Source organism: Arachis ipaensis, chromosome B8 (genome assembly GCF_059453495.1).
Source record: "Arachis ipaensis isolate K30076 ecotype BB chromosome B8, ASM5945349v1, whole genome shotgun sequence".
Taxonomy (NCBI): domain Eukaryota; kingdom Viridiplantae; phylum Streptophyta; class Magnoliopsida; order Fabales; family Fabaceae; genus Arachis; species Arachis ipaensis.
The window spans coordinates 3,834,163-3,905,463 of NC_142443.1; the positions used below are offsets into that span (position 1 = coordinate 3,834,163).

General features: G+C 32.5%; 7 protein-coding genes across 11 annotated transcripts; 5 read left to right on the forward strand and 2 right to left on the reverse strand.

The window, feature by feature from the left end:
• Positions 1–8,378: 8,378 nt before the first annotated feature.
• On the forward strand, positions 8,379–12,870 carry LOC107613011 (ethylene-responsive transcription factor RAP2-7). Of its 2 annotated transcripts, XM_016314827.3 has the most exons (11): positions 8,693–8,877; positions 9,027–9,789; positions 9,990–10,015; positions 10,123–10,153; positions 10,258–10,345; positions 10,441–10,586; positions 10,820–10,864; positions 10,978–11,081; positions 11,191–11,315; positions 11,649–11,762; positions 12,407–12,870. In XM_016314827.3, the coding sequence occupies exons 2-11, from the start codon at positions 9,269–9,271 to the stop codon at positions 12,683–12,685; spliced, it is 1,479 nt and encodes a 492-aa protein (XP_016170313.2). In that variant the 5' UTR covers positions 8,693–8,877; positions 9,027–9,268; the 3' UTR covers positions 12,686–12,870. The 2 variants fall into 2 exon arrangements, with proteins under 2 accessions (XP_016170314.2, XP_016170313.2); XM_016314828.3 differs by lacking the exon at positions 10,820–10,864 and having other exon boundaries at positions 8,379–8,877.
• A 6,664-nt stretch (positions 12,871–19,534) lies between these two features.
• Positions 19,535–21,545, forward strand: LOC148547023 (L-ascorbate peroxidase, cytosolic-like). Its single transcript, XM_088496619.1, has 7 exons — positions 19,535–19,659; positions 19,730–19,970; positions 20,439–20,573; positions 20,658–20,737; positions 20,819–20,921; positions 21,003–21,061; positions 21,307–21,545. The coding sequence occupies exons 1-7, from the start codon at positions 19,541–19,543 to the stop codon at positions 21,320–21,322; spliced, it is 753 nt and encodes a 250-aa protein (XP_088352745.1). The 5' UTR covers positions 19,535–19,540; the 3' UTR covers positions 21,323–21,545.
• Positions 21,546–24,850: 3,305 nt separating this feature from the next.
• LOC107611902 (protein NRT1/ PTR FAMILY 2.6-like) lies at positions 24,851–32,929 on the forward strand. Of its 2 annotated transcripts, none has more exons than XM_016313773.3 (4): positions 24,851–24,987; positions 28,858–29,069; positions 29,485–30,014; positions 32,036–32,929. In XM_016313773.3, the coding sequence occupies exons 1-4, from the start codon at positions 24,891–24,893 to the stop codon at positions 32,802–32,804; spliced, it is 1,608 nt and encodes a 535-aa protein (XP_016169259.1). In that variant the 5' UTR covers positions 24,851–24,890; the 3' UTR covers positions 32,805–32,929. The 2 variants fall into 2 exon arrangements, with proteins under 2 accessions (XP_016169259.1, XP_088352239.1); XM_088496113.1 differs by having other exon boundaries at positions 24,874–24,987; positions 28,861–29,069.
• Positions 32,930–39,089: 6,160 nt separating this feature from the next.
• On the forward strand, positions 39,090–41,735 carry LOC107614496 (protein NRT1/ PTR FAMILY 2.6). Of its 2 annotated transcripts, none has more exons than XM_016316693.3 (4): positions 39,090–39,221; positions 39,305–39,522; positions 39,632–40,185; positions 40,750–41,725. In XM_016316693.3, exons 1-4 carry the CDS (start codon positions 39,122–39,124, stop codon positions 41,513–41,515), a joined length of 1,638 nt encoding a protein of 545 aa, XP_016172179.1. In that variant the 5' UTR covers positions 39,090–39,121; the 3' UTR covers positions 41,516–41,725. The 2 variants fall into 2 exon arrangements, with proteins under 2 accessions (XP_016172179.1, XP_020964259.1); XM_021108600.2 differs by having other exon boundaries at positions 39,111–39,191; positions 40,750–41,735.
• A 3,717-nt stretch (positions 41,736–45,452) lies between these two features.
• LOC148547024 (uncharacterized) lies at positions 45,453–48,106 on the reverse strand. Of its 2 annotated transcripts, none has more exons than XM_088496096.1 (5): positions 47,833–48,106; positions 47,286–47,537; positions 46,852–46,995; positions 46,083–46,769; positions 45,453–45,970 (listed from the first exon to the last, which is right to left on the reverse strand). In XM_088496096.1, the coding sequence occupies exons 1-5, from the start codon at positions 47,953–47,955 to the stop codon at positions 45,728–45,730; spliced, it is 1,449 nt and encodes a 482-aa protein (XP_088352222.1). In that variant the 5' UTR covers positions 47,956–48,106; the 3' UTR covers positions 45,453–45,727. The 2 variants fall into 2 exon arrangements, with proteins under 2 accessions (XP_088352222.1, XP_088352223.1); XM_088496097.1 differs by having other exon boundaries at positions 47,800–48,096.
• A 2,502-nt stretch (positions 48,107–50,608) lies between these two features.
• LOC148547025 (uncharacterized) lies at positions 50,609–51,547 on the forward strand. The gene has a single exon (XM_088495257.1). It carries the CDS (start codon positions 50,609–50,611, stop codon positions 51,545–51,547), a length of 939 nt encoding a protein of 312 aa, XP_088351383.1.
• An 8,647-nt stretch (positions 51,548–60,194) lies between these two features.
• On the reverse strand, positions 60,195–68,525 carry LOC107613113 (V-type proton ATPase subunit a1). Its single transcript, XM_088496319.1, has 18 exons — positions 67,947–68,525; positions 66,684–66,728; positions 66,115–66,237; positions 65,835–65,942; positions 65,458–65,568; positions 65,181–65,354; positions 64,903–65,040; positions 64,678–64,785; positions 64,454–64,561; positions 64,176–64,324; positions 63,287–63,440; positions 62,647–62,807; positions 62,076–62,282; positions 61,798–61,981; positions 61,623–61,706; positions 61,182–61,375; positions 61,033–61,092; positions 60,195–60,899 (listed from the first exon to the last, which is right to left on the reverse strand). The coding sequence occupies exons 1-18, from the start codon at positions 68,103–68,105 to the stop codon at positions 60,695–60,697; spliced, it is 2,472 nt and encodes an 823-aa protein (XP_088352445.1). The 5' UTR covers positions 68,106–68,525; the 3' UTR covers positions 60,195–60,694.
• Between the last annotated feature and the right edge of the window lie 2,776 nt (positions 68,526–71,301).

The following is a 71,301-nucleotide window of genomic DNA, read 5'->3' on the forward strand; positions in this document are numbered from 1 at the left end:
CCATCCATAGGGGTAAATCGAACATTAGGCTCAAGAGGAGTAGACTCAGTGCGACTATCTGTAATCCCAGCACGAGCAAGAAGATCTGAAGCATACTTAGCCTGAGAGAGATAGATGCCATCATCAGTGGAGATGACCTCGAGACCAAGAAAATAGCTGAGAGAACCAAGATCTTTCATTTCAAAGGTACGGTGAAGTGAGGCCTTGAGAGCAGAGATACCATCAACATCATCCCCAGTGATTATCATGTCATCAACATACAAAAGTAGAAGAACAACTCCACGTTCGCTTTTACGAATGAAGAGCGCATTCTCATGAGGGCTAGAAGTAAAACCAAGACTGCATATGGTAGTGCTGAACTTGTCAAACCATTCACGAGGAGCTTGCTTAAGTCCATAAAGTGCCTTGCGAAGGAGACAAACCTTATCAGAAGGACAAGGATATCCCGGAGGTGGTTTCATATAGACTGTCTTTTTCAAATCCCCATTAAGAAATGCATTCTTCACATCCATCTGACTGAGAGACCATTTTTTAACCGCGGCAATGGCAAGAAGAGCTCGAACAGACGTAAGACGAGCGACAGGGGCAAAAGTCTCTTCATAATCAATACCATACTCTTGCGTACAACCTTGAGCAACCAAGCGGGCCTTATAACGGTCAATAGAGCCATCAGAGCGAGTCTTGATCTTGTATACCCATCTACTGCCCACAACTTCCTGATCAGAAGGAGGATCAACCAGATCCCAAGTGTGTGCTTTTTCAAGTGCCTGTAATTCTTCTTGCATTGCTTGTTGCCGATTTGGGTTGGAGGAGGCTTCTCTGAATGTCTTAGGTTCATGTTGATGAAGAATAGTAGAAAAGCAATGATAATCAAGAAGATGAGGAGGTGGATTCCTTACCCTAGAAGAACGAGCGGGAGGAGGAGGCATGACGGTAGGAGCAGGATCATCGTCCGGTCTGGAATCATCGGGAGATGGAGAAGGCGGAGGAACAGGAGGCTGTGGAGGGTCACTCGAGATAGGACCTGTAGAATCATCACTAGGAAAAAGATCAACATTGGGGTTAGAAAACAAAGGTGACTGAGTAGTAGGAATCGACTCAAAGGATGAGAACCGAGAAAACATGTGGTGCTCCCAAAAGACAACATGACGAGATATACGAATACGTTTAGAAAGAGGATCCCAACAACGATAACCCTTATGTTCAGTGCCATAACCAAGAAAACAACACATACGAGCCCGAGGTTCAAGTTTACTATGTTCATGAGGCTGAAGAAGAACAAAACATACACAACCGAAAACTCGAAGAGAACTGTAATCTGGGGGGGTATGATAAAGACGCTCAAAGGGAGTAACATTACCAAGAACAGAAGAAGGGAGTCTATTGATAACATGAACAGCAGTAAGAACAGCTTCACCCCAAGTACGCTCAGGACACGAAGAGGAAAGGAGCAGTGCACGGACGGAGTCAAGAATGTGACGGTGTTTGCGTTCAGCTCTACCATTTTGTTGAGACGTACCAGGACAAGAAAACTCAGACAGAGTACCCTGTTCTGCAAGAAAGGCTAAGAGTTTGGAATCACGGTATTCCATAGCATTATCACGTCGGAAAACCTTAATGGCTTTGGAAAACTGAGTTTTAATCATAGTAGCAAAGTTGATATAGATCTGAGGTAACTCATGGCGATTAGTCATCAAATAAACCCAAGTAAAACGGGAATAATCATCAATGAAAACAACAAAGTATCGAGCTCCGCCCATAGAGGCAGTGGGAGCGGGGCCCCAAACATCAGAGTGAATGAGATCAAAAGGAGAGCAAGCAAGGGATGAATTATTGTGAAAAGATAAAGCAGGTTGTTTGGCAGTTTGGCAAGAAATGCAGTCAAAAGATTCATTCGGAACCTGACCTAAAACACCCTGAGATACAAGAGGACGCAGTTTTCCTAAGGAGGTGTGGGCAAGACGTTGATGCCATAAGTGAAGGGTAGAGGGAGAAGAAGCAGCACAGAGATTTGGTACAGGAGGAATATGAAGACTTTCGAGTTCAAACAACCTTCCGACCTTACGTCCAGTCCCGATGATCTGTCCCGTTCAAGGATCCTGTACACGACAACTAGAAACAGAAAAGGTGACGTCAAAACCCAGATCAACAAGTTGACCAACAGAAATAAGATTGAAGTTTAATTTGGGAATGTAGTAAGTATCAGGAAGATTAAGAGATGACTGAGATATAGAACCCTTGTGTGTTGCATGCAAGAGGGAGCCATTTGCAGTATTGACAGAAGGTCCATTTGTAGTTGCAGACATAGACGAGAAAATATTACGCAACGGAGACATGTGATTAAAGCAACCCGAGTCAAAGTACCATTTAGAAGTACCTGGAGGGCTCGATAAAGCAGCAGGGGTATTACCAGAAACAGAGAGAAGACGCTGTAGAAGAGATGCAATATCAGATAGAGAGACAGTGGTAGGTTCAGTAGTAGCAGCAACAGCAGAAGCAGGCGCAGGACGTGGTGGACGAGTAGGACAGGTAGTAAGCAAATGTCCCGAGAGCTTGCAATAACGGCAGAACAACTGTGAATAATGGTAGCTAATATGCCCTTTCTGGTGGCATGTGCGACATTCAACAGAGGGACAGCTGGAGAACGGGTGCCCAAAATGGTTACAGTTGCGACAGAAGACCCCCTTTCTGTCTGTGGCAGCAAAAACATCTGACTTTTCCATAAAAGTAGTCATAGAGAACAAGGAGAGGAGAGAAAAACTGCAATTTCGGAGCAGAAAATGAGGAAACGGATGGCAAAATCGGAAAGAGCTCACCAAAAAACCTTAGGGAGGGTCCCACTTGTCTGCCACGTCAGCGCCACGTCAGCAGCCACGTCAGCGCCACGTCAGGGCAAAGGAGACACGTGGCAGCCCGTGAGAGGATGAGGAGGACGAGCTGGCGTCGAGGTGGCGGCCGGGTCAGCGCGCGGGCCGGGTCGGGTCAGGAGCGGGCGCGCGGGTCGCAGGGAAGGCTGGTGGCGTGACACGTGGCGGCTTCAGGATCGTGTGATCAACAGCAAGATCCAACGGCTACTGAAGCATCTCGGGGGAGGATCAATGGAGGTGGACAGCGATCTTCCAGCGGCGCGTGGAGGCGCGTGCGGCGGTCTCTGGAGGAGATCTTGGCGGCGTTGGAAAGCTGACGGAGAGAAGAACACGATGATGCCGGAGGTGACGAACCAAAGCGTCGGAAACAGCTCGAAAATTGCGAGCAAAGTGGCACGGGTGGAAGCTGGAGGGAAGAGCAACCTGGTCGTGGCAGCGTCTTTCGGCGGCGCGTGGAGGTGCGTCCGGAGGCGGATGGCGACGGTTCTGGTTGCGTTGGAATCACGGCGACAAGACGAACAGGACGGGTATGGGGGTGACGAACCAAAGCGTCAAAAAGAGAACGAAAAAGGAGGCCAAAGAACACTGCCGACAAGGAAAAACAAAGGGGCTATGAACTAATATTCATCGGGAAAAAAAAAAGACCTAAGCTCTTGATACCATGTTAGAAACAGAAGACTGAGAGAATAATATGAAAAGTGTATTATTGAGTTGTGCCAAAAGTACAATATACAAGAGGTATTTATAGGTGCTAAATGAATCAGAGTAATAAAAGCATAGAATCCTATAATTAATATACAGATATACTACATAAATATAGACGATACTAATTGATCCTAATTAATGCTAATGATTCTCTAACACATTCACTGATCTTTTAATTTTGATACAACTGAACTTATTCTTAAACTACAAAATTTTCGTTCTAATTTGTAATGCAAAATGGTCTCCCAGTCTTTTTTCAGATTTGGTGACTGTATATACATCAAACCATTCTCGTTGTGAACGACTTCGTCATAAAGGCTAGCAACTGCGATTTTAATAAAACATCTTACTTTTTCCATCTTACAAATTCTGGATTCACTTTCCTAGAAATGTTGAACCCATTTAGAATTCTTGTACTTGTTATGCAAAATTTAGGGTCATTAAGAACTAAATTTTAATACTTTGGGCTAAGCATCTTGAACCGACGTAAGTGTAGTCACAAAGAAAAAATTGTGGCTTTTATACTATAAAAGGTACCAACACGGTAAAAATAAAAAAAGAAAAATAATAAACTAAGTGAGAGAGAAGAGAATGTGAAATTTTTTTTTCTTATAATAAAAATATTTTACATTCTCTTTTCTCTCACCTAGCTATTATTTTTTCTTTCTAACATGAATGATCATCTAAATTAATAGATGTAATTGTATAATTATATAAAATACTTTACATGATTAGTGCATCAAAATTAATCTCTTTAAAAAATACTTCCAAAAAATTTAATAGTGACATTAACTTGATAAAATAAAACAAAAAATTGCTTCTAATAAGAAAAAATTATAAAAATGGTATTTGATAAAGTTTTGTCTAATAAATATTGAAAATTAAAACATTAGCAGGGTTACTTGCTCAAAAATGTTACTGTATTAGAGCCTAGAGGCCTACTTAGTAACTAGACTTTTAGATTAAGCTCAAATCCTTCTTTTAAATTGCTTAAAAACCAATCTTAAGTCAACACACAATTTCTAAACAAAAATTAAAATATGACGAGAAAAATTATAATAAAATACAAAAGTGTTTCGTGTGCCAAACATTTATAAAGTTTAATTATCCATAGCTAATACTACATGTGTGCTAATAACTAAGAAGAGTATTTAGTAATTTTCGGAACAAGTATAGGCGACAGGTGTTGTTAATATAGGGTGCAAGTTTCGTGTGTTATCACGTTTGATATAGTTCTTTCTAATATTGTAGTTTGTTTTTATTTCTCTCTCTCTCTTTTTTTTTTTTTTGAATTATACTCCATTTTTGATGTGTTGATTTAATTTCTTTTAAATAAAAGTATAGAAAATTATTTTTAGTTAATTAATATTAGTAACATTTTATTATATTATTTTTAGTTTTTAAAAGATTTAAAGATTAGACTTTAAAATTTAGAATCAGATTACAAATTTTGAATTTACAATAAAAATATAATTTTTAAAAAATTAACTGACATTAATTACAAAATTATCTTTTAACTAAATTTAAATTCTTATAATTAAAATAATTTTTTATATATTGCTTGTACAAAAGTTTTTTTTTTCCCCCAAAGCATGTGATCTTTTAATCTTGGATTTTGGGGACCACGAGAAAGATAAGGATACAAAATAACAAAATTGGGCGTTGGGTGTGAATGTTCGAATAGGCCCTTTTAGTATACTGTTCTTTGAAAACGGGTAATGCGTGATTTGACCTAGAGACAGAGTATTGTCAGTTCCAATGCAATATTACCAAACTACCCACACTGCTTTACCCTTTATTTCAAATGATTATAAGAAAAAAAAGTCAAACGTATAAAAATATTTTTATATAAAAAATAAAATTAATAAGTAATTTAAAATATTTAATTAAATATTTAATATAATATATATTTACATTTCAATTACCAACTTGACTAAAAAATAGTTAAAGAAAATGAAATTTTATTTCTTTAATTTCGTTTTTGGGGGAAGACAGGGAAAATCCCATATGAAACTCATGAAAATTTCTTCTAGTCACCCACCAGAAAATGATACAAAAGGTAGATTTTAATATTGTTCTTGATTTTTAACGAATGAGAATAATTTAAATTCATAAGTATATTTTCTTCTTTATATTGTGTTTTTTAATAAAAATATATTATAAAAGAAATTAATTTTGTCAAAGAGATGTAAGGGCTAATTAAGTAATTATTTGACAAACTATTTAATTTAGGGTCTGTCACGGTTAAGTTTATAATTATTTTCATACATACTAAATTACTAATTATTATACTATATCTATAATAGTATATCTATTTTGAAATGCTCGTTGTTGATGATTAAAAAAAAATAATAATAATTAAGAGACTATTAATTTATAATGAAATTAGTATGTAGTAACATTATAATTACTTGTAAGAGTTATTCATCCAAAAAAAAGTATGAATATAATAAAAATATACTATTATTAAATAAATTAATAATTTTTTTACACTATATATCACTGTAAATTATATATGATTTGTAGGACAGTTTCTAATATTTGTGTTACAGTAACAATATAAATATGTTATGCAAGAAGCTTTTACTTTATACGAGAGCAAAATCCGGTTAATTCAGGTGAGAAATGAGAATAGAGAGAAGGAAAGTTTAATTTGTTAATTTGTTTTGTGGGTTGACTTGACTGGTTGTTGCAAAAACTGAAAACATAAAAAAGTAGAAAGCAGAAAAGCCGAAAAAGAGAGAAAATGAGTCTGCTTCAGTTACCTCTGCGTTTGGCTAAAAGGGGATGTACTTAGTACTGCTCCAGTTACCTACTACGTCGCCCAGTTCAGTTTATACATGCTTTCCAATATTCATCACAATTTTTTTTTTATCATCCTTTAAATCTTAATTATCCCATACCATACCATACTACAGAAATTATTTTTAATATGGAAATAGAGATAGTGTTTTGGTTGAATATTGATATTTGAAGTGTATTACAGTATTGTGGAACTCATTCAACACGCTCCCACGTGTTGGCCAGGATGTTGCCACGTGTCAAACACGCCCCCACGTGTTGACCTTTTTACCTATAAAATCCACCTATCTGTAATTACACAAAATAATCTCATTTCCCAAAAAAATACCAATATTTCTTCCATATACAAAAAAACCAGCCGAAGTAATGCACATTGGTAAAGTTCAGCTCTATTGTTGCTGAATTAGTCCTAATTTTTTTAAAATCAAAAGTATGTTTAATATAAATAAAAAATTTTAAAAATATTTTTTAAATTTTTAACAATTTCAAAAACAAAAAAAATATATGTTTTTTTTTAAAAAAAAAAGGCTTTGTTCTTCATTTTTAAGGACCATATATATTGTTAGTTTTGAAAAAAATTAGGTAAATATGTATATAGAGTAATATTATAAATTTAAATTTTTTTGTTAATAAAATTTAATTAAGTTGATTTAATATTAACAAAAATTAGTTATGAATAACATTATTCAAATCTTATTATTTAATTTAGTAAAACTTATTTAATAAAAAGATTTAATTGTATATTATTCATCTATAAAATATGTTTCAACATTTAAGTTAGCTCCAAAAATACTTTCTAGTGAATTCTAAAAAAAGGAATTTAATACACATCTCATGTATTTTTTGTTAGTGTCTTTTTTATAGTCAGTAAATTTATCGTTTTCTTATTGTAGAAATGAATGATTATAACGAAGACTATGAACTATTTTATTTGTTTCGACTTATAACATTAAAGTAATCATTTCATTCGAGATGTATCTTACATTTAACTGAATTATAATATCCAAATTAGTAATAATTCAAAAAGAAAAATATTGAGTCAATTTGATATTTAGATAATAAATGAGTTAAAATATTAAAGACGTACATAATGTACTAGACTAATTGCTTTAAAACAAATTTACTTTATAGATTTTGTTGGAGTTTTATATAGAAAGATTTTATTGGAAAATTAGAAGTTTGAACATTTTAATACATCTATTGATTATAGGAAGTCATTTAGATAAAGATGTGTAAAATGTCTTTTTTTTAAAGATGTTTTGTAGTAATTAAAATTTAACATATATAATCGATAAAATCGTATTATTTTTGTTAAAATTACGCTATAAAAATTAATTTGACCGAAAAAATAGTGAATTAAATCTTGAACTAGTCTAAATTAATATTTTTTTATATAGAAAATAATTAAAATACTTCTATTATATATATATATATATATATATATATATATATATATATATATTAAAATTAAACTCTAATCCTATGACGGCAGAGAAGTAAAGAGTTAGAATTTAAAATTCTCAAAATTAATATATATAAATATATAATAAAAGTATTTTAGTCATTTTTTATAAAAAATAATATTAATTTAGACTAATTTAAAATTTAATTTACTATTTTTTCAATCAAATTATTTTGTTTGACCTAATTTTAACAAAAATAATACGATATAATTTATTATATATTTTAATTTTAATTATTAAAACTATCTTTAAAATTATTAAAACTATCTTTAAAAAAAGACATTTTAAAAATCTTTATCTGAATAGCTCCCTTGACTATAATGTGTATTTATGTAAAATGAAACTTATAATTATGACATCCATATTCTGTAACAAAGTCAAAATATTAAAACTCGTTTTCTTCCCAATTTGGCACAAACCTAACTACCTGACTTTTTATCGTCAATTAACTAATTCTGCTTTCGGTTAATTAATACTAACATTTAAACTTAAGTACTAATGGTAATAGGAATAATACATACTCTGATTACTCAATAAAAACGGAGGAAAATCTTATAGGTGAGCTCGTAATGAAGAAACTTCATTAAAAAAAGTCATGAGATGAGATTCATCCTCATTCATAATCTGTATTGAAGAAAACATGCTCTTCTTTCACATAAAGCTCTGCCGTTAGCCAGTGCATAGTGGTGGACGCTTGTTTCCGTCCACGAGACCACAACCCCACTGTCACACAGTAATAACAAATAACAAATTAAAATACATGGAAAAATCTCCGATGACTGGTCACCGAACTCACCGGTTTCAACCATGAGAGAGAAAATGTTTATATATTCCATCTTCTCTTATATTGGGTCCGAACTCTGAAAGTGTTCCTTCACCATTCTCATCTCTCTCTTTCTCTTTCTATTCTCTCTCTCTAACGTTCCATGGAATCCGATAGTCGCCGCTGTTTTCACTCTCTCCGACTCTGAACTAATCGCCGACTATACAAAAAATGCAACAACCGCAGATCGCGAACCTTCTTTCTCACGATTTGTTCTGTGAGTTTCCATCTTCTCTTAGTGTTTCCACTATTCCAGTGGCCGGGAAATTTTCCGGCAAAGTCATAGTGACTGGACGAGCTTCTAATTCTGTTTATATTCTACTTCGTTTTGTTTCTTTTTTAATTTTTATTTTTATCTCGATGCAGAAGAATCGTTGTTCCGCGAAGAAGCTCTTTGAATTTCTCTCTCTAGAACTCCGCTGTTTTTGCTTACATTACCTGTATTTTATGTTTGCTGTGTTCGATCGTGTCGGTTATCGCCGCCGGAATCGTTGCTTGCCGGCGATGTTGAAGTTCAATTAGTTTTTTACTGCTTTAGCTCGAAATTGATAAAGTGTTGTGAAGAAATCGAAAGAGTTCTATATAACTTGAAGATTGAAGAAGGAACGATGTTCGATCTTAACCTGAATGCCGATTCCACTCAGCACGATGACTCGCCCGTGCTGCTCGGGGAGAAGATTCCGGAAGCGTCCTCCGGGACCTCGAATTCCTCCGTGGTGAATGCGGAGGGTTCGAGCAACGGAGGTGGTGCCGGAGACGACGACTCGTGTTCCACACGCGCCACTGGCAGCGGCGATGTGTACACCTTCAATTTCGATATTCTGAAGGTGGAAGGCGGGAGCGACAGCTCCGTCGCGACGAAGGAACTGTTTCCGGTGAGCGCCGGGAACTGGCAGGGGCAGGCTTCGACGTCGTCGATTCCGGCGAGGAAGAGCTGGATGGATCTGTCGCTGGATCAGCATCGAGGTGAAAGCGCGGAGATGAAGAAGATTGTTCAGGTTCAGCAGCAGCAACAGCAACAACAGCCTCCGCAAGCGAAGAAGAGTAGGAGGGGCCCACGCTCAAGGAGCTCGCAGTACAGAGGTGTCACCTTCTACAGGAGGACCGGAAGATGGGAATCGCATATCTGGTTCGCACCCTTCGTTCATATTTACTCACTTTGATAATTTCCCCCAAATTTAGGTGGTCTAGTTCTGTATTATCTATTGTATGGCAATTATTTGATTGGTGAAATGCGAATTTATTTTTTACCGCGTTTGAATGTGTGAAATACATCTGACTTGCGGTTTTTGTTCTTTCCTTTTGTGTTTTCTTTTTTTTTGTGTGTAGGGATTGCGGGAAACAAGTTTATTTGGGTATGGATTTGTACTTTGGGTTACTTTAATCTGTGTTTTTATTCTAGTCTATGTTTGTTTGCTAATTTTTTAGTGTGTTCCAATGAAATTTGTATTGGGCCTTGTAGGTGGATTTGACACCGCTCATGCCGCTGCTAGGTACAACTTTTGATCTTTATATAAATTTCCTTTGGTGGTTATGATTTAGATAATTAATTGTTGTCCTTCTCCTCACTGATTGACTTGGAATTTTTCAAATTCAGAGCTTATGATCGAGCTGCTATCAAGTTTAGGGGACTTGATGCTGACATCAATTTTAATCTCGTTGACTATGAGGACGATCTCAAACAGGTTGGAATAAACGCATAAGCTCTTGATGAGTATTAATCTAGATGGACCCTTTGAGTTGTTGTTTACTATTTTCTTAAATGATTAATGATGAACAGATGAAAAATCTCTCCAAGGAGGAATTTGTTCACATACTCCGTCGCCAAAGCACTGGTTTCTCAAGAGGAAGTTCAAAATACCGAGGAGTGACACTTCACAAATGTGGCCGGTGGGAAGCTCGAATGGGACAATTCCTTGGCAAAAAGTGAGGACCTACTTTTATGTAAACTAAAACTGAAATAGTGGTCTGCTATGATTATAGGATTAGATATTAGTGCGGATTCATGTGCCTATTGGCTTCCAGGCGAATTTCGGCTTAGTTCTCAATGGGTCTGTAGGCTTTTTCCGTGTTTGGAGAATCATGTCTAAGATGCCTGTTTCAAAGAAACAATTGGCAAAGGTTGTTTTTGTCATAGAGATTGCACTGCTTTCGTGCAGGTATATATATCTTGGGCTATTCGACAGCGAAGTAGAAGCTGCAAGGTCTTAATGATACATGAATTGCATTGTACCTGCACTGAATTTATTACCCTGAATTATCAACTCATTAGGGTTGCAACCAACATATGTCTCCCTTTTGATTTTCTGCAAATTAGGGCTTATGACAAAGCAGCTATCAAATGCAATGGAAGAGAGGCAGTCACTAACTTCGAGCCAAGTACGTATGAAAGCGAGGTCAAAACTGAAGCCATTAGTGAAGGTAGTTTTCCACAGCTATATCCTCTCTGATGTATTTGTCCATTTGATTTTCAAGCTATTGCCGCAGCAAAAAATGTGTGAAACATCGTTTATGTTTATCTTTAAACTAGGTGGCAGTCACAACCTTGACCTCAATTTAGGCATGGCTACCCCAGGACATGATCCCAAAGAAAACAGGGGGAATCTTCAGTTCCAGTCTGTCCCTTACGATGTGCATCCCGGAAGAAGTTCGAGGGTATATAGCTGAACTTTACTTCTTGAATTCTTGATTAATTAATATTTGTTGCACATTACGAGGATCAAAGTTTTGTAGTATCAGTTTGACATCCTTTATGCACTCAAGCAGTTCCGTAACCAAACAATCTTTATAGACATTTAATTGTCGAGCAGAATTTTTAATGGAAGAAGAGTGCTTTTTGGCCTTTGTGGGGTTCTCCTGTAACTAATTACCACCTTCTTTCCTTTGACATTCATGATCTTTGTGAAACATTGTTTCTGGTATTGATCTGTAATTTCCTACATTTTTGTCTTTACTACTAGTCATGATTAGGTTCCTCTTAATTTGCAGATGGAAACCCATGTTAATTCAGTTATTGGTGATCCGTCTTTGAAAAGGCTGGTTGTAAATGAAGAGCGTTCTTCTGTCTGGAATGCCTCGTATTCGAGTTTCTTTCCCAGTGAGGTGAGTTCACTGTCAATCCTTATTACTAGGTTTACAGCTGAAGACAGTAATGTAATGTTGTTATTCATTTATTGAGTGCTTAATATAAAAAAGTAGAATGTAAACTACTCGTATGTCCTAGCAATCAAAGTTGAGTTTGATCTTCAGGGAATCCTATTTATATAATACGATTAATTTTTATCCATTTTTGGCATAATCTATGATGTCAAAAATGTCACAGGGAATTTGACTCTATTATGTTTTATATATTGGAAAATACTTACCGATGACATCTTCACATGAAGATAACATTGTAAACTGTTAGATGGTTCAATCAAACATGTTCCTTCAAATATATCAAATTATCTAATGATTCACAATGTCATTTAATGTAAAGATGTCATCATGAGAGTATCCACCACAATGGATTGCTCCGAAATATGTGCTCAAAAATCCTAAGAGGAAAAAGAAAATGGTCATTATCATTGTTGTGTTAATAAAATAAGATGACTTTGGAATAAGGGTAATAAACTGATAATTGAATGATAGGATGGAATAGTATTTCCACTGAACATTCCATAATGCATTACTTTTCAACTTTGTATCCTATACTAATGGAGATCTTTATAAACCAGTTTGTTAACAATAGTTGAAATATTTGTCAGGAAAGAGCAGAGAGAATCGGCATAGATCCCTCACATGGAGTCCCAGGCTGGGCGTGGCAAACTCACGGTCCGGGCAGTGCTACCCCAGTACCACCGTTCTCTACTGCAGCATCATCAGGATTCTCAATTTCTGCTACCTATCCATCGCCTGCCATCTTTCCAACAAAACCGATGAACTCAATTCCTCAGAGTATCTCATTTACTTCATCCGTTGCACCTGGTAGCAATGCAGCTCATCAATACTATTACCAGGTGAAGTCCCCGCACGCACCATCCTAACCCATCCTTGTAATGCAGACATGAAAACAAATGGCAGCATGTCTGCTGAAAATTCTTTGTATAATTCAGTCACTGATTGGCGTATACTGAGATTTCTGATTGGCACCTCTTGGGGTGAAACCATTATGCACATAATGTGTGAAGGAAATGCTCTATATCTTCAATTTAGTTGTTGGTTGTCAAAATCCATGGTATTCCTTGCCAATTTCCAGTTAATATTCAACCCTGAAAATAGAAGGAAGAGAATGCCTGTTGCTGTATTTTCTCGTTGTGAATTTATCAACGTGCGTGGTTGACATTCTCGACAGATTAGGCAAAAATAGATTTGTTTGCTTTTCTCTTTCGTTACATTTTTCAAAATGACAAAAAAAGAAAAAGAAACATCTATATTTTTTTGGGAAAGAAAAACTTAACTTTTTAAGGAACTTTATGACTGCGCTCCAATGTTGCAGCTTTTAATCCGATAGACCAAAACAGTTCCTTGAATAACTAACTGTTCATGCAAGAATGTCTCCGTTTTCCTTCGTGATTTTTTTTTTCTGGAAATTAATGTCCTTACTCGGTCTGACCTATCGGATGAAAGTGGGAAAAAAAAGGGGGAGAGAAAACAGTGAACTGTGATATCTCACGACTCACGAGTCAAACCTGCAACTTCATTGGAATGAGAATTACCATATCCAGATTTAACGCGCAAGGGTGACAGAAGTACATGCTATTGCATTGGTCGCATAATAGCACTGTTCAGATATTGGAGCTGCCAGTAAATCTCTAAATCAATGGAGCAAGCTCCAAAGCCATGAAATCTGATGCGTCTGTTCTTTTGTTTTTTATTTTACCTCGAGAAAGAAAAGAATCGTTCAAACTAGGATCTCTATTATGGCATGTGAGGAAGGGTAAGTCAATAGTCATTAATACTTTTTTCTAGATATTTTTACTAGGGATTTAGATCCTTTAAATTTTGAATTTAACTTTAGAGAGTAAAATATGATCTATTACCATTTATTTTATAGGTGAGACTAAGAGAATACATGAGAGAGAAAACATTCAATGGTGAGAGATCTCACTTTATTCTCTAGAGTGAAAATCTAAAATTTAGAGGATGTAAATTCTTTTACTAGACTTAATATTCAAATTGTTTGAACATCTAATACTTGTTTACCTCAATTAGTGAATTAATTACTATACAATCTAAATTAATTATTTGAGATCATTATTATTGGCCATAAACAATGTGCGCAAAGAAGGCCTAGTCCAAGACCTTATTGGACTTGTTAATATGGGTTTACAAAAAAGTCGTATTTTATATTATGGGGATTCAAGTTGTTAATTTATAATTTAGATTCAATAATTCTAGTTGTTTTGATGGAATATTTCTCTTATTTTCGTTCTCTCTTGATGATTTAAATTATATGGTATCTATTGTTGAAGGTGTCGCAAGAGTAGCTTGAGAGCGTGTGAAATTGGGAGATCAAAGAAGAAAAATTTGAGAGATAGAAGCTAAATCAGTAAATGGCAAAACTCATTATTCATTGTAGGTTCATTTGACTTATATACACATGTGTATATCTAGTTATTATGCAGCTACATGATAACCTTTTCTAATAAATATCTCAATTAGCTCTAACTAACTCTACCACTTGCTGAATTATGCTAAATACTAACAAGCTGCAACTAAACGATTCTGTTAAGTAACACCTTCCCTTAAGTTAGGAGTGCAAATGTTTTGCAATCTTAGCTTGACAAACAAATTGAAAAATATATTGGGAGCAAGTGCTTTAGTCAGCAAGTCAGCAACTTGTTCGTGAGTTGAGATAGGTAGAAGGTGGATTAATTTCTCCAGCATCTTGTCCCTGACAACATGGCAGTCAACCTCTATATGCTTAGTTTTTTCATGAAACACCGAGTTGGATGCAATGTGGATGGCTGCCTGACTATCACAGTACAGGCTTATTGGTTTCTGCAACTCCATTACCAAGTTTCTGAGTATTTTCTTCATCCAAATTGCCTCTCGAGTTGCTGATGCTAGAGCTCAATACTCAGCCTCGGCTGAGGAAGAGGCAACATTAGTATGCTTTTTGTTTTTCCAAGAGACAATGGAGCTTCTAATGTAAAAATAGTAGGCAGAGGTTGACCTTCTCGAGTCTGGACACGCTGCCTAATCTGAGTCACTGAATCCTGTTACCACTAAGTCTGATTGTGCAAGGAAGAAGAGACCTGTTGCTTTAGCCATCTTGATATACTACAATACTTTATGTGCTTCCTTAAGGTGTAGTGTGGTTGGTTTCTCTAAAAATTAAATCAATTTTCCAATTGCGTAGCTAATATCAGGCCGCTAAATACAGCAGCTTGCCAATAAATTTCCTATAATCAGTGTTGTCATTGAGGAATTCCCCCTTATCTTTGGTCAATTTGGCACTATAGTCCATAGGTGTGGTGCAAGGTTTGCAGTCTTCAAGTCCAGAATCTCGCAGCAAGTCTAGTGCATACTTTCTTTGATAGAGCGCAACACCATTTTTGCTTCTCTCCACCTCTATTCCAAGGAAGAATTTCAAATCACCAATGTCCTTGATTCGGAATCGTGCATCGAGCAGGGCTTTAATTGATTCAATTTCACTTAAATCATTGCCAGCAAGTACAACATCATCCACATAGACAAGTAGAGCAGTGAACCCAGTCTTTTGTGATTTGGTGAATAGGCTATGATCAAATTTTGACTGCAAGTAACCATGCTCAAGGAGAATAGACTTGAGCATGTTATTCCATTGTTGGCTGGCTTGTTTGAGTCCATATAGGGACTTGTTTAACTTGTAAACAGACTTTGGGGGTGCATTTAGGCCTTGGGGAACTTGTATATAAACTTCTTCCTCCAAATCACCATGTAAGAAGGCTGTATTAACATCAATTTGCTTCAAAAACCAACCTTTCGCAACAGCTAAAGCAAGGACAACTCGTAGAGTACTGAGCTTCAAGATTGGACTGAAAGTGTTCAGATAATCAATGCCCGGGACTTGTGTGAATCCCTTTGCCATTAACCTGGCTTTGTACCTGTCAATGGTGCCATCTGGATTATGTTTAAGTTTGAAGATCCACTTACAGCCAATAACTTTCTTGTGTGGTGGAAGAGTTGTAAATTGCCAAGTTTGGAGATGCTTCAGCGCGTTTAATTCTTCTTCAATAGCTTTTCTCCAATTCGCATCAGATACAGCTTCCTCATAGTGCTTGGGTTCTTTGTCGGTGGAGATGGCCAAAGAGAATGCCTTATGTGATGGTGAAAGTGCATGATAGGACAAAAACTGTGAGATGAAATATTGTTTGAGTGAAGTTGTAGAGATGTTCATACACTAAAAATCTGATAGGTATGATGGTTGTTTTCTTTCTCTGGTCTTGCTAGGCTACCATCTATAAACTTCAATTTGTTCTTTGCACTTAACGCTAACAACATAGATCTACTCCAAGAATTGTAGTTATTTCCGTCTAGAATTTCTGAAGTGAGAGGAATACCAGTGCTTTCTGATGGATGCAGGTAATAGGGACTTAACAAATCTTGATTCAAACTGAGACTATTCCGTGTGATTTGTGCTTGGATCGAAGCAATTTGATTCAAGACGTTACTTAATGCATGTAAATCAATACCAGAAGATGTGTTATTGAACAATTCCGCCATTGCTGTCTAATCTTGTTGATTTGCAAGATCAAAGCTCTGTGATCCTTGAATTGTGAATACGTGCAAAGATTCAGCCTCTCATCTTCCTCAATCCTCTGTTAGTCACACACGCTACCCTCTTAGGGTCCATGCTCACCGCACCATGTTAAAGGTGCCGCAAGAGTAGCTTGAGAGCGTGTGAAATTGGGAGATCAGAGAAGGAAAATTTGAGAGATAGAAGCTAAATCAGTAAATGGCAAAACTCATCATTCATTGGAGATTCATTTGCCTTATATAAACATGTGTATACCTAGCTATTATGCAGCCACTGTACCTGATAACATTCTCTAATAAATATCTCAATTAGCTCTAACTAACTCTACCACTAGCTGAATTATGCTAAATACTAACAAACTGCAGCTAAACGATTCTGTTAAGTAATATCTATTAATATTTGTTGTTAAGTTGACAACATATTGAAAACATTGACATTAACTCTCGAAGTTAACATTCAATTTTACTTTTAAAATTTGATTCTTAAATTTTAATTGATTTAAATTGGACCTTAAAATTTATAATCGTAATTTACGTTAGTTTTTTAACTCATTTTTATTAATGGCATACTGATTTAGCACGTTAATCTGCCGCATTGAATAAAATAGAACAATAAATTATATATTGGCATTCAATATTCAATAGAATAACATTGTTTCACTTAATAGAAATTAAAATATATCTCGTTTTATAATTAACACTAATAAAAAAAATATATTTTAATCACTATTCATGTGAAATAACGTCATTTCATCAAAGATTAGAGATATCATTATATTAATATAAAACGATATCATCTTATTTTATTAAGTATAACAACTCAATATATCAAATTAGTAAACCGTAGAAATAATACTAAAGATTAATAAAAATTATAATAATTATTTTTTGAATCTAATTTGAATCTATTAAAATTTTAGGATTACTTTTAAGTTGGATGTCAATTTTGAAGGATAAGATGGAATATTATCTCTCTACCCTCTTGGATCTAATTTGGACTTCACGAAATCAAATCAAATGCTATTATTGAAAAGGTTGGATATAGATATAAAGCATTGAAGCCTAGTCTTGATCTAACCCCTCAATATTGGATAAGAGTTTTGCAGTGGAGTGTCCACCACTTCTCTTCATTAAAATAACATTAAAAACATGTGGCTCCAAAGAAAACACCCCATTGGTTAGGATTGTAGGACCACGAGTCGTGTGTGTGAAGAATTATTTGAAACTTTTTTTTTCATGTTTCTCTCTCTCTCTCTCTCTCTCTCAGGGTGGGTCATTGTTTCCCCACATTGGTCTCTTTCTTTGTTGTGCAACTCTGTCATATAGTAGTTGCTATGTATTATGAAATCATGCACGATTACTGTGCACTGTGTTCAACGTTTTCTTTTAAGGAGACCATACCTTCCCCACAGGTAACTCATCAATTATTGCTCACACAAATTATATTTACTCTTCGCAAAAAACAAGTATCATTATAAGTTATTACTTATTATAAACCAAAAGATGTAATATTTGCAAATAAATAAATAAATTGAATAATTGATTTTAATATTTTTTTGGTCGGAGGATAATAATTAACTTACATATTATGGTTTTCTGTTCACTAGCCAGTTGCCATGGGCTTGCTCGCATCCAACTATTTCTAACTTTGTTGCTATGACAACCATACAACACATGAACATGTCAATAGCCAAATAAATCCACCACACAAAAATGAACGCATGCAACATGGTGGGTGAAGAATTGAATGCCCAATAAAACATGCACATCTATTTATATGCATTATTGAATTAAACAAATTAAACATCGACAGATGTGAATTTTATTTTATCTTTTAAGTACTGCTAAAGAAATTGAAGAGTATCATTCTTATACAAACTCATTATTAACTGATACTCTTCCTCTCTTCCATGGCGTCATTCTAAGCAATTTCCATATCTCCACAAAAAAAAATCATTTCATTCGTATATGATAGCAACTTAATGTGCCAACTCGGTTTACTATTGTCAGAGATGAATTTAGGTCTAACATGAGTTACAAATTAAAATTTGAGTAGTTAACTTTTGGCATAATGCAATTTAAAGAGCCATTTTGGTATTTATCTTTAGATTGAAAGAAAGAATAAAAAAATTCTTACATAATAACATTAATAAGGATACTAAGTTGTTTTACTTTTACAACATCAAGGAGTTACGTGTATGCTACAGACTTTGTAGGAACTAGGAAGACGGTAGACAAGTTTCTTCTTCCAAATAATCAGGTAATTCAAAATATGTTTTTTTTTTGGAGCTGGAGGTAATTCAAGAGATTCTGAACTTCTTCTTTCTTTTTTTTTTCAATTTGGGCTGCTCAACTTTTTCTTTGGTATATAGTTTTTGTTGGTGGGCTATGCGGGCTCAATCAGTTGGGTTATAAGTGTTGGACCTAGGGGGCTGGATAAAAGAATAAAATTCAATTACCAAAAAAAAAAGTTGAATCCCAAGTCAACATATATTTGGGTACGTATACTTTTGAGAACAGCATGCACGATGCATGACTATACTGCATGATACACCGAAAGTCCGAAACAATAACGAATTGGTTTCACTCTCCAATCAAACATGACATTTCTTTTACAATCCCGCTACATTACTATCAGTTTCTTTCAACTTCTGCCAATTCTTATTTATAATTGTGTTTAATGGAAGTATCTTTATAGACATGTCTAATAAAAATATCTTTTTTATGGTTATATTTAATAGAAATATTTTTATAAATATATTTTCTGAATGTGTCTTTTTATATATGTGTTTAAAATATAATAATTAATTATTGTTAAAAATAAATTGACAGATAATATATTTGGTACAGTATACTTTTCCTTTTTGTTTTTACTAGGAAATTCCGTTAAATATTTTTTAATAAAAATGGAAAAATAAACAAAATGTTCAATGGGATTATTCTTATTTCTTATATTTCGTGTTGTGTTGAGCGTGAGTCTTGGTGTCCATGAAATGAGGATAAGCGACGAGATCGAACGGCACAAAGCTGGCTCCCCCACTGACTCGTGCTACATTGTTTGAATTCAGATCTACGATTTCAGGTGTGTTAGTTATTTAACTGGCGAGTGGCGCGAGGCCAGCAGCAGTGTTGTTGCGTAACTAACTAACTAACTAAGCATGGGAAAGTCGTACCCAACGGTGAGTGAAGATTACGAGAAGGCCATTGAGAAGGCGAGGAGAAAGTTGAGGGGATTGATCTTCGAGAAGCAATGCGCTCCCCTTATGCTCCGTTTGGCGTAAGTAATAACTTGTATTCTAATCTAAATTAAATGAAATCAAATATTAATTTGAATTGATAATATTTAGATGGCACTCGGCGGGTACGTTCGACGTGAAGACGAAGACGGGTGGTCCATTCGGAACCATGAAGCACGAAGCTGAACAAAAGCATGAAGCTAACAGGGGGCTTGATATTGCTGTCAACCTCTTGGAGCCTCTCAAGCAGCACTTCCCTAACATTACATACGCTGATTTTTACCAGTTGGCCGGCGTTGTTGCCGTTGAGATTACCGGTGGCCCCGAAGTTCCTTTTCACCCTGGCAGAGAGGTAACTAATTCATTTATTTTAATTAATTAAAAACATGACAAATAGTTATCTAACTTTTTAATTCAAAAATGTCCAAAATATAAAAAGATAAATAGAGGGATTTAGATATTTTGCAATTTAGAAAATAAAAAATATTTTTGTATTTTTATTTAATTAATTAATAATTTATTTATCTTTAAAATAAAAAGTCAAAGACTTGTTGAAAAAGTATAGGGAGCCAATGTAATATTTGTATAATGTGTATAATGTAGATTTAGGGATGTCCAATTCAATATTAGAGATATAACTATTAGTATTACCTTTTTCTATCAACTTAAACTTTTGAGACAAGTGATTTCATGACATGATATCAGAGCTCTAGATCCAAAAAGTCAAGAGTTCGTTCCTTAGTGAACTCCAAAATCAGCTTTAAGCTTTAATTTATTGTTAACGAACTTTTTCTGCTCATTATTCCTTTAATTTGATTAGGACAAGGCTGATCCACCTCCAGAGGGTCGCTTGCCCGATGCAACAAAGGGTAATGACCATTTGAGGGAGTTGTTTGTGCAAACAATGGGACTCACTGATCAAGATATTGTTGCCCTTTCTGGTGCTCACACCCTTGTAAGTTTGATTGATAGAAAAAATAGTGTAAAATCATTTCTCTTATGTAATAACTAATTAATAACTAACATCAATTGGATGCAGGGTAGGTGCCACAAGGATCGTTCTGGATTTGAGGGTCCTTGGACTTCCAATCCTCTGGTTTTTGACAACTCATACTTCACGTGAGTTTGATATATTCCTAATTCTCTAACATGTAGTCCAATAGAGTACCATAACACAATTTGATTGGTGATAAATGATAGGGAACTGGTGGGGGGCGAAAGGGACGGACTTTTGCAGCTCCCAACTGACAAGGCATTGCTGGAGGATCCTGTTTTCCGCCCTCTTGTTGAGAAATATGCCAAAGTCTGTACAAACTTCATTTATATGCATTTCTTATACCATCATTATATAACACTACTTGTGTGCTGATCCATCTCAATTCAGGATGAAGACGCATTCTTTGCTGATTACACTCAAGCTCACTTAAAGCTCTCCGAACTTGGGTACCTACTCTACTTAATTTCTAAGGTGAAAACTCAGGTGCAGTCGACTTCATATGAAGTTAATACTTGAGAGCCGTTAGATGATTTGACTGATTTGACTAAATTTTCATTTAACGGCTCTTAGATATTAACTTCAGGTGAAGTCGACTTCACCTGAGTTTTCACCAATTTCTAATCTTATTCTTAAGTTTTATTTACACTTCATATATGTGTGTGTAAGTAAATACTTTTCTCATTATTCGCAGGTTTGCTGATGCCTAATTAAGAAACGGGACACCAGGAGGGATCTTGAAGGATCACAAATTCTCTTTATCTTTCACAAAGCTTACATGATTTTTAAGGCAATGACTTGTGATAGAATCCAGAAACAGATTTTGGGACTAGTTTTTTTTTTTTTCTCCGGCTGGCGCGACGAGCTTTTGATGAGTAATAACAATTTTCATGATATTTTTTTTTTAAAATAAATACTATGACTTGGGGATTATATTTTCTTCTTGCTGTCTGCAATGTATGTATGAATTTCTGATTTTTTTATTTATGGTTGAAAAGAGATGTGGTCCAGAGGCACAACCAATTCAACAAAACTTACAAGCAAGAAATTTAAATATCAATTATACGACAAAATTAATCTTCATTTCAGTAATATTACAAATCGATATTTGAGGCCATTTTCAACCATATACTTGAGGCCTTGATGTTGAGTGTTGACCATAAAAAAGGCATACCTTAGATCAGAATCATTCCTTCGTAAATTAAATAACAATGGCTTCTTATTGAAAAAAAAAAGAATATTTTGCAAAATGGGAATATTTGTACCCAAGTACCAAAAGCTAATTAGGGTGTTCACCAAGAAAAAAAAAAAAAAAATACAAAACAAGTAAATCAACCTTCGCCACAACTATTCATTCAGCTCAAAGTCACAGAAGAGTATTTTAGTCTTTTAATTATTTATTTTAATACAAAATTAATCCTTGTGTAAGATTCCTTCGTTATTTTTTGAGTTCTTTCAAAGACCCTTGCTAATGTGCTGGCTAGTCTTCCTTCATGACGGTAAATTGTTAAATCTTGAATTTGATCAATTGGTTGAAAATTTTCTGGGAAGACGGACATGAATATTACTTGGTGTGCTGGAACCAAGCATTCTTCTTCTTCATTAAAAATAGGTTGACTGTTTGTAAATTTTAGGGATACATCCCTTGGATTTACATTGTCAATCATATTTTTAAATCTCTTTACTGCATCAACGAATCCTGCAGGAAATTCACTAATAATTTTTAGATCATTAAAAATTAAAATTGTATCAATTAATCCATACTGAAAGAACTGATAAGTGTCAGATGGAGAAGCATCTGGAAAGATAACCAGCTTTGTTAGCTGTTCTTTGGCAATAGGATAATATCCCAAAATTGCCCTTTTTTCTCCAGTCCAATTCAGGACTATATTAAGGGTTTCTCTGAGATTTGATCTACAGACCCTTTTCTTTTCTTTGATTTCAGTCCTTGTAGGAATGTTTCTTATTATTCCTGTTCTCTGGGTTTGAATTGGAGCTTTATCTGCTCTTTTTAGGGTTTGCTCTGGATGAAGAGCTTCATATTCCCTGAAGAATTCCTTTGCCTCTTCCAGTGTTAAAAATTCTCCTTTATGAATTATCCTTGATTGATGTGTGAATGGTGTTGTTTTTTCCCAGGCATCATATACTCATTTCATGGGGCCATTATAAATTACATAATATTTTTTATATTGGGTAGATTTTTTAATAATTTCAGCAATTGTTTTATTTTCTGAAATTTTTTCTTCACCTGATTTGTCCACCATGCTTAGCTGGCTGAACTCTGATGGCTTTGCTTGTTGTGTTGATTTCATTGCTTCAATGACCTTCTTGAGGGATTGGATTTGTGTCCTTATTTGCTGACAATGCTTGCATTTTTCGAGTTTTTGCTCATATTTTTGAATTTCTTGATCTAATGCGTTGTAGACGAACTCCATTCTCTTGTTAATGTATCTGCAATAACATTTTTGTCACCCTTAATATATTCAATCTTTATTGGATATTGTAACAAAAATAATTGCCATCTTACCAATCGTCCATGATTATAATCAACTTTTAAATTATATCGTATGAAACCTGTTAAGTAACTTGAATCTGTCCTTAATGTAAATTCTCTGGGTAGTAAATCAATTTTCCATTTCTTAAGAGATTTAATTGCTGCTAGAGTTTCTTTTTCATGAGTAGTATATCTCTGTTCTGTTGGAGTAAAAGTCCCTGAAATATACCTGCAAAGTAATTCCTTTGGGGAATATTTAGAATCTAGTGATTCTTTTTCTTGTTCCAAACCTTTTATAGTTTTCTTAGCTTTTAGACATCCCGACCAGGTTATGTCTGAAGCATCTGTTTCCACTATTAAGTAGTCATTTTCTTCTGGAATATAAAGTTCTGGAAGTTTTTCACATAATTCTTTAACTCTTTGAATTTGTATACTATCTTTTTCTTTTTATTTCCATTCTTTTTTAGTACTTATTTTTGGAAATAAGCTTTTAGTGTATTCTGTTATATTCTTTAAAAATCCTTGATCAGAAATATAATTTATACACCCTAAAAATTTTTGTAATTATTTTCTATCTTCTATTTTATTGGAAAATAAATTTACCTTTTCTAAAATATTTGGTTGAAGTTTTAGCTTTCCTTGAGTAGATAGAATTAATCCAAGAAACTCTATTTCTTGTTTTGCTATTTTTGCTTTCTTTTTGCTAAGAACTAATCATTTTTCTTTACATCTTTCTAAAACTATTAATAATTTTTAAAGATGATTTTTTTTATCCTATTTTGTAAAAATTAGTATATCATCAATGTAAACTAAAACAAATTCATTTAACTCTACTTCACCAGGAGGGATCTTGAAGGATCACAATTTCTCTTTATCTTTCACTTTAGCTTACATGATTTTTAAGGCAATGACTTGTGATAGAATCCAGATACAGATTTTGAGACTAGTTTTTTTTTTTTTTTTCTCCGGCTGGCGCGACGAGCTTTTGATGAGTAATAAACAATTTTCATAATATTTTTTTTTTAAAATAAATACTATGACTTAGGGATTATATTTTCTTCTTGCTGTCTGAAATGTATGTATGAATTTCTGATTTTTTATTTATGGTTGAAAAGAGATGTGGTCCAGAGGCACAACCAATTCAACAAAACTTACAAGCAAGAAATTTAAATATCAATTATACGACAAAATTAATCTTCATTTCAGTAATATTACAAATCGATATTTGAGGCCATTTTCAACCATATACTTGAGGCCTTGATGTTGAGTGTTGACCATAAAAAAGGCATACCTTAGATCAGAATCATTCCTTCGTAAATTAAATAACAATAGCTTCTTATTGAAAAAAAAAAAAGAATATTTTGCAAAATGGGAATATTTGTACCCAAGTACCAAAAGCTAATTAGGGTGTTCACCAAGAAAAAAAAAAAATACAAAACAAGTAAATCAACCTTCGCCACAACTATTCATTCAGCTCAAAGTCACAGAAGAGTATTTTAATCTTTTAATTATTTATTTTAATACAAAATTAATTAAAATAAAAAATATCTTGACTTTTTAGTGAAAGTTTTAATTTAGTTATTGAAATTGAAAAAAATAACACTAAATCTTTTTTTATCCTTTTATAAGATTAATACTTAATTAAGTCCAGGAAATTATTATTGATCAGCTTTAACATCATCTTCATCTATATCAACGGATCAATCAAGGGACCATTATTAGTTTCAAAAACACACGAAGTTAAGCAACATTGGCCTACAAAAGAAATGAGGACAAGTTGAGAAATGCAAGAAATGACCGGCACACACTCGTCCCATAGCAGAGAAGAAGAAGCTCAGAAGAATATGGGTGGGGGTTGGACAACCTTTCCCTTCATCATTGGTACTCTATAATTCTTTGTTTAGTTCTTTCTTAATTTCTATGGAATGTTCACCATCATGATTCTGTCACAATCTCACTAGCTAGCTAGGACCAACATATATATATGTATATATAATATAGGAAAATTATCAGGTATTCCAAGTACTTTCATGGAACATGGCTATTCCAAGGAGCAAAAGGTTTTCATGTTAATTTTGTCGTTTAGTAACTTTTTGAAAGACCCAAAAGTCCTCCAAATTAGACAGTAAATGACATAAATGGGCAGCTATAAATGGTCTGATACACTAGGGTTGTTTGGCTTTCACTGTGAGCTGACTTAGTTCGTTGTTTACCCTCTAAAATATAGTGTGCTTCCATTTTAACATTATACGATCATAACAACTGGGCATATCATCACATGCAAGTATTGTATTTTGTTTGTAATTAAAATTTATTTTCATCATATAAAATTTAATACTAATTTATTATAAGATAATTTATGTCATTACTTTTTTTAATTGTATCATATCATTATATCAACAATTTTCCATAAATAATAATTTTACAATTTTTCAATATAATAAATAAATGAATTTTTACATAGTATATATAATGATTCAAATAATATAAATTTTAATATTAAAAACATTTGTCTCTATTTTGGGTATCATTACTCATCAATAGTTTCAAAATTTAAATTAATTTTGATATGCCACTAATTAATTAAATTTTATACTTATCATTATTCAATTGAATTAAAATATAGTGATTAAATATAATTAACATCTACATATTAAATTGCTATAATACAAATTTTTAGTTATAAATATTTAAGGTATATGATGTTATATATACTGGTTAGAAACAAAAGACTAAACTAGAAAAAAAGATTTGTGTATTATTGAGTGTATTTAAGTTGTCTATTCAAATTGTATGGAATGATACAATATAGAAGGGTATGTATAGGGATTAAGAGAATCGTAATAATAAAGATGTAATATTCTATAATAAATATTCAAATATACTAAATAATTTTAATTAATCCTAATTAATCCTAATTATATTCTAACATTAAACATATTTAATAGCACTCTTGCCACTATTACTCCATCTCATATTCTTCCGATCAAACGAATTTTTTAAAATATATCTAAACACATTTAACTTTGACACAAACAAATACTTATTAGATATATATTCTAATATATCATGGTTAATAAAATTCATTATTATAACATTATACTATATTCTATTTTGTGTTGTTATTCTCAATCATTTTTTTAACTCTCTTTTCTTTAATTATCTCTAAATATAAACTAAAGAAAGCTATAACTAAACTTCAAATTACACCATTAAGCATCATTTTAAAAAAATATTTACGCCAACAAATAAAAATAAATCTATCTACTTAGAATTGAATATATTAAAATATTTTCTATTACATAAAAACACTAAAAAACACACAAAAATCAATATTTAAAAAAGAGGTCAACTTTATAAAACTTTGTTGTTGTTATTATTGTATAATTTTTTGTATATTTTTTCTGTTAAATAATTATATTGAATTATAAACAAATTGTCAATTTAATGTTTTGTACCATATCTTTTTACAAATGAACTTTATAATTTTTACATTAATTCACATATTATCTAATTGATTTCTAAAAAAATAATATTTTTAAATCTATACTATATAGTATAGTTAATTTAACTTCTAATGAATCATACGATTTTAGTATAGTTAAACTAACGACTAATACCCCAATCAATTTTTAAAAAATTTTTAGTGTAGCATTTTAGTCCTTAACAAATTTTAATTATCAAATCATTTTTTAAAATTTTATTTTTTTATTAGACAAATCAGTCCTTACATCAAATTATTCATCTATATGAAGGGATTGATATGAGAATTTTAAAACTGTTTAGAGACTATTATGTTTTCTATTAAATAACGACATCGACTGATTTGTTTAAGTTTTTTTACCAAAATTTGATGTGAGGATTAATATATCTAATAAAATTAAAGTTAGGAACTGATTTAATAATTTAAATTTGTTGAAAATTAAATTTTTCAACTAGAAATTTTTTGAGAACTAATTCAAAATATTACTCTAAATTAGCTTGTGTTAATCTAAACCTGTGGTAATAATTCTTTTCTAATTCCATACAATTATGTCTTGTCTGATATTTGAATTTTAGAATCAACATGGTCTATGTTTTGAGTGTTTATTATTGTCTTATCTATTTTTTCTATAGTTAAATTTTCAAAAAATTTAAGACTAATAAAAAAATGTATAAAAATTATGTTTTATTTACTTGTGTTAAAAATTGTTCTTATAAAATTGTTGTTTAATTGGTCCTAAATTGTTTGAAAAATTAGCGGTCTACGATATAGTTGATGCAAATAGAAAATTTTTGGGACAAAATTAAAACAAAATAAAATTTAGAGATATTTTTAAAATTTTTGCCAAATTTTAAAAACAAAAAATATACTTTACCCTTCTATATTTTATTTAACTTTTGATATTTGATATTGTCTTTACTCAAGCTAAGTGAAGTCAAATTATTAATTAATGTATTTGAAGTGAAGACAAGAAAAAGTATTAGTAACCAATAATTTTTAGCCAATAAAATAGCAGACGTTTCACGATAAAAAAATATCTAAAATTAGAAATAATAAAAAATCTAAAATTCAAATAAAAAAATTAGGATTAGTTTTTAGAATTTAGGATTTATGATTTAGAATTCAAAGTTTAGGATTTAGTGTTTTAGGATTTAGGATTTAGAATTTACGATTTAGAATTTAGAATTTAAGATTTAGAATTTGAAATTTAAAATTTAAGATAATCAGTGGTTGATAATCGGCGACAATGCTGGTCGCCTGAGGCGGTGGCTAGTACCGACAACAATGGTGGTCGTAGATTATGACTTGTAGTGATAAGTAAAATTGAAATTTTGACAGAAAGAAGAAGGAAAAATAGTAAAAAAATAATTTAAAAAATATATAAATGGGTATTAAATTTTTATTATTAATTGATGTTGGTTGATTTTTGGTTAGTCACAGTATATAATTGGAAGATAAATTAATAACGGATTAATTAATCAATTTTGTTTGCATATGATTAAAATATATCCATGATTTAAAATGATGTTTTTATATTTAAATATAAAAATTATTTGTCACAGCATGCATAAATTAACGGTAGTAAATATGTATATATTTTTTATTTGAATTTAAATAAAACACCAATAATACTTATAGTCAAAATTTGTAGATAACACATATGAGATCTTAAGTTCAAATTTTAGGATTGTCATGGTCTTAATTTAATTGTTATATGTTGTCTTTATTTGAGATTATTCAAAAACTAAATAAAACAAAATAAGTATGAATAGCAAATATATGTATAAATTAGTACATTTTAACTTGATGCAATTCTACAGCCTTTTTTATATTAAAATTTTGTTTGAGTCAAATAATTGTATAATCATTCTAAGTACTGTTGCACAGATTGAAAAGAAATACATTTATGTTATTACTAATACTTGCGAAAAAAATTCGAAGAGCCGTTTAAGTTTTGGCTCGCATGAATTTTTTACTATAGCTGGCCTAAGAAGCCTTAGAAAGCCTTTCCACAAGTGTCAATTTCACTAGAGACAAATATTGGATAAAGGAAATACCAGTTGAAGACCATTTATAGACCATTCAAATTGCACACCCACAGTATATTTTCTACCTCAATCTTAACCGTTAACATTTTTTATATTAAATCTGAATGATTAAATATATTAGAACAAAAAAGTTCCAGAATCCTATAATATAATAATTACACTTACACATGCTCATAGATGGATTTTAATTTCTTTCTATTTTTGGGTACCGTTGAACAGTAGCTGGGTTAGCACTTGCAAGTTCAGGAATTGGGGCAAACTTGATCGTATATCTGATACAAGAGTTCAATATAAAGAGCATAACTGCTGCTCAGATTTCTAATGTCTTTAATGGCAGCACAACTCTGTTCCCATTTATTGCTGCTGTGGTTGCTGACTCTTTCTTTGGCTCTTTTCCTGTAGCCTTGGTTTCTTCCTCTGTTGCTTTGCTGGTAATAATGACTCATAACTCTTAGCTTCCCCCAAGCTTTCACTTCAAGAATTGAATGGTTTTACTATATCATTATTGATCAACTCTTACTATAAAGTTTAATTTGCATTTTCTTTCATTATGATAATATTTTACATGCAAATTTTGATTGGATCCTACTTAGCTTGATTGTGACACAATATTTGCAATGATATCTATATAAGACTAGTGTATGCCAAATTTGAAAACATTATTTCTTGAACTTGAAGAAATAGTAACATGATAGATGAAAAGTGATGTTAGGACCATCCTTCTCTCCATGAAATGATGACTCAACAGTATAAAACCACATCCAATATTTTTTAGCTTTCATGCTACAACAAAGACACCAAAATTAAACAAAAATTTGATCTAAACAAAGTGATGTATTTACACAGGGAACAGTGATATTTGCGTTGACGGCAAGCATAAAATCCTTAAGGCCTGAAGGGTGCATGAACAAGGGATCAAGATTGTGCGAAGCACCATCGAGAGTGCAATATGGCGTCCTATACACGGGACTAACACTAGCAGCAATCGGCTTCGGTGGCATGCGCTTCACAACAGCAACTCTTGGAGCAAACCAGTTGGATAACCCAGAACAACCAGCCGTCTTCTTCAACTGGTTCTTCCTCACTTGGTACGTTTTTTCAGTTGCAGGCTTCACCGGAATCGTCTACATCCAAGTCAATGTGAGTTGGAGTGTGGGGTTCTGGATTTGTGCTGCTTCCATCTTGATTGACGTGATGGTTTTCTTGGTGGGGTACCGCTATTATCGCCCTGAAAACCCACAAGGAAGCGCCCTTGTGGATCTTGCTAGAGTTATTGTTGCTTCTGTTCGAAAGTGGAAGTCTCAGCTTTCATCAACAACACATAATTACTATAGTGGCTCGGTTCCAGTGTCGGCAGTACCGGGAAAAAGATTAAGGTACTGAAGTTTAGTGTTGTTGTTGGATTACTATTGCACTTTTGTTGTTTTGTTACTTACGTAGTGTTTGGTGGAGAGACAGAGACAGAAAGACTAAGATTGAGAGACAAAGACTAAGAGACAGAGATTAAAATAAATTTCAGTATTCTGTTTGGTGTAAAATAGGAGACAGGAATTGAAACAAGAATGAAACTCTAATTTAATTTGCACAAAGGGTAAAATTGGAATTAATTAATTGAAATAAAAGTATTTTAGATATAAAATGTTATTAAAGTTTCAGTCTCAATCTCTAAAAATTTCAATCCCCTGTGTTCCTACTTTTTGGAAGTCTATGTGTCCTTATTTTTTGAAGGTACTGAAATACTGAAATTTTAATACCAGTCTCTAAACTAACAAACACAATACTGAGTCTCTTAATCTCTGTCTTAGTACCTCAAAACAAATCATAATAATGCATAGGTACGGTTATTCACTTCCTTGAAGTGATCCATGTTATATCATGTCCATGCGGGTTACTGTTTGGTTGCATTTTTTCATCAGACGTCAAAATAGTTGATAGTCACATGTGTTAATGCGGTAGTAGGTGAATCAGCCACCAAATCATTCGTGCATATAAAATACATGCTGCAAGTCCGCGTTAAAAATAAATTAAATTATACACATATTTATACACAAATATATTAAAAATTAATTTTAGTGATGAATTTTAAAATACGAATAGTATTTTTAATCTAATTATAATACTACCGTCACAATTATTATACATAGTTAAATAAAGTTGTGTGATCAAATTCCAGTGTTAATCAAATTTGTAAATGTAGGAAACATTTGATTTTGTGAAATAAAATATTTAAAATTTAATTTAAATTTAGTTTACAATAAGAAAAAAAATATTAAATCCTGATTAACTTTTTAATGATAGTTAAATAAAATTTGTTGGAAGCAATAGTTTTTAGCTATGAATCACAGATACTTCGCTGTGTTATGTGTCCACGTGTCGAACACATTTTGGACACGACATTCACCGACACTCGTCCGACACGCATGTCTGCTGTGTCTACCGTGTCTTAATAAAAAATAAAAAATTCTTCTTCGGACACGCCTGGACACACCTAAATACCATCACATGTCAGCGTGTCCAGTCTTATTCTTAACATATATTTTTAAAATAAATTTAGATATAGTATATATTATTATTTATTAAAACAAAAAAATATTTTAAATACTTAATATAATTAAAATAAGACATTAAAAATAATTAAAAATTTTAATTTATATTTTAACATCAATAAAATATTAAAATATCATTACAATTTATCTAAAAAATACTTTATATTTTATATGTATGCGTGTCCCATGTTATGTAAAATTTTAAAATCCGCGTGTCGATGTGTCCTGTGTCATGTTGTGTCCCGTGTGTCAGTGTCCGTGCATCATAGGTTTTTAGTAATTTTAACTGCTATTTATTAATCAATATAAATATTAAATTACTTTTTAATAAATAAATTTTATTAATTTATATGTGTAAATTATAATAAATATGAGTGTAAACTATATTAACTCATGTATATAAACTTTGATAAATATATATAAAGATAAATTATATATTTTTGTGTGTAAATTTATTATTGTTGATTAAATATTAGTCTAAAATAATAATATTAATTTACTATCATGTAACATTATTGCTGATAATTAAATGCAATTTGAAAATTAATTGATCCTCATTTAAATAGAATAGATTAAATATGAAACTTATTCGAAAAACAATAAAAAGTTTTCGTTATATATATAAAGAAAATAAAAAAGTATTCAATAAGTTTATGGTGAATTTTATATATGGGTAATGTTATGGCACATTATACTTTTTAATAAAAAAAAAAGGGAATATTGTTATTTTTATAATAGAAAGAAAATGATCATATGTATTTCTCTACAAATTTATTGAAAATTTTTAATTTTTATTGAAGAAACTTTCATTTTATATAAATTTGACTACTAACATATATGTTTGAATGCAGTTTTTTCAATCGTGCAGCTCTAGTAACTGAGGGAGACTCAATTGAGAAATCATGGAGGCTGTGCACTGTTCAACAAGTGGAAGATTTTAAGAAAGTGGTTGGAATCTTGCCACTATGGACTTCAAGTATTTTCCTATCAACTCCAATAGCAATGCAAAACAGCTTATCAGTTCTTCAAGCTTTGGTAATGGATGATCATATAGGACCCCATTTCAAATTCCCAGCAGGTTCCATTACCGTCATAGTCCTATTTTCCGCAGCAATTTTCCTCTTCCTTCTTGATAGAGTTTTATGCCCACTGTATCAGAAGCTAGTTGGGAAAACACCTACACCACTCCAACGAATAGGAGTAGGACACGTGTTCAATATCCTAGGTATGGTTGTTTCGGCAATTGTTGAATCGAAGAGGCTTAAGATGTTCCATGATAGAAACAAATCTATGTCAATACTTTGGTTGTTCCCACAATTGGTGTTGGTTGGTGTTGGAGAAGCTTTTCAATTTCCGGCGCAAGTTGCACTCTATTACCAGCAACTTCCAGAGTCATTGAGGAGCACATCAACGGCTATGATTTCTTTGCTCATAGGGATAGCGTTTTACCTTAGCACTGCCTTGATTGATCAAGTTCGTACAAGTACTCATTGGTTACCTGATGACATTAATTTTGGGAGAGTTGATAATGTGTATTGGATGTTGGTCATCTTGGGTGCTATCAACTTTGTGTATTACCTTGCATGTGCTGCTTTCTACAAGTATCATCATATGCTCTAATTCTAGAAGTAGATGATCATTTCTTTCTCAATCTCGCTACATTATCAACAGTATTTCTGATAATTGTGTTCAATGGTAGTGTCTTTGTGGATGTGTCTAATAAAAATATATTTTTTATGAATTTATCTAATGAAAATATCTTTATTGATGTATTTTTTGAATGTGTCTCTTTATACATGTGTTTAAAATATAATAATTAATTATTGTTGATAATAAATTGGCAGATAATATATTAGTACCCTATATTTTTCCTTTTTATATAAACACGTGTTATGTTAAGTAGTCATCACGTTAGAAGGTGTATACGAAAAATAGTCTAGTAAAATTTATTATTTTTAGTTTGTAGTTAATTAATAATATTTAAAAATGTGAACTAAAAATATATATTTTATTGTTAGATTAAAGAAATTGGACTAATGACTAAAAATATTAGTCAAAAATAATAGATTTTGTTAGTTATTAAATTTTTCTTGGTGTGTATTGTAGCAATAATAAGTAAGGATATATGATTGATTATAAATTTGTCACATGTTGGTATCAATTTTGATTTCAATGTGATATGCTATAATTTATTGCAATATATTTGGACAATCTACTAAAATGGCTGGTTATCTTATTAGTAGTGGTAATTTAGTTTAACTCTTATAATAGGATTTGAATTTAATATTTTATTTATGCTTTTTTTAGCTTAGTATCATTATTGTCCAAAAAATTTTAAAGAATAACACTTGGATATACTTAAAAGAAAAATGAACTAAGAATATGTCAAGAATAGTTTCTGCAAAACAAAATGCTACATTTTACTAGATAAAATAATTTCTTCCAAACATAACGAGACTATTGTGCTTTCCTAACTTTTTTCTTTTGGGGTCATGGTGCTTTCTACACTTTCTTTATATACATGTTTATATATTATGAACGTGCTCTAAGAGCAACTCAAATGGGCAACAAGTTGAAGCCCTATTTTTGACAAACACATAAATTTATTGTTGGAGAGATAAAGGAATGAGTTTTCCCACACCTTTTGAGAAGGAAGAGTCCCTCTCTAAATGAAGACTTATCTTCACCAATAATAACTTGTCACTTGGCAAGTTATTATAAAAATAAATAATTATATAAAATTTTAATTAATTAAATAATTTATATTAATAATTTAAATAATAATTAAATAAATAATTAAATTATAATTAATGTATTAATAATTATAATAATTAATTAAATTAAATAATTAAATTTTTATTTAATTAATATTTTATATTAATTATTTATTTTTTTATTAAATAATTTTATAAATTAGTGTAATCCTGAATTATATATTATGTATTTATTGTTATATATGAATTTTTTTAATAATTAATATCTTTTAATAGTGAATTGTTTTTAAATTTATAAATTTAAATAATATTATTAAAAAAATAATTACATTAATTTTAAGTATTTTAATTAATTAATTAAGTGGGACCACAATAGGAACTAAAGTTAGTTCCTCCTATTAGAGAAGAGAAAGATGCTTTGAGTTCCCATTTACTGTTTATGACGCAAAAACTGATGTGGAGTTACTTTTTATGATAGGTGGACTATAAATAGAAACTGAGATGAGTTCTCTACTAGAGATGGTCTAAGCCGATTATTATCAATTGATTTGGCCCATTAGTTAAGATAAACTCCATTTGTTGTTAGTGAGTATATAAATAAAAAAAAAAATTCATAAATGAGTGTACAACTGTACATATTGGTTAATAAGTTATTAACAGGATTAGCTTAGATATTCTTTCTGAAAGAAGAGTCTGTTGGCTTTCACTCAAAAAGAATTGAACAAATAGCTTATATATATAAAGGAGACTTAGATAGTAATAATAAGCAATGGCGTAAATAAACTTTGCAGTGTGGGGATGACCACTATTCAAGGCACTAAAAGCATGGTCAATAATTTGATGATGCTTCACAAATATAGTGGACAAACATGTGATATATATAGTACGATTCACCAAGATGCATGCCTAGTCGTCCTTCTTGTGGCCAATTTAAAAAACAATGTGTATTTGAATATAATGATTATAGCAAGCACTCCCCGAGTTCCCGGTTTATACTTTATTGTGAACTGTCCTTTTCCGACCTAAGGTTCAATTGAAGAAAGCTTTCACTTAATTATTTTGATGGATAATGGAATGAATACTTAAGGGTAAAGTACTAAATTGGTCCCCTAGGTTTGGGAGTAATTCTGTTTTGGTCCTTATGATTTAAAGTGTTCTATTTGAATCCAAAAAAGTTTCATTTAGCATCAATTTAGTCTCACAGTGAGGTCAAAATTAAATAATTAACAAAATGTCCTACATAACAATAGTACAAGAACAAAATCGATAATCTGAAGAACAAGTACAGAGGCATAAAATCAACAATTGATACATCAATACATTTATTTATTATTTTTTTAATAATATAAATAAAATATTTTCTATAAAACTAAAGAAAATGATAAATAAATGTATTGATGCATCAATGGTTGATTTTGTGCCTCTAGAGCTTGTACTTATTCTCCAGATTATCGATTTTGTTCTTGAACTGTTGTTATGTAGGACATTTTGTTAATTATTTAATTTTGACCTCACTGTGGGACTAAATTGATGCTAAATAAAACTTTTTTGGATTTAAATAGGACACTTTAAACCTTAAGAACCAAAATAGAATTACGCCTAAATTTAGAGGACCAATTTAATACTTTACCCAATACTTAATTATCCACCTAAACTTTCTTAATATAGGACCAAAAAATTATTCTAGAAGTATGCAGTCATGCAGCACCAGGCTAATCAATCACTACCTTTTCACTCAACTAAAAATAGTAAGGACACAATGTGTGGAAATTAAAGCGTTTGATATATTTTTCTGTATTATGAAAGTAAAGCATTTTGCATAATTAATTAATTATATGCTACTATGAAAATAATTAAATATTCTATATATGAGAAAAGTTGTAATTACAATTATAGAAAAATGTTTTATATTGATTATGCATCAGTAGATTAATAAATTAATATTTTAAAAGTGTTAAATTAAAATTCTTATTAATTAATTTTTATTTGCCTCATTATGCACGCATCATGCACCAATATATAATGCAAATCGATGTATTTTATATCATGCATATGGTACAAAATTTCATCACTTCCTTTCATCTAACGCTAAAAGATAAACAAAAAGTTTGGTGAAGAAGATTTAGAATTCAAATTATATTATTCTAAACAAAAAGATAACACATAACTTTCAATCAAACTAAAAAGAATTGTACAAAATAAAACAAAAACATAACGAGGACAAAGAACTTGTAATTTTGAATCAACATAGACCATTATCAAATTGGTTAAGGCCAGGTATTTTGGTGGACACCTTGCGGGTATCTTCCTAAGAAATTTTAAAAAAAAATTGATTAAGGACAGTGACGGCAGAAAATTTTAAAAGTGAGGATAAAAATATATATATCTTAAAATAAATTTTATTGAATATTGTTAATTATATTAAAAATATAATACATATATAAAATTTAAAAAGAGTTAGTGAACATTTTTATTCTTAAAATACTATTTATTATATATAATTTATAAAAAAAATATGTTTTTATTTCTAAAATTTAAACTAAAATATTTTAATTAAATTATAAATAATTTGTCATCATAAATAATTTTATTTTTATGTATTTTTATATATATTTAATAATAAAAGACTGAATCAATTGGTACGTTAGCGCCTATTAATACACTAGCATTTATAATTTGAAACTATAATTGTATATAAATATCATAAAAAAACAAACCTATATATGAAAAATATGTTTATATCAAATAATAAAAACTTAATTTATAATTATTTTTCTCTCTTTCTTTTTGAAATAATTAATTTTTTATATATTTTTAATTTAATTTTGATATACTACTGTTAGATTAAAAAATTTATACATCTATTTAATTATGTATTGTAGTTTAAAAATATCTTTTACATTCATCACGTAAATAATTATCTAAAAAAATAAATATAATCAAATATCTATGTAAAAAAATATACATATTTTAATATATCAAAATTAACTTTCATGCTTTTAAACAATTGTTTTACTACTCATTATAATTTTTAAATATTAATTACCTCACATTAAATTAGCAAGTTTATTTTTTATAATATTTATGACATAAGATACTTTTTAATCTAAAATAATTATTACAAGCAAGATTATTTAAAAGATAAAATTAAAAAATATTATATTATTTTAAAATAAAAGATATTAATTAATAGATAAATACTATTTTTTTCATCTCAACTAATTTTTTAAGACAAAAAAATATTGATAATTTTATTTATATTTAAAAGAAATAGATTTAGTTTGGTAATTAACGATTTGATTGAATTTAAAAAATTATATTATTATTGTTTATTAATTTTTTTATTGAGTTAATTTATTTACTTATTTTTAATTTTGATATTAAATCAAATTTAACAAAATAAATATTGTTATACGTTAAATTTAATAAAAAAATTATTTTTAACATGAATCACAAAATAAAATTTTATAAATTTTTGTGGGACAAAAATAAATTACATTAGAATAAATATATTAATTTATATAGATTTTTTTTTCTTAAACCTAGTGGGACAAGTGCCCCCTTCCTCCAATACCTGAATCCGTCCCTAATTAAGGAGATGTTGTGATACTACTTCTTTCAAAAATTTAAACCGATAAAAAGAGATCATAAAAATTATTAAATTAAAGATATAATTATTTTTTATTTGCCTCGTGTAAGATGCACCAATGCAAATCAATCTATTTTATATCTTATTATGTCACAAAAAATACATCACTTCCTTTCATCTAACGCGAAATGATAAGCGCAAAATGGTTGGTGAAGAAGTTCTAGAGTTGAAATTACATTATTCTAAAGGGGTATAGTAACACATCACTTTCCATCAAACTAAAGAGAATTGAACAAAACAAGACAAAAATCAAAGGAGGACAAAACCTTGTAATTGTGAATCATCATATAGGACCATAATCAAATTGGTCAAGGTATTATTAGTGGACACCTTGCTAAGTAATTAGCTTCCTTAGTAACTTGAGATTTGTTTTAAATACTGAAATTTATATGAAATAGAAAGACTTATTTTTTCAAAGTTTGAAACGAGTTATGCTAAATTAATAAGATTTCTAATAGCTGTTATATAGTATTATTTTTTCTAAAAATTTAAACTGATAACAGAGATATGTATGTAAATAAATAATTATATTTTTAACATGTCTTTTTAGATAAGAGTCTTTTTTATTTATTTAAATTTTTTTGTATAATTTATTTTTCTTATGTGTCTTTTTTTTTAAGAGGATGATAATGATTAAATTCTAGAACTTTTAATAATAAAAATTCTAATTTTTAAGAAAAATAGTATAAAGATATAGTATAAAAAAGTTTAGAATTTGATTCTTAATCTGAAATTTTTTTAGCACAAGACTAATAAAAAAATTTATATGAAAATTTACAAAAATCTAAATAATTTTTTGGATAAGTACTATGTTGTGGCATAATTATTTATATATCTCTTTTTATCGATTTAAGTCGATAGGAATAATGATTTAATTTCACCATAATAACAAACAGTAATAATGGTCCGATTTAGTGAGTCAATTAAAATTGAAAAAATATAGGTAGACAATGAAAATACTAAATAACGCGAATAATAAATATGTCGGATGTTCAGTTTATTAGTGTTGCAAGTGTGATGAGCGTTGAAATTAGTTGCACATCAAAGAAAGCAAGAAAGAGTGAGTAGTTTATAAGATGAGAGACCCATTAACTTACTATCTTAAGGTTTTGAGTTGGATGTAGTTTCTTCTCATCTTATGTTCTCTCGCTTGATTCCTCCCCGAAGTCTCTCCGATGGTCGAGAGCTCTCTACGGTTGGCCCAACACAATTTAATATGTATGTAGATGATTATGTTCATTATTATTTCTAATGAGATGGTTATTTTTTTTAATTCAATTTACTCATGCACAGTTAACAATGGTTGGATGTTCAATTCTGTGCATATGGTTATCCTAATTTTAAGGTTTAAGAGGTAATTTAGGATGAAGTATTTTTTTATTTTATTGGATCAATTCTAAAGGTCATTGTTCATATTTTTACAAAAGTCATTATCTACTTACCAAAACCCGGAATTACACGAAAGTTATTTTTAAACAACATTGGTGGACATGAGGTAGGTAAAGCAAGCTTCCTATAAAATGAAGTTTTAAGAACAGGCTAAAATAAAGTTGAAGTGCAAGAAAGAATTAATAATGGAGAGGACACACTCATCCCTGAGAGAAGAAGAAGCTCGGAAGAACAATACTAGTGGCAGCAAGCCAGGTGGTTGGCCAAGCTTCCCCTTCATCATTGGTATATATTTTGTATGCATCATTATATTCAGTGAGTGACCTCTCTCATAAATGCATTTTCTAATATTTGGTGATTGATGACAGCCACAGTAGCTGGAATAACACTTGCAAGCTCAGGGATTTGGGCAAACTTGATTGTATATCTGATACAAGAGTTCAATATAAAGAGCATCAGTGCTACTCAGATTTCAAATGTGGTTAATGGAACCACTAATCTAGTCCCATTTGTTGCTGCTATCATTGCTGACTGTTTCTTTGGCTCTTTCACTCTTGTCTTGGTTTCCTCTTGTGTCTCTTTGCTGGTACTAATAACTTCACTTTTATAATTAAATTAGTTAAAAATTCGTGAAGTTGATAATTAAGAGTTATTAAATAATTTGACAGGTTTGACTAAATTATTATTGATTGCAGGGCACAATTGTATTTGCGTTGACTGCAAGCATAAAATCATTAAGGCCTAAACAGTGCATTAACAATGGATCAAACTTATGCGAAGCAGCTTCTATGATGCAATATGGTGTGTTATACGTTGGAATAGCGCTAGCAGCAATTGGTTTCGGTGGAACTCGGTTCACAACAGCAGCACTTGGAGCAAACCAGTTCCATGATAACACTCACCATCAAAACATCTTCTTCAACTGGTTCTTCTTCACTTGGTACGTTGTTTCAGTTGCAGGCTTCACCGGAGTGGTTTACATTCAAGATAATGTGAGTTGGGGTGTGGGGTTCTGGATATGTGTGGTGTCAAACATGATTGGTGTCATGGTTTTCTTGATGGGGTACCGCTATTATCTCCCTCAAACTCCACAAGGAAGCGCCTTTGTGGATCTTGCAAGAGTTCCTGTTGCTTCTATTCGAAAGTGGAAATCTCAGCTTTCATCATCAACACATGACTACTACAATGGTGCTCATCATCATGATGCTACGCTTCCACCAGTGTCCGCAATACCAGCAAAAAGATTCAGGTACTGTTTATTTATTTATTTGGATTCTGTTTTCGAGTGAATATCCCATCTAGTCCTGACAATTACCTCGAAAGGACAATGAGGCCCTCAAGAAAAAAAACACCAAATCTGGTCGTTGATCTTTTTCTTTTGGGATTGATTAGCCTCTGTACCAAAAAAAACATTGACTTTTTTTTGGCACAGAGGCCTCATTGTCCTTTCGAAATAATTGTCAGGGGTCGGGTTGAATTTTTTTTTGTCAAGGACCTCGTTGTCTTTTGAGGTAATTATCAGGATTGTTTTAGGTTTTTCTTTATGTTTTTTTAAGTAGGTGAACGCTATGATACCTAAAAGGTGGTGTCTATTTATTAAAAAAAGTTAAAAAATAATATTTAATATAAAAGATATAACAATAAATAATTTTTAAAAAATTAAAACTTACTACAAAAGATAAGTTAGTCAAAATTTAGATACCAACTCATAAGCACCATAGAATTAGCCTTTTAAGTATTACCTTTAATTTTGATGTACTGACATTTTATACGATGGTTTAATTACATCTGTCTTTTCTATTTTTTAATGCAGGTTTTTCAATCGTGCGGCTCTGGTTACTGAGGGAGACTCAATTGAGAAATCATGGAGGCTATGCAGTGTTCAACAAGTGGAAGATTTTAAGAAAGTGATTGGAATTTTGCCACTCTTGACTTCAAGTATATTCCTAGCAATTCCAATAGGAATGGAATCTAACCTATCACTTCTTCAAGCATTGGTAATGGAAGCTCACTTAGGACCCCATTTCAAATTCCCAGCAGGCTCCCTTGGCGTCATACTCCTAATCTCCACATCTATTTTCCTCTCTCTTCTTGATAGGGTCCTATGGCCATTCTATCAAAAACTAACTGGAAAAACACCCACACCACTCCAACGAATAGGAGTAGGACACGTGTTCAATATCCTGGGTATGGTTGTTTCAGCAATTGTTGAATCGAAGAGGCTTAAGATGTTCCATGATGCAAACAAGTCTATGTCTATACTTTGGTTGTTCCCACAATTGGTGTTGGTTGGTGTCGGAGAAGCTTTTCATTTTCCGGGGCAAGTTGCATTCTATTACCAACAACTCCCACAAGCACTGAGTAGCACATCAACGGCCATGATTTCTTTGATCATAGGGATAGCATTTTATCTAATCACTGCATTGACTCATGAAATTCGTAGAAGTACTCATTGGTTGCCTGATAACATTGATTATGGGAGAGTTGATAATGTGTATTGGATGTTAGTCCTCTTTAGTGGCATCAACTTTGTGTATTACCTCATATGTGCTACTTTCTACAAGTATAGCAAAATTTAGGAGTGTGTTGTGTAGTTATGACTTATGAGTACAAGGTGATATGGTGTCTAAAAAGTGGTATCTAAAGTTAAGAATAAATATTTAATTTTAAAAGTATAAAAATAAATAATTTTTAAATATTTAAAAATTATAAATAAAAATTAAATACTAATTCGTAGGCACCATATATAGAATGGCAGAAATTCATCTGCAGTCAGTCGACTGCAGGTGAAGTTGTTCTTGGATGGCTGACACGTGTTACTATATGATTTAAAAAAAATCGATTTATTTTATATAAATGGTTTATTTAAAAAAATCGGTTTAAGTAGATCAAATAACTACTTTTAAAATAAATCAATTTTTTTTAAACCATATAGTAACACGTGTCAACCATCCAGAAACAACTTCACCTACAGTCGACTGCAGATGAGTTTCCACCGTATAGAATTAGTCTAATAATATATATATATATGTATTGATCACTTGGTAATCATATACTTATTACATAATAATATACACCATTTACAATTTCATGAATTCTATTGTCTTTATATTGGTAACAATAGTATTATAGAGTCAATATAATTTATTGTTTTTGGTTAAATGTTAATCAACAATATTTAAAAGTATTATCTAGAAATATGATATTAAATTGGCAAACTAAAAATTTTAAACTATTAACTAAAATACTAACTAAAACTAAAATTATATATCCTTAAACTTTTCTGCATTGGTAATGCATACCATCTACTGCTGGGTTCTTATATAACATTTAATTAAATAGTTTTATTGACTTTGTTTAATATACAATTATTTGTTGATAAATTTTAATTATCAAATTTATTAAAACTGAAATTAATGAGCTCAACTTAATTTTAAAAATTAGTTAAGAGATCTATAAAAACTCATATTTATAAATTATTTAGAGACTATATTTTTAAAAAATATGAAACTTGTAATACACTTTTTTAACGTAAGAAATAATTATTTAAAACACAAAAATTTACAAATGAATAATCTAACAACAATAAATTAAGTCAACTTTAATATCGTATCATAAAATCACTTGTAGTGTTTTATCAAATACTTTCTAGTAATTGTGTTTTACTTTTATCAGTGTCAAAGCTATGTTTAAGAAATCTTTTTCACTTTGCAGTGCAGCCAAAAATACATCTATGATCTATGGACGAGAACTGAACCATGAATGGAACTACTCGCAAGATGTTTTTATTTTCCTAACATATTGTATAAAGTGGTTATTTTAATGAAGATTTTATAATTATCATTGTGTAAAAATATTTCATTTTAACTATTAAATAATAAATTGTAGAGTTTAATTTTTATACATTATAATAGTGTTATTTTTATTTAAAATATGACTAAACAAATAAGCCATATTTTTTAAACAAAAATCATCATAAAAAAAATATTTTTAGTATCTTCATTAAAATAGTTCTTATATATATGCAGCTGAGACCGAGAACCTTATGATAAGGGATACGCTGACATAAGGAAATAAAAAGAGATTATCTCCATGATAATATATAGTCTCAGTAATAGCGTGATGTATAAAAAAAGAGGTCAAGTTCAATTTTACGCAATTAAATTCAGATATTTTGCCATTTTGGCATAATGTTGTCACCATATAAGATATATTCTGGACTGTACCTATACTATATAGTTGTTAGCACTTAGCACATATGTAACACCATACCTTTGAACCAAATTTTTTACGTTAGTTGGAGAAAACAAGTGTTGAGTGTTAATTATTTATATGATAAATTATTATTTATACAGGTATGAGAGAATTTTAAACATTCTCGTTTCACATGAGGGGAAGCATGCGAAATTTATAAATGTATAAAACGATTTTTATATTTAGGGAGCAAGTAATCTAAAGTAGCATTATTAGTTTCTTACTCTATCTATGTGATATGACTTTTAAAAAAACATTATCAACAATATCGGTGTAATACATATATATGCTAGAATAAACAAAGTCAAAAACAAACTGTTTAGTTTACACTTTTCTGCATTAATTTGGCCCTTACTGTTGAGTGTTGATTTTGTCATAATGTTGTAGACCCCAATCTCCTAATTGTCGGACGAATTTCTCTCGAACCTAATCATCATAGGCATATATATTATTAAAATATTATTAGAGTGGTTAGTAATTGGAAGTTAAGTTACTAATGACTAGTATGTAGTTAGTAGATGAATATTTATGAGGTTAGTTAGTAATATCTCTGTAAATAGAGTGACTCTTGTATCATATACCAACAACTTCAATACAATAACATTATATATAATATTATCTTTTTATTCCGTTTTTCTTTCTAAAATTTAACATGGTATCAGAGCTATGTATCTTCTTTAAAAAATCGCCATGTTTCTTCTTGAAATCCAAATAATCAATCCTATTGTCTTCTTTCTTTCTAATAGCTAAATCATCTTACAACGTAACACAAGATTCCACCAACCCTTTCTATATTCATCTTAGTAAAAATTCAACATCTAAATTGATGATATTTCTGTTCCAATATGAGAGCGTTGCAATAATTTGATGTTGTCTTGGCCATTTCATTCCCTCTCTTCTTCTATTACCCAAAATTGTGGTCAGCTGAAATGTGCCTTCAAAATTTATTGTCCCTTTACTTTTCTTCTTTTTCTCTTCTTTTATCTTCTCTTCTTCTTTGTCCATTTTCTTCTTCTTCCTCTATCACCTCCTGTCCGCACCTTTTCTCCCTCTCTTTATATATATGTTCACGCGGCTGCCGGCCACCTTGCGCCATTGCAGCATCCCCGATGTCCACTTTCTTCTTCTCTTCTTTTTTCTTCTTACTCCTTCTTGGTTATCTCACTCTATCTCACTCTCAAACACAGAACCAGAACAGAAGCTCTGTTCCTCTTTTTTGTCATGATCAGAATCGCCACCCACGTCGCACTCCTCTCTTTCTTTGTCTTCGTCTATGCCTTTTTCTCTGTGTTACCGTGTTGCACGCCTCTTCCTCAGCCATCTCATCGTTACTTATCCACGTTTGAGATTATTGACATTTTTCATCCACTAACTTGTGGGGACATATTAAAATATTACTGGAGTTGTTAGTAATTAGGAGTTAAGTTAGTAATAACTAGTAGTTAGTAGATAGATATTTATGGAGTTAGTTGATAATATCCCTATAAATAGGATGACTCTTATATCATGTAATAATAATTTTAATACAATAATTTTATATATAATATTATCTTCTTATTTCACCCTTTTCCCTGAAATTCAATATATATAAAGAACAATAATAATGAAATATAAATGGCATATATAAAGATATCTGTAGCTGCTAGGATTCATCAATCAGTGACTTTGTGGAATCACAGACAGCATAAGATTCAACCTTACTACTATTAGTGGCATGGCCGACAAAAACCCATAACGAGCACTTCTGAAAAATGCGCCAAGTTTTAGTGGATGATATACCTGGTTACTACGATTTTTCTTTTATATTAGCTTTTCCCCTCCTAAAAATATCCCATGTTAAAAGTGCGCCTTAATTATTGTTAAAATACTTCCAAAATAGATTGTTACATATACAAGATGAGATTCAAAACTCCAACACTTGCTTATATTATATCTCTACAATATAATATCCAATATATGGAATTATTTAGTTTTGATTTTGACAATGTTAAGAGTTTTGTGCAATGTGTGACAATCAGAAGGTTCAAGTGCAAAACAATGGAGGTCAATAACAGCATTCAAACCAGATAGACAAAAGATTCGGATTTTGGATTTTCACTTTTCATTCTAAGTGTTTGATAAAGACGGGATTAAAGAGTGAATAACAAAAATATAATTGACAAAATCACTGTTAAGATGTTAACATCATAAGAAAAAACAAGAGTAAGGCTTCTGCCTTATTTACATAGTGTAATACAGTTAATACCAAATTTCCTCGTCTTATTTATGAAAAACTGTCTGTTAATTAATTATTTCATACCTGTACATATAATGATGTCAGTATTTCATTGCACCATCTACCTGAACAACAAACTTCAACTGGAACAATCAATATTTTACTCTTCACTCCCTAATCATTCCCTATGAAGTTTATCACTACATACTTCAAACTTGTATATTCTGATTCTGTTATCAAAATACTTATTGGAAACGGTGAAGCTAACATCATTTCCTAAGGAATTGATCAGCCAACTTCAACAAAATCCGCTTCTTCAAGTTTAGCTAATGTTGCAATCTCTTGAATTTGCAGTAGAATCCTCTTCAGAAGAGACATCATCTGATAATCCTAGAATGTAGTCCTCTGAATCTTCATCATCACTCATAATGTCAGCTCTGTTATATCTTCTTTCAATGTAGGCCAATGTCTGCCGCCTCTGCAGGCGAAGAGCATGCATAATAACAGCAGGAGGAAGGGTTCCCCGTGTCTGGTCTTCTCTGCCCTTCCGGTTTGCCTCAATTATCTGTTTATATATATTCAGTCAGGAAGTTACAAGAATGGCAAATGAATTATGTAAACGAAAATAGCATACTGATCACAAACATATCCTATAGCCAAAACAAATCCTATCCTACCTCTTTCGCGTTCACAGGAATTGGTGGAAGGTCACTTGCTAGGGGAGCCCAGATCTTCACATCGTTTTCTATACCACAAGTTGCCAGAATAGGTAAATGTGGATGAGGTTCGAGTTGATTTAAAACATGCTGGTCACCGACCATTAATCGCACCAGCTTAGCATCCTTCTTTTTCCAGATGAATATATGGCCACAATCTGAGCCACTCAACACATATTCATCACTGGGGCCAAAAAAACTCACTCCCTTAACTGTCTGTTGATTTCTATGGCCCGAGTAAACTTGTGCCTGTTGAATATTCTTCAAGTCCTCAGATGAAGCAGAAGGTGAAGAACCCCAGCCGGCATTCTTTTCAAACAGATAAATCAGCTCATCATTATAAGAAACAAGGAGCTCGCTAGAGCTTGAATAAGCCAATGCTGTGATGTGCACAGTATCTGACTCAATTAAGTGATTTGGGCAAAATGTGTTAACAGGTATATCTGAATTTCTTGCTGCATCCCACTGACATTTTCTTATGTCATAAACGCGTGCATATTGATCAGATCCCGCAACAGCAAAGTAATATGGATTTCTAGAGTCAATCACAATGGAATTCAAACCTATCTTGCTTGTGGAATCTTTATTGCTCCCCATAGATGAGGAACAACAGAGAAATTTTGTAGCAGAACTACTTCGCAAATCAAACTACAAAGGAAACCTTTACAACTGTTAGTATATAGTATAAAGGAAAGCTTCAACATGCAACATGATGTAATACTTGACTAACATGTTGAACTAAACCATCTTCACCACAACTGTAGAATATGTGTGGACTTCCTGGCTCCACAGCAAGCTTGTAGACATTTCCACGGTGCTTCCCCAACAATGTAATGTCAGCTCGACCATCCTCCCGAAGAACACCAAGCCTTATCTGCAAAAGGAAAGATCAATTTCCAGACAAGGGGATTTCAGCAGACACTTTAAAAGAGCATATAGATATGTTTAATATCATTTGAATGATGTACCAGAGGGCAAGGCTCCACAATCCACATGAGGATAAAACTATTCAACTGAAGAAGGAAATTGATATGAATGATCTTGGTTTGTTATGCTTTATTATTATGGTATTCTATTCAACAGTCTCCCATTTTTCCTTTGTAGTTACAAAGATTGACAAAAGCGAAGAACAGAATACTGAATTCAATATTGAGTAAATTTTACCTGGCCATCACCAGCAGAAGTAACTATTCGGCTGTCATCGGTGAATGGCATTATCTTTGTCTGGAATATGTTGTCTGAGTGGCCAGAAGGGTATGCAAACAATTTAGTTTTGGATGCCCAATTCCAAAACACAACTTGCCTGTCATCAGAACCTGAGACAAGAAGGTCGCCAGTAGAGTTGAACTCCACTGCATTCACACAACCTTCATGACCATTTAACTTGCCATATAAATTCAGGTTCTGCACAAGAGCCTGCAAGCATATACAAGATATTCATAATCACCAATAGAAATCATAACAACTATTCAAATTTCTGAACTTGCTTCCCGATTCACAAATTACACCAATGAGGGAACATGTTAAACTTGAAGAACACGAAACCACAAAATTGTAGCTTCCTTGGATGACAGAGAAATGCATACCTGGGCCACCTCTTCTGATGCATGCTCAAAAATTCCAATGTTATATTAAGTTTCCAAATTCAAACATTGAAAGCGATAATGAAGTTACCGACGTTAAACAATGAAAAAAGAATTCGAGTGAAAACCTCTGAAGCAGAAAAGCGTCGAGCAAAGCCGCTAGGGTGAGACAACCCAACCTCTCTCCTATAAATATCAGTGAATCCTCGTCGAACCCTTGTATTGACCCTAACGTTGTCGAAGTTCTCCATTTCCAAAGATTCTTTTCTTTTTTTTCTGAGAGTGAGCGTGTAGTTGCAGTTCGCAGCGCTTGATTCCTTTTGGAATAACTGAGTACTGTTCGACAAAGAGTGAAGACGCTAACGTGGATGTTCTTTCTTTTCTTTCTCGATTTTGCCCTTTTCTCGTTTTTTGGGTACTGGCTTTTTTGTAGCGGGACACGGATCCACCATCACTTGGATGAGTCCGTAACTAAGTTATATGGGCTGTGAATTCAATCAGTTTTGCAGCTTATAACTCAGCAGAATAAACATCCCCAATTATCTCATGAGACCTTCATCACAGTTACGGTGCTTCATGGACATGATACGATTTCTGCTAATACTGACCAAAAACGAATCTGTTAATAAGACTACAAGGAACAAAATTTCTCGTCAACAAAATAAATAAGCCTTTTTTTTATGGGAAAATTTGGACCATTATGCTCCATGTTTTACTTTTTGTACTCCAATAAAATAGAGCACAAAAGGATCCATACAAACTAAAAACAAAAAAGAGTGAAGAAACATGACGATCCAATAAATTCAATCACCAAATTGAAATTGTGAAACTGAGGAATTTGCTATTGTTGGTTGAGTAGAGAGAGAAATGGGGAATCACTACCGAAAGAAAAAATAGCCGTTTTCTCTCCGTACAACTTTCGCTTTCTGTCCGTTTGAAATTTTTCAGCCTGATGTCCGGTGCCGAAGGTCCTACGGGACCCTCTCATGAGCATCAACCTACAGTAGAAGAACAAGACCAACTTAAGAGAAGTATTAAAAAGGTAAGAAAAGATGGAGAAGGTTTCACTGGCACTCAACTTCTCCAACCGAGAGATGAGGAATGGATGCGAGACAGCATGGAGTTAGAGGGGAATTTTAAAGCTGGAAAATCTTTTGCCCAAATGGTAAGAGGTGGATTCACTAAAGATCACATGGAAGAAGACATCGTTGAACTTAGTAAAGAAGGAAACATAAGCAGTGAAGATGACAAAGAAGAGAAAGAGCATCGAGAAGAGGAAACTGACACTTGCAACACAGAGAACATAAGAGTAGAGAAGACCAAAGAGGGCCTCTATAATATCGTCATTAGCGATGCTATGGAGAGAGAACTTTGGAAGCCATGGTGGAATACCTTAATAGTAAAGTTGATGGGTAGAAGGGTGGGATATGCTGCTATCAAAAGAAGGTTAGAGGCCATGTGGAGCAAAAAAGGGACCGTAGACGTTATCGACTTAAGTAACGATTTATCTAGTCAAATTCTATGCTAGTGAGGATTTTGACTTTGCCCTCATGGAGGGGACTTGGAAGGTTTATGACCACTACCTAACTATCAGACTGTGGGAGCCAAATTTTAATCCACTAAGAGCTACAATTGACAAAATCACAGCATGGGTGAGGTTACCGGGTCTGCCGATTGAGCTTTATAACGGAACCATATTGAGGAAAATAGGTAATCTTATTGGAAGAACGGTAAAGGTTGATAATAACACAGCCAATCTGTGTAGAGGAAAATTCGCCCGGCTATGTGTAGAGGTAGATCTCACCAAACCTCTGATGGGAAAGTATTTGATTAATGGAGAAGAGTACCATGTGGAGTATGAAGGAATCCACCAAATCTGTTTTTTATGTGGAAGAATAGACCATGATCAACAGTATTGCAATATAAGAAAAGAGAAAGAGGTGGCAGCAGGAGTGGAAAACAGCGAACAAAGCACATATGAAAAAGAAGAAAATCAGCATGAAAAACAAAATGAGCAAATTGCAGAAGAACCAGCAATGAAGAACAATTTGAACAAAAAAGATAAAGGCAAGCAAATTATGATAGAGCAGAATGACAACTATGGAGCATGGATGGTAGTGCAGAGGCCAAAAAGGGGAAAGAAGAATGAAGAAACCAAACAGGGAGGCGGATCAAGCAGAGCTAAAGAGAAGCAGAGCAACAAAGAAAACCAGTCCAGATATAGTGTTCTACAAGTGGAAGACTCGACACCAGAGCATGAGGAAAGGATTGAAGTAGCACAAGGAGAAGAACAAGGAAACAACAATGATACTACAAAGGAAAACAAAATGACAAAAAGAGAAAATACACAGACAAAACAGAAGAAGAACGCAGAAAACAAACAGACCCAACTCAAAGGAAAAATAACAGAAATGGATAATAGTAAAACAGGTAGTAAAGCTACAGGAAGTTCCTTGACAGCACCACAATACAAGAAAGAAGGAGAAAGACAAATAGAAAAAAAAGAACTCAACAAAGACCATAAAGAAGTCATTCACCATGAAGAAAATTGGGTAGAGGAAAATTTATCTTCACCAACAATAATGGAAGAAGAGATTGCACCCTCAATCCAATCCCCACCAAATGAAAGAAAACCACTTGATCCCATGATCACAGATGAAGGAGGAAAAGAGATGATGGAGACAGAGAATGAAGAGAAAGATACACATCAAAGCTTACTTAAGGGAGTTGATTTTACAACCCCTGTCAATAGTGTGCTGAATGACACTCAGATGCACTTAGCCTGATGTGGTTTCTTATGTATCCTTTGGTTTTTATTTATTTTTTTGTTTCTGTTTAATGATTAGTTTAATTTGGAATGTGAGAGGTGCGGCTAGTGGTACTTTTAGACGCACTCTTAAAAATATGATAAACCAATACAAACCTGACATCACTATTCTTCTTGAAACTAAATGTAGTGGAGATATAGCCTCTAGAGTTATTCAACATCTTGGTTTTACTAAATCCATAAGAGAGGAAGCTCAAGGGTTTGTGGGTGGAATTTGGATTCTCTGGAATAGGATGGACGTTGACATCACCATGATGGAAATGCATAGTCAATACATACATGTTAGAGTTCAAGCCTACGGAGAGAAAGAGTGGTATTTAACTGCGGTCTATGCTAGTCCAAATAATCAAATAAGAAAACTTTTGTGGCCAAAGCTTGTGCACATTGCGAACTCAATGGCAGGAGATTGGCTCGTAGCTGGAGATTTTAATGAAATTAAGGAAGCATCGGAAAAGAAAGGAGGGGCAGCTGTGAATATCAGAGCGTGCAATATTTTTTCAAATTGGATCAATAGATGCGGACTCATAGATCTGGGGTTCGTTGGCCCTAGATTTACCTGGAAAGGTCCTAAATGGGAAGGTCAAGACAGAGTCTTTAAGAGATTGGATAGAGCCTTATCAAACCACTCTTGGAGAACGAGATTTCATGAAGCGACTACTGAAGTTCTTACCAGAACAAACTCAGATCATCATCCCATCCTCATTCGGAATGTGAAGCTTATTAACGGAGAAGGAAAAAAGCCCTTTAGATTTGAGGCTATGTGGACCCACCATCCAGACTTTCAAAACTGCCTCAAAGACAGCTGGAACAGAGATAGTACACTTCCTTCGGCATTAAGAAACCTAAAGAATGATCTGCTGAAGTGGAATAAAGATATTTTTGGAAACATATTCAAAGCTAAGAGAACTATATTGAACAGAATCACAGGGATCCAAAGGAGTGCCTCCTATGGAAATAACCCCTTTTTAGAGGAGTTAGAGAAAAAATTAAATAAAGAACTGGATGCAGAAATCTAGGCAAAATTGGATTATCGAGGGAGATAGAAATACTAGATACTATCATACAAAAACCATCATAAGAAGAGGAAAGAATAAAATTTTAAAGTTGAGAGACACAAACGGAAATTGGATAGAAGATGAAGATACCTTAAAGACTCACATCATCAACCACTTTCAGAGAATCTATCAAGAAAAGGTAACCTTTTGTCCAATTGATAATTTAACAATAACGTTACCTGACTTTAGTGATGCTGATTGCAGGAAATTCATATCAACACCTATGGAATGGGAAATCAAGAAGGCTTTATTCAACATTGGATCCCTAAAAGCACCTGGAAGTGATGGTTTTCCAGCCCTCATATACAAAAATAATTGGGAAGTTATGAAGAGCAAGTTGTGTGATTTTATCTGGAGTTGCTGGAGGAATCCCAACCTTATCAAAGAGTGTAACAACACTCTCCTTGTCCTGGTTCCCAAGATCAACAACCCCGAATTCATCAACCAATTCAGACCTATTGCTTTGTGCAATGTTAGCTACAAAGTAATAACAAAGATCATGGTGGATAGAATTAAGCCCTACCTAAATGACAGGATTGCAGTTCACCAATCCAGTTTTATACCCGGAAGAAAAATACAAGACAACATTCTTATAGCAAAAGAGATGATACACATTATGAAGAAGATGAAAGGAAAAAAACAATTCATGGCTATTAAAATTGATTTTGAAAAAGCCTATGATAGGCTTAATTGGGAATTCATAAAGAAAAGGCTTCAGAACTTCAAGTTCCCTGAACACTTTATAAACCTAATCATGAACTGCATCCAATCAGTGAATTACAGTGTGATATGGAATGGAAACAGAACTGAAGAATTTACCCCTATTAGAGGACTGAGGCAGGGAGATCCTCTATCCCCCTATCTCTTTGTTATTGCAATGGATGCCCTGTCTTATCTCATTGAAGAGCAGGTTCAGAATGGAGGATGGAAAGCTATCAGAGTTGGAAGAGAAGGACCAGACATCTCTCATCTAATGTTCGCAGACAACTTGCTGCTATTTACAGAGGCAACTATGGAACAAATAACTAGAGTTATAGAAGTGTTGGAGGCGTTTTGTAATGTGTCCGGGTTGAAGATTAATAGAGAAAAATCTTCCATAATTTTTTCAAAGAAAACCCAACCAAACACCAGAGAGGAGATAACAAAGCTAACCAGGTTTAGAGAAGAAAGAGACTTGGGCAGATATTTGGGGGCTATGATAACAAATAATCGGAAGGGGAAAGAAAATTATAAAGACATGTTGGGAAGAATGCAGAATAAGCTTAAGGGGTGGAAGGGCAAATGTTTGTCCCTTGCAGGGAGATTAACTCTAGCACAATCAGTGTTGAGCCCAGCTTTAAATTTTAATATGCAACACGAGAGAATTCCGAGAGGAATCTGCCAAGAAGTAGAAAAGATCCAAAGAAATTTCATATGGGGGGAGGATAACAATCAACGAAAAATGCATCTGATTGGGTGGAAAACTCTTTGTCAGCCAAAACATGAAGGAGGCCTTGGATTTCGTCAACTAACAACAGTGAATGATGCTTTTTTGCTCAAAATTTTATGGCAAGCCAAAGAAAATCCAGAAGCGTTGTGGGTAAAAGTGTTAAGGCATAAGTATTGCAATGGAGGAAGCTTGAACAATCCAATCAATGTGAAGACTACAGATTCTCCTCTTTGGAAGGAATTGATGAAATTATGGCCTATGTTTCAAAATTTCTCCACCTACTACATTGGAAATGGACTATCAACTCTTTTTTGGAAACATCAATGGGTGAAAGAAGAAGATTGTCTGCTCGATTTGGCTCTAAATCCTGACTCAATTGACCCTGACAGCTTTGTTTGGGAATGGACAAATCCAAATGGAGATTGGGATATAGACAAGCTCCACCAAAATCTGCCCCCAAATATTGTGGAAAAAATCATTGATATCCCTGCACCCCAAGCAGAATTAGAAGATGATAGAATTGGATGGAAACTATCACAGGATGGTGATTTCTCTTTAAATGCTACATATAAATCTCTCAGAAACTGGTCGAAAGAAAGGAATACCATTTGGGAAAAAGTATGGAGTTGGAAGGGACCACAAAGGGCTAAAGTTTTTCTCTGGACAGCTATGCACAGGAGAATCATGACAAACCAAAGAAAGGCAAAGATATTTGGTGGTACAGGAAACTGCTCTCTCTGCAATAGTGGGATAGAAGATACTTTACATGCTCTAAGAAATTGTCCCAAAGCATCCACCATATGGGTCAATTTGCTGAAAAGTAATGAAATTCCTGGCTTTTTCCAATCAAACTGGGAGGACTGGATTGGAGTGAATTTACATAAGCAATTAGGGAAAAATGATAACCTAAATTGGCTAGATACCTTCATAACAACTTGCTGGAGAATTTGGTATTGGAGAAATAAAGAAATGCATGATACTAGTTACAACAGACCACGACAACCACATCAAGAAATCTACAAACAAGTGCAAGATATTAAAGAAGCATTAGAGAAGGATTACCTGGTAGGAAAGCGGATAGGAAGAACTGAGAGAAACATTGGCTGGCATCCTCCTCCGAAGGGCTGGATTAAATTGAACACTGACGGCACAGCGCAAGGGAACCCGGTTGTTACTGGGTGCGGCGGTCTCCTCAGGAATGAAGAAGGAAATTGGATCGCAGGCTTCACCCATAGGATAGGGGATGGAACGGCGTTTCTGGCAGAACTTTGGGGAGTGAAGAATGGCCTCAAGTTAGCGTGGACCATGGGCTTCAAGAGAGTGGTGGTGAAAATTGATTCTGCAGCAGTGGTCAGCCTTTTGAATGGAGGAAAGAAACTGGAAAGTCATCCCAATGCAAATGTTAGAGAGATAAATGACATGAGAAGGAAGGATTGGAACATATTTTTTGTACAAAATTATAGAGAAAGTAATAGATGTGCAGATTACCTTGCTAAAATGAGCTTAAAGATAGAACCAAATTTTGTTTTTTGGGATATGCCTCCTCCTGAAGTAGTGAGAATCTTGAATGAAGATAATAGAGGGGTTACCTTACCCCGTTTAGTTTGTAATTAGGTTTTTTTTCTGGGCTTTTGCCCCTCTATTATATCAAAAAAAAAAAAAGAGAGAGAGAAATGGAATCTAGGTATGTTCCAACGTGTGGAGAAGAGATCTCAGGGATCAACTCATGAAGGCAGTTACTTGGCTTTGTTCTGAATCAAATTCTATACCACTAGCCTATGGCGCGGAAAGAAAAATTAGTATATAGCATAAATTTAAAAGTGTTATACTATTTATAAATTAATTAAATAATATATAAAATAATATTTAATTTATAAATATTGTACAAATTATTAATTTTGTTATTTGTATATAATTCAATATAGTTATTTTAGTATAAGAGAATATGAAGTGAAATATTATTAATTTTTTAAAAAATATAGGTATTTGATATTGGAGTAATTACATATTTATTTATTTTTTAATTTATAGTTGACAGACTTAGTAGTTTTTTTATATAGTATTAATTTACTTTTTTGTTTTTGCTTTCTATTGAAGTTATTTATTTGTTCTTCCTCTCATATATTTTTATAGAGATGAGATCTTTCTAAAATATTAATTTGTTTGAGTTTTAATTTGTACCATCTAGAAGTGTTTATGGGTCGGATGGGGCCGGATTTAAGTAGATCCAGACCCAGCTCTAAAAGGACACCGTGTCAATATTGACCCGACAAAAAAAAAATGAATTAAATCGGGTCGATCCGATGAAACATTAGTATATACAAATTTGTAAATTTTATATATTAAGATAACAAAATTTTACTTTTAAAAATAAATTTAACAACTGTAAGCTCATTTTTATATTAAAATAAATTATTTTAAAATAAAAATAATATCGTAAAATATAAAAATATTAATTAAATTATAAAAGTATAATATAACATTACTAATTAACTCAAATATATATATATATATATATATATATATATATATATATATATATTTTATTGTAAAAAGTAACTTCGGACCAGGCCGGGCCGGGTGTCCTGAAGCAAAATCCAAGTCCGATCAGAAAATAACACCGGATAAGAAATGAAAATCCAAACCCCAAAAAATATATCTCAGGTCCGGGTTTTTGGTTGGGCCGGGTCTTGAAGACCCTTAGTACCGTCCTTTTTATTTCACCTTTGTATATAAGTTTTTCATTTGAAGATATCTCTTAAATTTTTTTATATATATTTTTTTTGTTGTATCTTGATTGATATGCGATCTTCGTCTAAAAATATTAGCATTCGTGTTAGTTTTTATAATTTTTTTTAAAAAGTAAAAACTTTATTTAAATAATCAGTATAAATGATGTTTTGAATAAGAGAATTTCTTTAATATTATCTATTTTATTTATCAAAATAGAAAAACCGAGTGTGTGGGTATTTTATTTGTTTTTTCTAGAGTGAATCATATTTTTTCACATAATTATATGAAGAGGTTATACGTAATTTTTTTGATCTATTTTTTATTAGTAAATTTGTATTTAATTATTTGGTAGATAGAATAAAAAATAAATTTACAAACCAATAATTAATAGCATATTGAAATAATCATAAAAAAATCTCAAAATATAATAAGCTAAATAATAGTAATAATAGTAAGAGTTTTATAAAATATGTATAATTAGGTAAAATAGTATAAGATTTGAATCTTTGTAACTGAAAATTTTTATGATTATTATTATTATGACACTTTTAATACACACGTGTTTATTATATTTAATATATATTTTATATTTTAATTAAATAATTATGAATAATATATTTAATTTATAAATTTATTTTGTTTAAGGATAATTAGTTGATCACTATCTATTGTCCTCTATTTAGAATTATTGACATGACATCATTAAAAAATAATGTAAATTAAATTCATTACATAAAAAGTTGGTATCAACTTTTATATGATACAAACTTGTTTATTCTGCGACAAAAACGAAAGAAACAAAGTCTACTAGTTATAACTTATAACCTAAATGTGAATTAAGCAAATGTGATTAACCAAATTTTAATTATGCTCATTCGAACTTCGATCAACATAATTACTATGTTTTTATGAATAAGCTAATGTTTTGTAAATGAAAAAAATGCACATTTTTACTGCAACTAAAAATATTGTGTTGAGATTAAAGACTAAATACACCCATATCATTTTGAATTATGTATTTTTTCATGTTTTATTATGTAAGTTTTTCTATTCTAAAGAAATTATTTATATTTGATCATCAAGAATAAATAAAAATTTGTTGATAGAGAAACAACTACATATAATTTTCGAAAAATATATTCATAGAAATATAGATCAACCTTATTCATAGAACACTTTTATGTAGAAATATATCTACTTTCTATGACAAATTCTATTCTTACAACACACTTACAACTTCAACACAAGCACACTTCTATAAAACTAAATATAATTTTTATTCATAAAAACATTCAACAACCTAAAAATCATATACATATCCACTCATTTACTTTGGAAAATAAATACATAATATACAACTTTATTCATAAAAAATATTTATGTCACTTGCAAGTCATTCACACTTCTTCATGTAAGAATACATAAAATTTATTCATCACAACGTACTAACAGAAAAAAAAAATCATTTTATTTTCGAATATTTGTTGTCTTGATATGATCCACTTGTTCTCTTGCTTCATTTTGAATCCCAAAAAACATTGCAAACAAATTTTATGAATTATTATAGTAGTCATTTGCTAAATGTTAAAATAACTTTAAGGTTGAAATACATTGTTTTACTTATTTTTATTAAATACACCCCTTAAAGTGCATCCTTTATTATTGTATAAGATAGGTGATTCACATGATAAATCTGACACCTAATCCAACTATAAAGAAATATACGAGAACTAGCATTAAAATAGTTCGTCAAGCAATACTTACAAAAAAAGTTGTTACCTTAATTTAGTGATTATGTTAATTCAGGTCTTCTTATTTGGTTGAGTCATTATCATTTTCTTTTTCACCTTCTTCCTAATAAGTATAATTACATAATCACTTAGTACATATATTTAGCAAAAGTGGGAGAAAGAAAACGAAGAGATATAAGATTATGTGAGAAGAGATAAAGAAAATGTGTAAAATGAATATTGATTTATATAGTAGAAATAAGAAAGAGTAAATATAAAAGGTGAGAATGAAATTATAATTTAACTCAATTTATACCTATTAAAAAAAATTTATTAACATTAAAAACATAGAGTAACCTATATAAAATTAAAGAATAAGAGAATATGAAAAATAATATTTATAAAAAGATTCTATGATATTATACAAAGAAAAAAGGTTACGAAGAGATAAAAATATAATAAGAATTGTTCCGGGCTTACCTAGAACCGGATAGTTAGGCTTGAATGAGAGGCCCAAATGTTGTGGGAATATGGTCTCTGGCTTGCTTTACGTCTGAGAGCCGCCGTTCGAGTTGTGTATGTGAAAGAATGGGGGGTAGTACCTGCAAAGACACTCCGATGCCTAAGTCAGCAAGGGATTAAGCAGGTTTAGAGGATTAAGCAGGTTTAGAATGTATTGGAATCTCCTATTACCTGAGTGTGTCAGTGTATTTATAAGTGATGATCCCATAACCACCGTTAGAGTAGTTCCACTTCTGAAGGTAGATGACCGTCCCTTTATCGCAGGGTTGTTGAGATATCTCTTCTAGAAGTGGGTGAGAGATTTTAGGAGACAGTTACTTATATGAATAAGTGTTATCTGTCAGCTAGCCATCCTTTAAATTGGGTCTTTTTGACTTACTTGGGTATGGACCATAGTATTGGGTCAGGAGATAAACAAAAATCTTATAACATAATAGCAGGTGTAAGTTACATTATTATCCATTTATTACATAATAAATTATAAGAATAGTAAAAAATCTTTTTATTTTGTAAAAAAATTAAAAAATATTTCAAATAGAAATAAGAGAATTAAAAAATAATTTAATTAAAAAAGTTATATTTTAAATTGTGTAAATTAACCACTAAAACTAACTGACAAAATAGTAAAACCTAAAAGTTAAAAATGAATCTAGCAGCTACCTTTAGCTTTCTTTTAATACATTTCTAAGAGAAGTGTTACACATACAAGTCATTTTGGTTTACAAGTCATACAAGTTGGGCCAAACCTAACAAAAAGGACGCTCACCCATACGAGCGTGTCAACACGCGCGCTACTCAATGGTTTCCATAGCGTGCTTCGCGTTCCTCCTCCTCCTCCTCTTTCTTCTTTGCGTTTCTCCTCCTTTTTCTTCACGTGTTTCATCTTCATCGTTGTTTTTTTGCTACTGTTGTCGTTGCTGCATTTTTTTCCTCCTTCTCTTTCTATTCATTTTGCAACATTGTGTATTTTTTCTTTTTTTGTTTGATTTTTTCCTCCTAAGAAGAATTATGAGAATATGAAATAAGAAGATGAAGAAGAAGAAGCAGCAGAAGATGAGAAGGAGGAAGATGAAGAGTTTTGAATTATGCAGAACTTATCAGAATAAAAATATACCCAAATATCTTTGTGTTATACCTAATTTGCTGCAAATACAGAAAAATATTTCCTCTAATGCTGCATTTTCATTCTTTTAGTTGAATGAATATAAGTTCATCATCTTCCAAGTAATTTTGCAACATTATGTGTTTCTTCTTCTTCTTTGTTTAATTATTTTGTTTTTATTCATGTTAAGACTTAAGAGAGTAAAACAAGAAAACACTTGAGAAAGTAAAACAAATACAAAAAGATGAATAAGAAAAAAAAGAAGAAAATAGTGATGATGTTGAAAAAAAAAAGAAGCAGCAGAAGATGAGAATGGGAAAGAGGAAGAGTTTTGAATTATACAGAATTTATTAGAATAAAATTACACCCAAATATCTTCGTGTTACACCCAAATTTGTTGCAAATACAAAAAAAAATGTTTCCCCTAATGCTGCATTTTTTTCTTATTTCTTTCTTTCTTTTAGTTAAATGAATATAAGTTCATTTTTTTTCAAATAATTTTGCAGCATTATATATTTCTTCTTCTTTGTTTGATTTTTTTGTTTTTATTCTTGTTAAAAGAATAAAACAAGAAGAAACTTAAGAAGGTAAAACAAAAAGGAAAAGATGAATAAGAAAAAAAGCGACAGAAGATGAGGAGAAAGAGAAAGAGTTTTGAATTATGCAGAATTTATCAGAATAAAAATACACTTAAATCTCTTCATATTATACTCAAATATCTTCGTGTTATATCCAAATTTGCTGCAAATACAAAAAAAAAAAATATTTTCTCTAATGCTATATTTTTTTTCTGAATTGAACCACACCTCAACCACTTGATTGGATTCAAAACAATAATCAATTTTGTTCTGATTCAATTGACAATCTAAACTTAAATTGTTCGTTATCTGCAATAACAAGATAACTTATAAAGACTTGTTGGGGAAGAATAATTCTATTTCTAATAGCTTTTGTCATTTACAAACGTCTCGTTCAATTATACTCAAATGAATAGTGTGTCATAATAAAACACTAAATTGCTCCCGAATAATCCGGAACGACGTCAGGGTAACAGGTACCAAGTGCCAACTTAACAGCATTACAAAGGTTCCATACAAAATTATTCAACCTTGTATTTTACTTTGTTTAATCATTACGAAAAAATGGGACTCTATCAACTCGTCAGTTATGAATACAGAAAAATTCAGAGAAAAAGTTCCCCAGCAAAGCCGCGCTACATCGTATATATATTATATGTGAATCCAATTGCTACACTATAATGGATCCCCAGCTCATCTTTACAAAATTAGTCTAACCACTCCCTTCCCTTTCCTTATCTCTCCCCCTTTTCCTATACTAAGAAAAAGAAAACTATAAAGTGAATAATCTGTTACAGGTGCTCTCCATGACCATTGGCAGATATGACTACACCAGCATCGCCACAGGAAAATGACCAAGAATATCGAGTAGCATAATCTTAGCATATATTTGTGCTCCTAACGTTCACAACTTCCAAATTAGGTTCCAACTCCAACCATTTCTCACTGTGCTTCCACTTGTGTAAATATCCTTAGCATATATTTTGCAAAAAAACCAAGACGTATACGAATAGATCATTCATCATCATCTGTTAAGGCTGCAAAGGAAAAAGGCTTGAATTTGTAGCCATCACCATGGTAGAATTTGTTTTGAAATTCGACCCAGTGAAGCCGCAGGGCATGAAGAAAAGCACTAAGAGTCTCCATCATAAGCAGTATAAAGGCAGTTGCAAAGGCAAACACGGCTAGCCCCAGTAACCGAATGATAAGATTGTCATACCTGTAACAATTGCAACCAGGAATGACATTAACGATTAAAAAGTAATATTTAAAATAAATAAACACAACAAAGAAATGCAGATGGGCCAATGGTATATAAAAAGATAGGTTATAACTTATTAAGTTTAACTCACCCCCAAGCAAGAAGCAGAACTTTCTCATAGAAAACAGTAGAAAGTTCGGAGTGAGCCAAGCTGCAAAATGGTTAGATAAGTTCAATAAAGGAACAAGAATCTCTAAAGCAGGAATTTGCAGAGTAGAGGAAAATCATGGCTGAGCAGACCTAAGTGCCCAAAGTCGAAGATACGAAGCTGTATTTGAAACTGAACCTAGAATAAACTCAATGGCGTGGATCATTTGGTGAACAAAAACCTCACTGAAATTGAATTCTTCATGATGATGTTGCCTGGCAGAATCTGGCTCCTCAAGATCCATCTCAGAGGTATTAAGAATACCATAACTACGACCTTGAAATCTCTGTTTAATACCAGCAACATAAAATATGAGTCTCAGAAAACTCATTGTCATGGCCTCCTTAGTTACAAGCTAAGACAAAAGTATAGAACAAATAGCTGGAAAAGATGTCTGCACAGCTGATAGGACTTTTAAGTAGAATGCTGATAAGGTTTTCCAGGAGAACTGATGTTCAACAATGTTGAGAATAAATATACAAATATGTGCATGAAATAAAGAAAATCATAAACAACGGAGGTAAAAATGGCACCTCAGTATGAATCTTCTTTAGTATAAAAGGTTTTGGAAAGAGCATCCACGGAGCCGCAATCAGTGCCAAAAGCAATAATACAATCTGCAAATCATGTGCAAAACTCAGCATGATGAAAACTGAGGAAACATAACAATTAATTATGCAACAACAAATAAAAGAACCAGATTCATACTTGAAGTGGCCTTTGACCCCAGAACAGCTCATTATCACCAAGATTATCTGTGGGGCTCAAAAACATGTATATCATTACATGATAAAGGTCCGCCTGAGAACCAGTACACCACTTAACAACAATGAGGAGGGAAAGATACCCAAATAAACTGTTAAGGAAAATCATCTGCGGCACAAACTGGTACCTGCCAGCAACATGAAGAGTAACTGAGTGAGGTAAAACCTTCAATGAAACAGATAACATAATAATAACTGCATGAGCCAGGAAGAGTGACACACCTTATATCCAGTGAGTTCCCAAAAAACCGAGCATTAAAATAACTTAATATAATTCCCAAGTTCATATGCACCACACCAAGCAGAATGGACATCTTCATCTTCATAGAGTTCAGAAAAGCCAACTCTGAACGACTTCCACGCCACTTGGGATCCACACCAAATGGATATGGATCTCGGACTTTGACCAAGCCAATAGTATGTGCATCCCTGATAGGAGGTAATGGTGTTACGGGAAATAAAGGGTCAAAGAATAATATAGTAACATATACGCTGGAAATACACACAGAATATATTAATATCTAATGAAATATCACGACCACATACTAATCTACCATGTTATGGAAACTCACCTAGATCCATCAATAGTAGTAGTAGTAGTAGTAATGAAGAAGAATAATTCCAAGTAATAAACATTGAATGTACAATGGAACTCAAAATTATGAGGAGAAATTATGACAAGCAAGCAAGGTGTTATATTATCAAGGTAATAAAAAAAATAAAATTAAAAAAAGAAAAAGAAAACAAGACATTGAAGTGCATCAAAGTTAGAGGTAAGAAACAAAAAACATACCTGCATGTATTATCTCGGCATCTGTAAGCTGACTCACCAAATATGTGAAACGGAACAGAAAAGAATTCATTGTAGATTAATCCACAATAGATTGAGAATAGTGACATCAAAAGAAGTACATAGCGTCCACCAAATAGCATCTCCATAAAACTTCCAAGCTTCTGCAGAAAATAAATAGAACTATTAGGTAATTAACTGCCATGCCAAGTACACCAAAAGTAAAGGACATGCTTTATCCCTCTCTAAACTTCTATGTACTACAACAGATTTTTTTTCAATAAAACACTTACAAATTTTCAAATATTTTTCTAACACAAAATAATCAGGTTTTTCTGGTACAAAGTCTACAAGATACTAAAGAGAAAAAAAAAATTGTAGTTCCAAGAAAATGCCACCTTGCCAGTGCTGTATTTATGAGCAAAATAATGTTAAACACAGGACACGCCACATCTAACAATAAAATGCTTAGACAGCATTCATTTTTTGAGCACCAACAACGAAAAGGAAGGAAATTCAAATTGGCACATCTCAATAATAAGATTATCCATTCATCAACTATATAGGTCACAGCCCATTACATATATTTGCCATAATCATTAAGTTTCTGATTGGTTTTATAAAACAGCTAAAACAAAATTACCTGGGTACTGAGCTTGCTTTCGCGCGCTATAAGAATCAATGCTCCCAGCAACAGGCAAATTCCATGACCCCAATCCCCAAACATCACAGCAAATAGGAAGGGGAATACAATAGTTGTGTAAACAGCAGGATTTGCTTCTTGGTATCTCGCAACACTGCCAAGTTGAAGGGCTAATCAGGAATCTTGCAAGTCTTCATTAATTATAAACAGAGGAAGTAATAGCTAATGCACTAGAAAAAAGTTTTCTCAAGGCACTATATATTCCTAGAATAACAATGCAGAGTCAAAAAGCTCAAACAATATGAAGGAATTGTATCATGATTCATAACTTCTAAAGAAGTTTTACATTCTCTTAGACAGGTTGAGATTAACAAACAAGTTTAGAAAGAGGTGGGAACGGGACAACTCGCCCACTTTTTCTATCCATAAAGATTCATGCACCCAAGTGTACAGAGGAATCTGTGATTTGTAAAATACTGATTAGGTTGAAAATCGAAACTTCAGTCTTTTTCCCTATTCTTCCCAGTATACAAAGCTTTGTTATCCTTCTCTAATTATCTATTTAGTCAAAAACCACTAAATCCAGTTGGTTTTCCATGAACAAGTAAGAAACTTTCTATGAAACATTTTATCACGAATTTACAATTCAATGACATCTTAGTGCAAGTTTAACTATCAAAAAGAAATAGCTCTACATGTTGAGGTTAGAAATTACAAAAACCAGGCAAGATCATGTCATCCTAAGTTATCTTTCTGAAATTCTACATATACTAATCAGATATTTACCATCTATTGACCGAAGTATATGGACAAATAATGCAATAGAAAGCACTCCAAACAATAATTAAGAGATTAAACTATTCACAGAAACACAAAATATAAGGCTCACCCATATGCATCAACAATCTCCTGATATGGACTTGTGAAACTGTTGGTCCTAAAATATGTAGGTGGTGATTCCACTGCATCCATTGGATGGCAGATTATGCCTACTTGTGAACTGCTATCAAAAGTTGCCCGTTGCAATGCCTCCTGAATCTGAAAAATCATTAAGTGCAAGCTCTCTATTAGAGAATGTATATCAAACATGTTTTTAACTCCTGAAATATTAAAAGGATAATAAGTGAATGGTAAGTGTGCAACCAACTTAAAGGATTCAGAAATCACCTGTGTTTTTGCAAATATAGGGCACCATCCCTCTCCAACAAGACACTTTTTTGTGACATCAAAATTTAACATGTTCAGTGTATCATACACGGCCTTCTCTCTTCTTACCTAGGACAAGATGATGAGAGCAGTTGGTTCAAAATGAGAATTGATTACTTGCACAAGATAAGATATATTAGGACTGCTTTGCAGTTGAAACAAGACAGACAAAAAGAAAATCATACCATGTTCATCCAGTCTGATAGATGTTCCCCTACAGAAGCTAGAGCCTTATTGCGGTGCCTCAACCCCGCATCCAAAGTTGCCTCCAAGTCAGTAAGGCGCGACGAAACCTATATCCAAAAAAGCAAACTCTTGACCCCTAAAACATCATTGCAAGAATATGCAAAACCCAACAGTTAAAACTTAAAAACAACATCTTCCTTGGAAAACTAGAAAAGCATACCAACCTCTCTAGTTATTTGCCTCTGTTTGCTTATATCTTCTGGAACAGGATAACAATTTGCCCCAAATGCCTCACAAATTTTCAGAATCTTAGTTCTTGCCTGCTCCCCAGAGAAAAACACGACGAACACTGTTTTCTCAATCTGAAAAGAAAGGGGGGGGGGGGTTATGGGAACAGAATAGGTCAGAATGATGTGTTTGGGGGAAAAAAAGAGGGGGAGGGGGTGTTGGTGGAGGAGAAAGCCAAATCTATCTTCTTAAAAGTAATAAGAAAGAAGAAAACCATTTCAGCTGAAACAGGATCCATGATTTGGTCGTCAGCTGGTGCCTGATTGAAAAGCATATTGCCTCTTGTAGCACGAAACAACATCCTTTCAAACCGAAGTAGCTTGGATTTACAAATTATCCCACTGATAAATCTTAAACCAGACGGATTTGATGGTCCAGGTCTTATTTCCTGCAAATTAAAATTAATTTAGTGGATTGACAAGATATAATAAATTTACTAAACTAGTAGAGAATCTTTGCAATTTTCAGACTAAGCAATTGCTACAAGGAACCTGTTCAAGCAAAGATGTTGTTTCAACAAAGTCATTTGAGTATACATTCTCTTGTAGTTCTCTCTCGTCAGGAATAGCACGGCCATGACTTGAAACAAGAAAACCACATGCCTAAAATTTACCCACAAAGTTATATCAATACATACATGAAATAAAGCATATAGAAAATATTTTATTTGCTAAGAAGAATGGTATATCATTTTTTGAGCTAACAAATTAAAAACCGAAAAAAGGGAGGGGGTAAAAATAAGGAAAGAGTACTGATATGTCAATAACAATAAATAAGGTGCATATCTACACCCCTAAACTTTGAAATTAAACTGAGAATATGCTTGCTACAAAACATCAAGAAGAAAAATAAATAAATAAATAAATACCTTCTGCAATACAATCTTGAATTCGAGGAGTTCATTATATGATTGCCGAAGTTTGTCACTGTTGGAATTCATTTCAATTAGCTCATGTTCATGCTCAGCAAGTTGTATCTGGTTAAAGTGAAATCAAATAGAATTTAAATCAGAGCACACCCACCAACTTAAATAGCAGCAGCATGTCATTGCTGGCAGCTTGAGAACATCAAATACAAAATCTTTGGAAATAATTGAATATTATACACACACACAGACACGACCAAAAAAAAGGGACATAGAAAGACACCTCTAAATCCTCCAAGTCAATCTCTGGTTGCAGTGCAGTATGAGAAGAAGACATTATGCCAGCTTTATTGATTTGATCCTTGAAGAATCGTAGCTTCCGTGACATTTCCGCACAACGCTTTACCTGCCAAAAGTGGAATGTGTTACCCATTAATAACAGAATGGACAACAAATAAAAAATGTTATTTAAAAAAAGAAAAAAGAAAGTCATTACTTCTGAAGATAGATAACATATATCTAGTTCAATAAAATTATAAACAAAATTACAGGAAACTTGTTTGGTACAAAATTTAGTAAATGCACTCCCAAAGAAAAACTAACACCTAAAGTCCAACCAGTTTGTTCAGTGTTCTAAAATCAAATTATGATAATTAGGGTGAGTATTACCTGGCATGCACAAAACAACCTATGTTACTGATTTTGCCTTTTGATATTTTTAGGCGACATATATTGATATTTGTTATGAGAATTGGCCATACAGTCATATCCCAACAGCAGAATAAAATCTACAGAATACAGACAAGACCATTCAAAATGAGAAAGGACGCTAATTAATGAAATGAAGGTTACCTGATTAACAAACGTTCTTTGGAAAGGGCTTTTATCAGCATTTAACTGCAGACAAGGAGACAGTGTTCAAAAGTAAACATTGAAGGATGATAGAAAAATTTTAAGCCAGCAATATATGAACAATAAACTTTACAGAGCCACACGGTACTGCTATGACCAACAAGCCTACAGAGAGATTTTTCATATAAACTCTGAATCTGCAAAGCTCCCACCTAATATATTATAAAGATACAATTTGGAAGGGTCAAATATTATCCACGTAATACACACAGTTGTTATTCTCTCCAACTGCAAGTGTCTGAGAGAACAGACCAGATTCAGAAGTAACACAATCATTTTTCGTGTGAAAATCCAGCATATTCAGATAATCAGAGCCTTGATTTTGGACCTGAAAAGGCAGGCTTAAGGCTACAGCTCTTAAAATGAATCGTAATTATCACATGCAGTGTAGCTGGTTCTCCACCAGATTTAAGCAACTCCTTCTAACATTCTAAAAGAGCTGCTGACGAAATAACAAATGCCACCAAAAGTATCCTCCAACAAGTTAAATTATGACTGGAAAAACATAGTCAACTGCATGTGAGGCCACTCTGTATAAAATTACCAGTAGCATTCACCCTTATCAACTATACTCAAATATGTATTGGAAGTTGAAGATTTTGGAGGTTGGACCCAGCACTTTCAACACCTCCTGATCCAACCCGGTATTAACAACCTTCAACAAGGATCAAACATAAACTACAGCTCGAGAACCTAATTAGTAATTGACTAATTGACTAAACTACTAAACTTAGCTCGGTAATCTACAATTCTACATTGTTATGAACAATCCATAATCCATACAACCAACAACACAGACCAAATTCGAAGCTCTTTACTCTCTAATTATAATTTCACTCAACAACCCATAAATCTAACATAAAGACACACCTAAACGCCGAATCAGTTTGCATAAACTGTTTTGGCATCAAACTGATTCGGCATGTAGGATCCAAAATCCAAAAACGCATTCAAAATGGAATCTAGTATCGCCGCATTTCCAATCTATGTCAATTACCACATCTAATTCATTCAAGTAGCAGTAGCACAACTCATAAAACCATGCAACTTAGGGAAACGCCACACAAGACTTGGAGAACACCTCAAAACACCAAAAATAATAGCCGAAAAGAATAAACAACACGAGGAGCGAGAAAATGGAGAAAATCTGAAGGAAGCAAGCTCGGATCTGGAAGAAAAAGAGAGATTGAGAGAGAAACTCACGTCGCGGAATTGGAGGAGTCCGAGTTCGCCGAGGTAGGAGATGGCTCGGTGAGCGGACTCGGCGGGGATGATGAGCTGGACGAAGGTCATCTTCTCCGATCGCATCAGATCCATCGGCGTCAAGTTGTCGAGGAACTTCTCCATTTTATCGAGAAACATTGCAGAGAAAAATCAATGGATCTAGCCTTCACACGCTCTTATATATAGATCTGATTCTGAAGACTTGCGTTCTTCGTGCAGTTTTTATGTGTGTGGCGTAGGGAGTGGGGAATTAGAGTTTAATTTGAAGAAGGTGAAGTTTAAGACTCCGTTTCCAGTTTCCCCTTCCCAACTGCCATTGGAATCGAAAAAAGAATGAAAAAAGTGGGAACAAGTATAAAATGAGACCAACGCTATTTGGTGTTGGTGGTGGTGGTGGTGGTATTTTTTCTCTCTATAAAATTCCTCAAGGCTCGTAGTTACGCTTACACATGCAATCGGTGACGGTGTGATTCATATATCGTAATCTAACAGCCTGTAATTTTACCTATCCATGGCGCAATGCCGCAATCACAATAACAATTTTAATTTCAAAGAATTGACATACTATTTACTTCACATTAATCTATTTAAATCCTTAAAAAGTAACACGAGAATATTATATAAGTACAAAATATTTGACTTTTGTAATTATTAATTATAACAGAATTAAATTACTCTTCATTGATAACATAGTAAATTAAATTTAAGCTCTCATGTTTTTAAAATTTTCAGATTTTTCTCAAAAACTATGGAAACTTTGAGGATTTTTAATAATAGCCTTTTTTTTTAAATGATTTATCACATTGAAGCACCATTTATAGAACATTACTGCAATTTATATAGTTATTAACTTTTTATATAGTTTGATGTATTGATGTTAGTTTTCTACCGACTACCGGCACTATTTGTTAGTTAATTACTAATAGTCTAATATCAATATGAACTTAATTGATCGAGTTTGTTTAATATTGATCAAAATAATGGCTTTGACCAAACAAATAGTTCTTGCCATATGCATGCTTCTATTCCACTTCTTTCTGTTGCTTCCACCCTAATGCAAAAGGGAGATTCGTAGCCAATTCTAGGGTGCACTTGGTAAACTCACGTGCACAGTGCACCACTTTCATCTCATCCATCCAATACAGTTAACCATTAAACCTATGGTTGAAACTTAAAAATGAGTAGTGGTGCATTCCAAAATTAAACCAGCATCACAATCTGTTACCTAGTGCAAGCACCAATATGCATTGTGCTTTTATATTCTAAATAAATATGTGTGTGTGATCAAATTCCAAGCATGTGTATAAAGAATAAGGCTTTGTCGGTGACCCAAACATGCTTCTCCTTGGAGGCACCTTCAACCTTTTTGGGGCCGTTGCATGAAACACTAGCTCAAGTCGAACAACGTTGTCATAAATGGAAGGAAGAGTAATTTACAATCCACCATAGATCATAGAATTATAAATATATTATTAGATCTTGGCCGTTAAATAAAATAGTGCGTGGTGTACCGCACTTTTTAAAAAATGCACCATAAATATAGTCTTTCTCTTTCTTTGATCTAGATCTACTCAACTTTTATTTTGGTAATGACTGATGAGATTTTCTTGTAGGATGGTAAGATCATTTTCTTGCTGTATAAGATTGTTAAGTTAATATGATTTTGGGCATAAACAGATAATGAATAATTATCAAGGGCAAAAAAAAAAAAAATCACGAGTCTTTTAAAAGCAAGAATTCATAAGTTAAATATGGTGAAAACTCAGGTACAGTCGACTTCACGTGAAGTTGATAGCTAAGAGTCGTTAGATGAAAATTTAGTCAAATCAGTCAAATCATCTAACGACTCTCAGCTATCAACTTCACGTGAAGTCGACTGCACCTGAGTTTCCACTGTTAAATATTTAAAATTTCATGAATCCATTAATCTAATGACTCTTTAACTTGCTTCTGGTGATGAAAAAGACAGGGTTGCCTCAACAAGTCTTTCTTCTTAGTTTTCTGATGACCTGGTCAACATTTGATCTAGCATCTGTCATGGAATTATCCTAAAACTTGATATGCAAAAGTTTACTTTCATTTTCTCCTTTTTGCTTTAAATGCTTCAATTATTCCGAACCAATAATCTTAGCACTCAGAAAAAGAACCACTACTCTTAAATTATTATTAATTTTTTTTCCCCTCACACATTACACACCTTTGTATATTATGTCATTTTCTGACAAACATCAGTTTTTATTACAATTATACATACCTTAATTCAAATCTCCAATTGATTTGATTGATCAACAATTTCATATGTGATCCACTCTTAACACATGTGAATAACTGGCATATACTTTGTAAACAATTCACTAAATATGAAGATTAAGCTTGGTAGCTTACTATCAAATCAATTAAGCATGGATATTAGAATTTTATAATTTTTCAAAAAAAAAAACTTAAATCACTTTTTTTTACAAAAATTATAATTTTGATTAGAGTCAAATCCAAATAACAAAAGGCAACAAGTCTCACAATAGAACAAGCACGTTTGTTTTTCTTTCTCTTTTTTTGTTTTTGGACGGACCAGCACGTTTCTTGAGAGTTCAAAGGCCCAATGAAAATTATTTTTGTACTGATTGAACTATGCTTACTTCTGAGAAAGAAAAGCTATTCTTACTAATAATACAGATTCAATACCCAATTAATGTTTTGGACCTTAATTCCAATTAAACCAAAACCCAAATCTGCTAAGAATAGAGAGAGGTCTAGTAGATCTTGTACATGACCAACATAGCCCGGAGAAAAACCATAGAACGGCCCAAAATCTTTACTCTCTTCTTGTCCTGCTCAAAATGGGCTCCCAAAATAGCCCATTTCTGTTGGGAAGGTACAGGCCGCAACCTTTAACAGGCCCAATATATAGAGCCTCTCAAAACTTGCACACCCATTTTCATAAAAAAAAATGCACATAATAATAAAGTTAGCGAAGTTTATGTGTGAACTGTGAAGGAAATACAATATAACAGTCAAGACCAAAGAAAAAATAAATATAAAAATAAAATAGAATATAACAGTTAGGTCTTTCTCAATTTTAGTTTTTTTTTTTTTTTTTTTCAAAAAAAGTGTTAACATTTGGTAGTCTTAATGTATATTTAACTAATGAGACATTTGAATCAAGTGAGCAACGCTCACATGGAAAAAAAGTGATTAGTATTAAATTAAATTGGCGCTTGCAGAGAGTGCAAAGCGTCAATAAGTGACAGCCCAAAAGTTATTCTTAATTAGATTGTAATCTACTGTCGCTATAGCTACATGACCACATTGTGTGTTAGAAAATGATAGAACAAAT

Coding starts and splice junctions, on each gene's coding strand:
- LOC107613011 (XM_016314827.3), top strand. CDS start 9,269: ATGTTCGATCTTAACCTGAATGCCGATTCCACTCAGCACGATGACTCG. Junction 9,790..9,989: donor AGATGGGAATCGCATATCTG/GTTCGCACCCTT, acceptor TTTTGTGTGTAG/GGATTGCGGGAAACAAGTTT. Junction 11,082..11,190: donor AACTGAAGCCATTAGTGAAG/GTAGTTTTCCAC, acceptor TCTTTAAACTAG/GTGGCAGTCACAACCTTGAC.
- LOC148547025 (XM_088495257.1), top strand. CDS start 50,609: ATGATAAACCAATACAAACCTGACATCACTATTCTTCTTGAAACTAAA.
- LOC148547023 (XM_088496619.1), top strand. CDS start 19,541: ATGGGAAAGTCGTACCCAACGGTGAGTGAAGATTACGAGAAGGCCATT. Junction 19,660..19,729: donor CCCCTTATGCTCCGTTTGGC/GTAAGTAATAAC, acceptor GATAATATTTAG/ATGGCACTCGGCGGGTACGT. Junction 20,574..20,657: donor TTTCTGGTGCTCACACCCTT/GTAAGTTTGATT, acceptor AATTGGATGCAG/GGTAGGTGCCACAAGGATCG.
- LOC107613113 (XM_088496319.1), bottom strand. CDS start 68,105: ATGTTTCTCGATAAAATGGAGAAGTTCCTCGACAACTTGACGCCGATG. Junction 65,041..65,180: donor ATCCTGTTTCAGCTGAAATG/GTTTTCTTCTTT, acceptor CTTTCTTTTCAG/ATTGAGAAAACAGTGTTCGT. Junction 61,093..61,181: donor CTTCGACTTTGGGCACTTAG/GTCTGCTCAGCC, acceptor ACCATTTTGCAG/CTTGGCTCACTCCGAACTTT.
- LOC107614496 (XM_016316693.3), top strand. CDS start 39,122: ATGGAGAGGACACACTCATCCCTGAGAGAAGAAGAAGCTCGGAAGAAC. Junction 39,222..39,304: donor AAGCTTCCCCTTCATCATTG/GTATATATTTTG, acceptor GATTGATGACAG/CCACAGTAGCTGGAATAACA. Junction 39,523..39,631: donor CCTCTTGTGTCTCTTTGCTG/GTACTAATAACT, acceptor TATTGATTGCAG/GGCACAATTGTATTTGCGTT.
- LOC107611902 (XM_016313773.3), top strand. CDS start 24,891: ATGCAAGAAATGACCGGCACACACTCGTCCCATAGCAGAGAAGAAGAA. Junction 24,988..28,857: donor AACCTTTCCCTTCATCATTG/GTACTCTATAAT, acceptor ACCGTTGAACAG/TAGCTGGGTTAGCACTTGCA. Junction 30,015..32,035: donor GTACCGGGAAAAAGATTAAG/GTACTGAAGTTT, acceptor GTTTGAATGCAG/TTTTTTCAATCGTGCAGCTC.
- LOC148547024 (XM_088496097.1), bottom strand. CDS start 47,955: ATGGAGAACTTCGACAACGTTAGGGTCAATACAAGGGTTCGACGAGGA. Junction 46,996..47,285: donor CTTCTGCTGGTGATGGCCAG/GTAAAATTTACT, acceptor TTCCTTTTGCAG/ATAAGGCTTGGTGTTCTTCG. Junction 46,770..46,851: donor AAGATGGTTTAGTTCAACAT/GTTAGTCAAGTA, acceptor TTTCCTTTGTAG/TTTGATTTGCGAAGTAGTTC.